The following is a 70162-nucleotide window of genomic DNA, read 5'->3' on the forward strand; positions in this document are numbered from 1 at the left end:
AGATACTCAGTTGTGTGACCCCAGACAAAATAAGAGAGCTCTGCATTGGGATTTTTGGAGCCTAACTCAAAAAAGCAGATTTCCCCTCAGAGTAAGAGAGAAGGCACACTGCAAGGGCTAAGCAGAAAACAGGTATTGATGCCAGAGTCTGCAGAACAAATTCTGAGCTCCAGCTGGGTCTGTGGGTGAGTCACTTTGGCAGCTGGATTGCAGGGGAACAACACAGCCTGTGTGGGGCATGGCATAAGGGAGAATGCTTTTATCTGTTTCCTACAAGGTCGGTGTGTTTTGCACTGGCTGCCCAACCACTGGCGACAGGCTGGAGATACTGAGGCAAGAGAGATGCTCACCAGGAAGAGAAAAAAGCCACAAATGAAAGCATATGGCAGTTTCAGAGCCAATGTATTTTAATCTTCCCTGTGTTAAGATGGTTCTCCTTCCAAAGGAGTAGAGGGCAGGTGACCACAAACCAGAAGGGGATTAATCAGAGGATCCATTAATTGATTCAATAATCCACTAAGCAGAGGACTTTTGAAGGCTTTTGAACAAGGTAAGGTCACTGGGCAATGGTGCTGGTTATTTTTAGAGCAGGCATTGCCCTATGCCAGGATGGATGAGAGTTTGGACTTTGTGCAAGAGGCCCAGTGCAACTGCATTCCTCAGGCTTGAGAATGGCCAGGAGGAGACTGGGGTCTTCCCCTAAAGCCCCTACCCTGTGGGGGAACCCCAGCACCACCAGCCTCTGCCACCCTGGCAGTTAGGGTATGTGTGGGGCTGTGTGGGCTGCCATGCATGGACCCACAGGTGCCTTAGGAGATGAGGCTGCTCATGGCTGTCCCTGTGGCAAGAGGGGAAACCCACAGTGCCCACTGAGGCTGCCTGGGAGAAATGCTGCCCTTCCAGAGGAAGGAGTCTGCCTCCTGTCATGGGGGCAGGGAGCACGAGCAGGGACAACACAGCTCCTCTCATCAAAAAACTTATTATTGCACTGGGAAAAATCCCAAAACAAGCCACGAGTTCTTTCTCTTTAGTGACCTTTAACAGAAAGGTAAAAAAAGGCATTCAAGGGGTGCTTCGCTTGGTCTGATTATGGTCTAGGCACTTGGTTTGCCAGTATCCAGAGCTGATTCAGGCATGTTGAGCCAAACCAGGTCACCTGAACAACATACCTGGTTTTCCAGATGTCCTACTCTTTGGATGATCTGTACCTTAAAGCTAGCACACATACTTTGCTTCTGAGGATTGTAAGGAAAAGGAATCTTTATTTCTTCCTTCTATATTTGAACATACATCATGGCAAATTTCCTGCAAGCCTGGGACAAGGGCATGAAATTGCATTTTCCTGTGCAGCTGCTGTTAATGGTTTGGAATCACTAGACAGGTTATCAGCCATCAAAAGTTGTATACACACATGTATATACATATATATAAAATGGGATTTTTTCTGGTTATGTACATGTTAAATAAAACTTATGTTAAATAGCAGAGTATTTGTATTGCAAAACCTATTGCAACAGAAGAACCCCAAGGAAACCCACTCTGAAGAGCTTCACCATCATTTATAAGAGGCAAGGGGATTGGAGCAGCATCCTCTAGTCCCTGACAGACCCGCTTTCTGAGGGTAGCCCTTCAGACTTCCTCCACTCTGCCAGGCGCTGCTTGAACCATTTCTGGAGGGAAAGAACAAAACAGAGGTTGAGTGCACTGGGCTGAGTGAAGCCTCCGAATAACTTTGCTCAAGGTGCAGATGTGGTCAGCACGTGGGACCACGTGAGGGGAACTCCTGGTGCTGCTGCCTTGTAGCAAGGTGCTGTTCCCGGGCAGTACAGGCAGCAGGACAGCCGCTCCTGACCGAACGGTCTTTTAACCTACGTCTGCACCTCTTTCCAATTCATTTCTCTTGCTCACTTCAGACCTTGACAAGCATGGGTAAGTCCTTATTGCTGTGAGTCCAGGTTTTTCTTGCAAACAGAGTAACAGACTGGCTAAGGAGCTGGATGGTGTCTGTTTAAATGACTGGAGCAGTGAAACAATCACTTGCAGGTCCAAAACTGACAGGAATCAAAAGCTCACCTGTTTCAGAAAGCATGAGAGGTGGCACTCAACAAATTTAAGAACAAATATATTTTTTAAATTGTTTAAAAATTGTCTTGGTCTTCAGGCAATATGCATGTCTATGTTAGGAGTAACTTAGCACTATGTCTGTAGTAACTTAGCATCTGCAAGCCCATTCCAAGAGCTGCTGATTCCACTTCAACACAGACAAAATTAAAAATAGATAAAATGTATCTGGTTAAAGTTACACTACCTAAGAAGAAAAGTAAGAGAAGAGATATAAGTCATGTGCCGGAAGCACAGCTTAGCCTTTTGTTTGGCAATGTGCCTGTGATTCCTTTTGTTGCAGCTCATTTTGTTGCTATATTTGTTCATGGCTATTTTTGAAGCTATTATGGTCCGTAATGATACAACCTCGGTGCTCTCTACAAGTGTCTCTCGCACTCACACTGCCTTTGACCACATCCAGTCAGAAGACTGACAGCCTAGCCTCCTCCCAAAAATTTCACTTTCTGTCCTAAACCACCATCTCCTCTTTGCATCTCATTGTTACTTAATTTTTTATTAAAATGGCTACTATTTCTAGACGATAAAGCTCTCCAGATCTCAGGAGCAATGACTCCCTGTGTTCTATGCAATGCAGGCACTTTGCAGCTCACCACCCCAGTCTTGATCCTGTCCCTAACATGACCTTCATCTTCAGATCTCTCGGAGCACTCTAGACTAGTGGAAAAAGATGGCTATCAGGGAAGATTTTAAGACATCTAAAGAGGTGCCTTGGGTGTATATGGCCTGTGTTTACAACTTGCTGTAGGAAAAAAAAAAGGAACAGTGCCATTTCTATGGAGAAGAAGGTATTTTAGGGGTACTGCCTCCTTGCTGCCTCAAACAAGCAGTGATTGATACCTGCCTGTCACTAAAGCACAATCCACACCAGCCGAGGACTATCAGTGCAATGGATGCTGTCCCAGCATCTTTCCCTGGGACAGGCTAAATGCTGACATTGCCTGCTCGGCTTTTATATCCCTTTGGCTTTGCTGAGGGAGAGCCAGGCTTGGCAGCTCTCTGCAAACTGCTGTTAACTTTTCCAGTGGGTTGGATTTCTTTTCTATACCCATAAATGCTATGGGTCTAGTAGACACCTGCGTCACAGTGAGCTGCACTGCCACCTGAAGGAACTGGGAAGAAGCCGTTTGCTTCTGAAGCCCATGGTAGCCTGCAGGTAGCCAGGTGGAGCACAGGGCTTGGTGGAATTCCTAGACAGGGGCAGCCTGTCCCTGTGGAGGGGTATTTGGAGGCTTCTATGTCTCCTGGAGAGGCTGACAGACTTGCCTGACATCTGGGCTTAGGGACACTGAGGCGGAGGGTGCAGAGCCTGAGCATGTCCCACATCACATCCTGCAGGAGTTGCATCTATCCTCTGTCTGTTTTAAAATGACAGTAGTTTCTTCAGACCTTAAAGCCAGCAGTAGTTTGTGCATCCAGGATTATCAGAAATGGTTTGGAAGAGCAGCATGCACGGGCTGTACATTCAGGAGCAGAAACATGTGGGTTGCAGGAAGGATGTGGGGTACAGGGAGGTGCTGTGTTGCATTAGAGCTCTGTGGGTGCAGTGTAGAGTTAGGGGTGTGCTGGGGTTTGCAGAGGTGCAGAAGAGACTTGTAGGCGCAGTGAGGAGTACGCAGGATGCACAGTGATCCAGGGAGTGCAGGCAGGGAGCACATGGGGCACAGAGGAGTGCAGGCAGTGTGGGGGCATCATGAGAGGGGCAGGGACTGCTGTAGGAAGCCTGTGCAGGGGACAGACGGGTGCAGGTGTATGATAGAGAGACCAGGACAGGAGAGGCAGGAGATGTGGGGCACAGAGGCATGCAGGGGGAGTGGGGCTGGTGCCAGGGTAGGGATGAGGGACATACACTCACCAGAGTCTGCTCCTCAGAGAGCCCGGTCTCCGCCGCGATGAGGCACAGCGTGGTGGGGTCAGGATGCTTGTTCACCTTGCAGAAGTGGTACTCCAGGATCTCCAGCTGCTCCTCAGTGGGAATCACTGGCTTTTCCATGGCCATCTCCTCCTGGGGCAGGGCTATGGGGCCAGGCACTGTAGAGAGGGGCCGGTGTCATTGCTCAAGCTGGGAGTGGCCACCGGTGGGGCCACAGTTGCTGAGCCCCAGATTTGCAATCCGTGTCCCCACCAGCCTCCCTCCCCCCCCCGCCGTGGCCTCTGGCTGCAGCAGGGCTCAACTCCCTTCCCAAAGACATGCCAGGGAACTCAGCTGGGAGCGCCAGCCCCCCAGCAACTCCTGTCTCAGTTTCCTCAGTGCAGAGACCGCACGCCAGCAGTGCCCAGCGCTGAGCTGCCTCACCATCCTCAGCTGGCAGGAAGCTGCAGGCTGCTCAGCGCTCCCCTGTTGCTGTATTTATAGCCAGTGTGACTCCCATGGGAACGATTCCTGTTTACAGCCGTATTTAGGCCTGGGCGTCACTTAGGAGTCATGTCACAGAAATGGGCATGTTCAGGGGGTTAATTTAAAGATATTAGTTTAAAAAATTATTTGTCCTCTCGGTGAAGGGACAATATCTGGCATCTAGCCTAGTGGGTTGTTGGTTTTTTTGTCCCTATTTCCCAGTGATCAGGCAAGTTTGTGCAAAGGAATCACAAAACAGAGGATACAAGATCTTCTGGGAGCATGGTCTTTGACCCAGCAACCACTCTATTTCCCCTCCTGGTCAGTGTCCTGGTCCTTCTCTTAGCAGTGTGGCTGGCCATGAGACGGTAAGCTGCATTGTTTTAAGTAATATTTAATGTTACCACACATGGGCATAAACAGTTAGTCCTGTTGTTCCTGAGCATCACTGGTTGGTTGGGTTTTGGTGTATAAGTGAGGGGTCAGTCCTCGACGACTGTACCCAGTGTATGTTAGTTGCTCAGGCACTTGCTGCCTCTGCCTGTGGTCAGTGCTAGGTGCTCCCAGCAATGGCAGCAGCAAGAAGCCCATGTTTTGCTCCAGAGTAACATTTGTCCCACTTGTGCTTTGCACAATCTCTGGAAGATTTGGCCCAAAAGCACAAGCAAAACAGGTGCATCTTGGGTATGTCCCACACCTCTCCTCTGCTGGGCTCCAAGTTTGTTTCCACGTGGCAGAGGGTCAAGCTTGCCAATTCAGTCAACTAAAACACGAGGCACTGTCCCCACACAGCATGCACACGTCCCTTGATGCTGAATCACTGTGGTGTTTCCGAAACCAGGCTGTGGGGTATTGGCAGGGGAGGAGCTGGTTGCAAAAATGTGGCCTTTCTTGATCTGCTGTCCTGCTGTCCCAGTTGCCCGGCCCGTCTCTGTCAGGTTGGCTGGTTGGTGTTGCTGGCTCTCCAGTGCTGCCAGGAGCCCTTTGCCCACCTCGGGACTTCTGTGGGCCATCTGCTGCAGACCTGGCCTGCCTCCACATTGCAGTCCAGCTTCTCCTTCCCTTTGGCTCTGGGATATAACCCCAGAACATCCATCATGCTGCACTCCTACTGCATAGGTTTAAACCCAACTGCTTTCTTGGTTGACTGATAACCCACCTTAAGGTACGCTGGGGTATTGAGTGCCCCAGGGCTTTTACTTGCTGACAGAATTGCTAGGATGGAGGTAAGCTTCAAAACTGTCTTGCAGCTTGCAAAGAGCCAGGCTTAGCGAGAGGCTGGAGAGATCCTCCTCTTTGAACTTTACCTCATAAAGCAAAGATCCCCCTGAGTCTCCTCTGCAGAAAGTGCTTTGACTAATAAAAGAGTCCTCTGGCATTTGAGTAGGGGCTTATAAATAGACCAGGGCTGGTTGTGAAACAGCCCACTCTGCTTGAGTCACTTGGTAAATACTCATTGTAACTCAGTGGTTGTGTAACTCTGGAGCACCTCTGAGCGTGATGAAGTGCTGGTAGACACTATCATCCACCAACCCGGGATGGACTGGGGAAAGACCATCTTTAACTCCAGGTACTGCAAGACTACAGACAAGCTGGCCTTGTCTGCAGAGCGTTGCAGCTGCCTGGTTTTCCTGGGGTCAGCTCAGTTCAGAAGCATCCATATAGGAACGGGGCAGACATAATTCAGTTCCTCGTGCACGTGAGGTAGTAGAAGTCTGCTGAATGCTGCTCACCTACCTTAGGTGTTTGGAGACCTCTGGAAAAGATGCAGGGGTACAAGGAGGACCCCTGCAACTGAGGTGCTGCTCTCCAGCACTGTGGCTGCCAGGCTCTCCACGAGGTCACAATGCAAATGAGGCCAAGCTCAGGCCACAAGTCATGCCTGTCCTCCTCTATCAGCACACCACTGAGCCACCTGCCCTTCTCATAGAAAGCCCAGCCAAAAAAGGGCTCCTCATCACCTCCAGATCATGCATCTAGCCCAGGCCACCAGCAGGAACATGACTTGGCAGTTCATAAATCATTGTTTGCAGCCTGCCGCATTAATGTACCTTGATGTGTGTGCATGGATTTGCATAGGGAACACAGGCTTCAGCTTTCATGTTTCACCTGCACAGCTATTTCTGCTTCTGATTATCTCTAGGTTCCTGAGGCATTTCCCCGCAGGACACAGTATCTTCTACCTGCTGGCAGCTCAGGGTGCCCCAACATGTGGGATGTGATGCCCGATGGCTTTTCTTTGTGTCCCCTCTACCCCTGCTCTGGAAGGAGAACAGTTTTTACCTCTCAAGGTTGCGAGATGGGTTTCAGGAAAAGGCAAAAACCCTGGGGCGCCTGGAGGGCTTTGCAGGTCTCCCCACATCACTCCACTAGGTCCTAGAGGCTTTCAGGAGCCATGTGGCCCCTGTGCAGCATATGGCCTCTAGCACTTGGCACATCCTAGGTGCTAAAAATTGGGGGAATATGACATGACTTGAGGGCACCAGGAATGCCTAAATGCCCTGACTGGCCCTACGGAGACCACTAGTCACCCGCCCACTACTTAAATGGAGCCTCATTTCAGCCTAGGCCTGCAGCCTGGCCTTCAGACTGTCCAGGATCTCTCCCCTGTACAGGAAAGGTGACTGTCTCACATTTCTTTAAGCCTGGTAGAAACATGGAGACTCACAGCTGTTTGGCTTAGCTGCTGAAAATCACCACTTCTCACTGCTTTTTTCCTCTTAAATTTTTGACAGTGTTGAAAAAAAATTGCTTTTGCCGTGCAAGGAATGCTAGCCATTCAGAAAGGCTGTGGGGCTGCAGTTGTCATTCAGCTGGGGTTTACTCAGCTAGGCAGAAATGACAATGCCAGATGTGCTGTCACAGTGAAACTACCACACCTGCTCTGTCCTATGTGTCAAGCTAAAGACCCCTGGGGAACTCACGCTTGGCTCTGACTATTTTGGTTTTAGGTGGAGCAGTGTGAGAGCAGAAGCTTGCAAGTGGTTCAGCGGTTGCCTGGGCTGTGGGCAGCTCCAACCAGCATTGCTGTCAACGTGACAGCACCTGGTGCTCTTAGTGTGCCTGATAGGGCATTAAAATGCACCTCAGGGCCATTTTGGAGGGAGCAGACAAAAGGTAATGGCTGATGGACACAAGTTGCAGCAAGAGAAAGTCTTATTATAAATATATAGTACTGTGCCCATGTCCTGTGGCTGCACTCAGTTCCCCAGAGACATCCTGGGGGTTACTAGCAGGACACCTAGCTCTGGCCTGAAATGGGAGAGGACATCACTCTGTCTCCCAGCATGCTTGCCCAGCACTGCTAGTGCAGTCAGCATTTACTATCCTGGCAGAAGTCTGCCACTTTTCCAGAAAAGACATGATCTCTGTTTGCTCAGCTCTGCTTTTCTGAACAGTAGTCACAATAGCTGGCTGGCTGCGCAGCTTTCTAACGATTTACTGCACCCGAAGCCCCTAGAAATCTCTCTGAGCGGTAGCTCCTGCCAAGCTGATGGGGCCCCATAGCCTCTGCTGGGCTTCTTGACCCCTTTCCCAGTGTTCCCACTGTCAGGGCTGGGATGTGACTGAAGGCATCTGCATCTGGTTTTAGCTTGCAGCTATTTCCTGCCACTGCAGGGATCAAAATAGCAGTTCTCAATGCAAACGAGCCCTCTTACCCTCCCTTGCTCTGCTGCAGAGCCATGTCCTGTCCTGAGCTTTGCTTGGCCGCCTGCTGTGTAGTGCTGTGGATAACATCAGCCAGCATGGTGCACAGGATAAGGTGGGACAGAGGCTTTAAAAATAAACCGGGCCCTGCCATAAATAAGGAAAAAACACCTGTCACGCATCCTGTAAACTACCCGTCCAGTCTTTTAGAAGATAATATCGGATGGGAACAAAGCAAACAGGAGCGCAGCAGCTGCTGTAGCAGAGGCAGGACCCCGTGGTGGCCCCTGCCTGGGGTCTCTCCTGCCTGCGTGCCCTTCTGTCTGCCCCGGACATGAGCCTTCCTGCCCTGCTGGGTGCAGCTCCGACCTCCTCAGCATCAGCATTAACAGGGCAGCTCCTCCCTCCATCCCCTCATGCCCAACTGCAAACCCACCCCAGCACCCCCAACTCAAAGCCTGTCCTTACCTGGAGCTGGCAGGGCCCAGAAGTGTGTAAAACAAGAACCCCGCAGGTCCTTGGGTGACTGCTTAAGTATCTGCGTGTGTGTGTGACAGGCGGGGACCTGAAAAACCTGCCGCAAATCACAGGAGCTGCCGGGATCCACAGCCACTCTCGGGGCTGGTAATTCAGGTTTGGCACCCGCTCCCCTTGGCAGGGCTCCGCGCGTGGCTGTGCGCGGCGGGCTCCCGGTGGCCCGGCAGCCGTCGGGGCGCGCCCCGCCGCGCTCGGGGCCGGGGGCCGCTTCCTGCGGGGCTACGGAAGGGTGCAGCGGGGTGCGGCGGAAAGCGCGCTTCTGCCAGCGGAGCTCCAGCCGAGCCCGCCTGTCCCTCCCGGCCGCGCTGCATCCCGCGCCCCCGCCGTAAGGAGCCCCGCTGCCGCCTTCGCTGATGGAGCCCGGCAGCGCTCGCTGCTGCGCACGGCTGGCTTCTCATCGCGCTGTAGTATCCTGCAAATGATGTGTCCAGCTTTAACATTCCTGAGCCTGCTGTCACTTTAGTCAGCCATGTGGTCCCGCCAGGCCGCGTGTAAGGGCAGGACTAGGTCCTGGATCTGTCCTGCTGCTGCAGTCTAAGTGCCCTCAGAGGCACAGCCTGGCTGGGGATGGGGAGGCAAGAAGGGCATCCTTTCTGCCAAAGACCTCTCCTCAATTAAAGTGCCCAGGAGCCTGCAGTTCCCAGTGGGGTGCTCTGGAAGCATTAGGTAGCAGCTTAAAAAGAGACATCTTGTGGGGTGGGGTGCAGTGGGAGGGGCTGATTTTTCTCTCAGTTCATAGACAGCTGGAAGGGGATGCTGGAAAATCAGAGAGGCTGAAGAAAGGGCTCATGAAAAATTGACTATGGCTTGCAGTGGCTGAGATTATCTGCCAGAGCAAAACTCAAATTGGCACAGAATGCAAAAAGCTGTGGAGCTGACTGGAGCCAGAGGCAGGGAGCCCTGACCCTGGAGAGAAGTGGCTGCACAAACCCAGGCAGGGAACCTGCCATATGTTTAGCAGTGAGCCAAAACTGCCCTGAAGAGGTTTTGTAATGTTGGGGAAAACATGGGCCAAGGCAACGGGATTGCAAAGAGATCTGTGCCGAAGGACAGGCAGACCTGTGTCAATCTTCCTGGCAGGATGACATTGATCAAGCAAGATCCGGGGATGGCTTTACTGCCTGATAAACCAAATGGTGCTGTTCAGTGGCTGCCAGAGGAGGTTTTTGGGGGAAGACTTGATCCTGCATGCCTTGGGCAGGCACCTGGCCAAAGGAATATGCCCTGTTTATCACTGGTGCTAAGCAACAGGAGCATGGGTGGCAATTGGTGCAGATTGGACAATGTGTCCAGTGGGATGGCTCCAGTAGCTGTGGCTGGGGGCATCAGGGTGTATTCAAGGAGGCTGGAGCAGACCCCTACAGCAGGACTCAGCCGTGGATTTCAACCCCATTTTGGGAAAGTCCAGGCAGAGGTCCTGAACTGCATACTGACATTTTCTTAGGGGAGCTCTCAGGGGTATTGCTGCTTATCTGCCCCTTGCTCTATGCTCTGCTCTGGCATCTGCTCTTGGCCAGCCTTGGTGACAGGACAGATGGGAAAATATTCTGGCCCAGAAAGATTTTCCTATGTTTGTATGCTGTCTTTTTTTTTTTTTTCTTCCATGCATGTGCCCCAAGCATTGCAAAATGTGAGTAACCTGGCCCTCAGGAACAGGATGGGCTCCTCTCTTCCCTTGTTTGTTACCGTCAACAGAGAGAAAGCCTTTAATGTGGAAAAACCCTTTTCTCTTAGCCTGTGAACCCAGCCCAGACTTGCACTGGGAGCACTGGCAGTGACGTGATTCAGGCTGAGACACCCCACTGAAATGGTTTCAGAGGTGCTAGGAGTCGTGCAGTGACAGTGTGAAAGTCATGTCACAAATCTGTTCACATCTGGCTGGCATGTGTTAATGCTTTTCTGACCTTTTTAAAAATCTTTTAGGCCCCATTTCTCCTCCTGGGAGAGGGTCGAAGTACTGCTGATCACCTGTATCACCTGATATGATGAGATCCTGTTCCCAGAGGATGTCCATTGTCAGCAGAATTAGATTAAATAGAAACAAAATGCAGGGTGCATCCAGGCCCATCACAGAGACTTTTTTCCTGTTGAGAAGAAGTACAGATGTTGTGATGTGAATTTGACAATTTTGCGTAATACTGAAGCATTGCAGGGAGGAGTTGGCAGCTGCAGCCTGCATTCAGCACCCCACTCCTCTGGACCCCTCCTGCAGAGGCTTGAATATCATCCATATTGCTCCATGGCAAGATATTGGCTGAAGTCACTCTTGGGGGGGAGGTGGGGTGGGCATTGGACACACAGCTCATGCTCATCCTGGCCCAAATGTTGTCCCTTTAACACTGCATGGAGACAGCATGGAAGAAAAACATGGAAAGGAGAGGGGGGAAGCAACTTGTCAAGCCATCAGGATAGAATGGGATATAATTTAACTTTTCTGACTTGTTCATATTTCCTCCTTTTCATGTATGTGTCTCTTAAATTTTGCCATGTTTTCTTTCCTGAAAATAAGGCTTAGCACCAGCACCCCTTGTCTGGGGATTAAGCAGAGATTTTTTTTTTTTTTCCTGAGTATGTGAATTAAAAAATATGTGCTTTCCAGACTCCACCCCAACCCAAGTGTCAGAGAGAGAGCAAAAGCTTCCTTTCTCCCTCTGAACACCCCAATGCAAAGGAAAACCTCAAAAGCCATCTTCTGTTTAGTTTTCCAGTTTGTTGGGTTATTTTTCCTAGTGTGCTGGGGTTTTCTGGCTGCTAATGCAAAAAAACGTGTGGCTGGAAAGAAGGCTTTACAGAATATTTTGGCTCCCATTCAGTTAGAGAAGAGTTTTCTAACCAGCCAGTACTGACTCACAGGAAAACTCTTGCAGCTAACCAGATGAGATTCTACCTCCATATCCCACTTGCCCCATAACAGCATAAGAGATTGGTTGATCTTCAGGGTACAGCTAACAATTGCCTTTGTTGGACATCCCAACACACAGGAACTTGACTGAGTCATTGTTCTTTTGATCAGTTTTTTCCCTAGGAGAGCAGCAACACTGGTTGCAGCCCAAGAGCCAGCAGCACACAGTGCTTACCCAGACCATGCCCTGGGCAGGGGCAAGAGGAGGTGGCACAGGTGGGTCCTTGCTGCTGGAGCAGGGGTGTGCGCCTGGGCTCAGCAGTTGCCTTTTCTCCACTCTGCTTCATGCATTTTCCTCTGTTTTAAGTGGGCAGGGTTCAGCCTATCTCTCCTCAGTAGAACAGATCCAGGCCAGACAGATACTAATCAGATGTGACTTCCAATAAGATCCCTGCCTTTACTTTGTCCGTGGGATACAGTTCTGTGGATGGAAACTGCAGTGTTTTATTATTCCTCCAGTTGTTCCAATACTTCTCAGAGAGCAGTGTCATCTCATTGGTATTTCCATGTGCAATCTCTGCCTGGGGTACAGTCTTCCTCCCTACTCTCACTCTTACTAACCGGATTGTTTTGAAGTGACTAAACTGGGAGTTGATACGTGCAGTTCTTTGCCGGGAGGATTTCCAGCAGCGCTGCCGTAGCTTGTAGGCAGAACGTGCAGCAGCATGCAGAGACAGCGGCAGGGCACACACGTGGGATGGGAGCTGCTGCCGTGCCCAGCCCAGGAAAACACGGGCTCCGGCACTGGTGAGAGGCAGGCAGGGAGGAGGACAGAGTAGACTTGCAGATCCATCTCTGCCCTGGCAGTGCCAGGGCTAAGTGCAGGGGAGCGAGTGCCCTTCCACAGACTCGGATGGCTGTGCATTTTCTAGGGAGGCGGGAGGCTGGAGAATGTCTGCTGAAATCTGTTCTGTTTTGAATCTCTAGCCTGAAGCTGCCTGGTTTTGGAGGTTCTGACTGAGACACTTCAGTGAGCAAATACTTCAAGCTCAGTGAAGGGACCTTATCCGTCTCCAGAGCAGGGATGAGCTCTGTCCAAACACTTGCCTGCCACCAACATGGCCCTCTCAGTTGCAGCAGGAATGCTATCCTGAAGACCTACTTGGAGGGTCTTAGCAGGGTGAGCACAGGTGCTGACCATCCTGTGACTTTACGCAGCCTTCACCACGAAGGACAAGAACCACATTTTCCCCTGTGCTGTCCCATGCCAGGGAGCCCACGCATGCCTGGCCCTTGTGCCCACCTCATGGCAGTGGTGTCATGCAGCCAGCAGCCTGTGGTTTCTGTCAGACCAGTTTGGGTGGGCACCTGCAGAGAGGTGATTCTGGTGCTGCCAGCTGCTGGGGCATTGCCACAGGCAATGGGCAGGATGGGTCATCTCTGTGTGACACACACCACGGTCCCTGTGGCACCTGTGGTGTCCTGTGGCACTGGCAGACAACTAGAAACACTTGCAGAGTGACAATGAACAGGGAAATACTGTGATGGAGACTGGCCCTCTGCTCCACCTGCTGGGTGTCAGGGAGTGGCTTCAAGCGCACTAAGCAATTAACTTTAAAAATGTTGTTCCCTTTAGCAACCTGGTTGATAAAGAGGGCTTCTGGAAAGCTGGCAGTGACAAAGGATGCTAGCTGCCCACAGCCGTCTCTATGAGGACAGTTGAGTGAGCATAACAGAGGCACTCACAGATGCCTTCCTCATTGCTCTGACAGCCTCATCACCCCAGGGAGCGAGTCACCCTCAGTGGGACACCCCCTGCTCCTGGGAGCAACCCCCTGCTCCAACTCTGGGGGCTCAGGCAGTGCACTGTCAGAGGGTTGGCTGTGTCTAGTGTGTCTGGCAGAGAGGCTCCAGGATGGAGGAGGGTGCTCCTTGCCATCTGTCTCAGGGTATGGTGACTGGGTTGGTGGATGGGGGTGCTTTCCAGGGAGGAGTATGGGAGCAGGGAGCAGTGCTGCAGGCAAGCAGCTGGAGAGTGCTCAACACACAGAAGAGCCCAGCAGGCTCAAACAAGCACAAACAGCCTAAGGAACCTGAGCTAACAAAGCCGTACCACTGCTTAGGGAAGTCACACTCTTGTCACAGCACGTCTTTTAGCACCTTGTCCTGCTGAAAGGAAGTGGTTTGGGGGACACCCAAGGCTGGGGGACCAGTTCCCATCAGCGGTGAGGGAAGGCTCTGGAGGCTCACTGCCAATCTGAGGCTGTTTGAAGCAGAAGGAAGGCTTCTGGCACCGGTGTGGGATTGCTCTCATGTTGCTCCAAGTGTCTCTTGGCTGGCTGGTGCTACATACAGCCAGTCTGTCTGGCTTCTCTGGGTGGGTTTTTCTCCCTTCTTCAAAGGCTGTTTCCCATCCTAGGCCTAGTCCTGGCTAGTAAGATCTTCTCCAGGGTCCATGTATGTAGGGCCATGCCTCCTGTTTCTTAGGTCTCTGGTCTGGCCGCAGAAAGCCCTGCTCAGTGGGGTGGGCACAGCAGGGCTGAGCCGAGGGAGCCCACTGCAGAGCTGTGACCCCTGTGCTACTCCTGCTGTCCAGCACAAGCCTATCTGCATGGCAAGGGAGCACTGGAACAGACTGTCAGGGGTTTCCAGAGCCTGCTTCCCTTGAAATACACTTCACTTAGCAGATACTATTTTAGCAAGATACTGATTCTAGCCTCTGCTGCCCATTCACCTGTTCTGTGCATAGAAATGGGTTTGCTGACTTGGGGGGCTGAGCTGGCTTGAAAGTATCTGGCTGTAAAGGTAGCCTTGAGTTCTTGTGACTTGATTGTTCCCAACTTGATTTCTCTTCCCCCTCACCCTCCATTGTTGTGTTGTGCCACTGGGAAACTTCTGCCAGCAGCAAAGAGGGAACAAACTTGCACCATCCAGGGTGAAAGGATTTCTCCAGGGCATATTCATTCTGTGCTGCAGCATCTTCTCTGTGCTAGATCTCTGCACAGCTTCAAAAGAAACAGTTCATGGCAGTGCTGTAGAGCACTTTCATCTGCTCTGGACCTTCTCTGGCCTAGGAGAAAGCATGGCCAAAGGAGTTCTCTCTGGCTAAAAATGCCACTTTGCTGACCCTCGGTTAGCAGGGTGGGAGGACCATGAAGTCTGGAAGAGAAGAAGCAGGTGGCAAGAAGAGGCTAACATGTCCGCATATCAGCCATCCTGGATTGCTTTCTGCTTGTCCTTAACTTGAAATTCATTCTCCCTCCCTTGGTTCCAGCAAAGGTCACTGCAGCTTGTACATCTCACCCTGGTGCAGAGCTCTGGAGCTTGGCCACATTCATCCTGTTGTTCACAGCAACACCCTTCTCAACCCTCTTCAGACTCAGAGATTAATTGCACAGCTACAGAGCAAGCCTGTGTGCCTCAGGAAGAGCTGTGACACATCATTATTCCCTGTGATGACCAGGGTCCTCCCAAGGGAACTTCTTCAGTTGAGTACTGCTGATCTTTTTCTGTGCCATGGTTTAACCCCAGTCTGCAACTAAGTACCATCAGCTGCTTGCTCACTCCCTCCACTCCTGCTGGGATGGGGAGGAGAATTGGGAAAAAGTACAATGCTTGTGGATTGAGATAAGAACAGACAACTTTGGATGAAGAAGCACAGTCCCAGAGTGACTCCACTTGTACAGACACAACTACTTTATAGGGACTGGGAGTTACAATAATTCAGTAAGTTAAAGAAACAGGATGGGTACAAGGAGGTCATGTGTGTCTGCTCATTACTGAGCTGAGAGTGTTATCCTTTCTCTGTGTGATGTGTAATTGCTCAGTTACATCACTGGCTCTGCAGTGGGGTGTCAGCTTGGGCGGGTGATCTACTCTTCGCAGCCTGTTTTGTATGAACATGATGCTTGCAGCCTGGCCACCCAACCCCCTGACCATGTCCTGCTTTCCTGACTGCCAGAATGGATCAGGGTTCCCAGTACATTTAAAGGCTGTCATGGGCTCAGTGGCGTTCCCACAGCTCAGCTGGGTCAGTAGAAATGCCAGTGTGCCCAATCATGGCAAACATGAGCCATGGGAAAAATAAAATACACAAGGGGCCAGCTCTGCTCTCTGTGCCCAGCCTGCTGTTGCATTGGAAATGCTGGTGACCTGGAAGTAGGGACACACGGGAGAGACCTGGTCTGTAACTGCTCACAGCCTGCTGGTCTCTGCCACATGTTTTTCAGTACTGCCATTTCTGAAGACCTGGAGGCTTTCTTGAGTCTCTGAGAGTGTTTTATCTGTTCTGAATAAAGTAATCTTATCACTCCCTAATGGCAGGCTGTTGACCCTAGACACTCATTTCATGATGTTTTCACCCAAGGAGATTGAATGCAAGAGATGGGGAGTTAAGCAGAAGGCTCAGAGGCATTTTTGTGCTGTGCACCTACACACAGAACTCCAGATGACTGAGGTGCTTTCTCATAAGTAGTCAGACCTGTCAGGGTGGTTCTGGTAACACCCGACTTTGGACAGCAGAGGTGCTGGTTGCAAATGCACTGGCAGCCTGTTGCTATTGCAAACTACAGAATAAGTGAGGTGGAAATGACCTCTCCAGGTCTCTAGTCCAACCTCCTGCTCCAAGCAGGGCCCTCTAGATCAGGTAGCTTAGGATTGTGAGCAGCAGAATTGTGAACATCTTGAAGAATGTTGTTCCTAAAGCCTCCATGTGCTCCTGTTCTAGTATTACTCATGGGAAATAAATTTTTGCTGGTATTTGATAAAATTTTTGCAGGTATACAAGATCCCTATCCTAGCCCATTATTACTTATATGTGGTTTTTTGCCTTACTGGTGCATGACAGAGTCTAAAGGCACTTTTTGTCAAGGCACAACAAATGGTTTTTTCCCTCCTCATGAGCCCAAACAGTTTTCTTTTCAGAGTTAAAAATCTCCTTTTCCTCTTCTGACGACTTTTTAAAAGGATCTTCTTTCTCTGTGGGAGTGGAAGAACTCCTTAAAATATGCAGGTTTTTCCTCTTTTTGGACTCAGTTACATAGCAACAGGTGGTACTAGGAGTTTACAGACCCTTATGCCCAGAGTTTAGAAAATCTTTACTTTGGCTGATCCATGGAGATGACTTGCATATTGCTTTGTCCTATTTGGTTCTGACATGAATACTATCTATCTCTCAACTGACAACAACACATATGCTCAAGTTTTAAACTTTGATTATGGTTGCAGATCCCTAAACTCTCCTGGAGAATTTGGCTGGTCATGGCATGGATAGGTGCACTGTTTGCCATGTAAAAAACTGGCTGTGTGGCAGCACCCGGGAAGTGTTGGTGAATGGCATTACATCCAGTATGTGGACGGTCACCAGTGGGATTCCCCAGGGCTCGGTGTTGGGGCCAGCCCTGTTTAATGTCTTTATCAATGATCTGGCCAAGGGAACTGAGTGCATCCTCTGGGCAGAGGGCAAGCTGATAGGTGGAGACAGCACCAGGGATAAAATTTGCATTTTGCTTGATTGTCAGGATTTACATTTAATAACACAGCTTAGTGGAAATGGCCATGTTAGGTTTACGGTTGATGACCTTAAAGGTCTTTTCCAACCTAAATGATTCTATGAATCTTAGTAGATGAACTTAATCATTGATGCGACCTCCCATTCACAACCATTTCACTACAGCTTTGTGCATCCAGCTGTATTTATGTCTCCTACCACAGGCCTAGGGAAGGCAGAAACATTGTGGGGCAAGCTATGAATCCCATGCAAATGCAAAGCTGATTTGTAGAAATTCAGAGAGAAGCAAGCTACTTGGAGTTTTCCAAAGCTTACCAGAAGGTAAGAGTGTGCCTGCTGATAGCTACTGTATAACAGCCCCAAAGCCTCCTACAGAAACCACTCCTCTCTTTGACAGATGCTCTTCAAATGAAGAGAGAGGGTTCACTTCAAGTGCCCATTTACAGACATCTGCATATTGCTGGATAGCCAAAATATTTGAAGGGGACTGGCAAGTAAGAAAGGACTTCCAGGAAACCCAGGCCCTTTCAGGGCAGCAGGTTGGGGCTTGCTACAATATCCCACAGAACCTTCAGTGACACCAGATATTACTAGACAAGTTAAAGACCCCAGTCCCAGCCCTATTTGCTGCTCCAGAGTGCTTCACAGTCGGATTTTTCCCTGGGGAAGCTGGAGCAGACTAGCTTAGGTAGGAACAGTTTTAGGTCAAATTTAAACACTTTTGTACCTAATATCAGGAAGGAGTATTCAGAACTGCTTAAAATATAAAACAAAACACATGTACCATAGTCTTGCACAATTTCTTACCAGTTGACAGAAAAAGCACTTAAAAGGGTTAATTTTTCCTCAATGTAAAGATAAGACTCTGTCACAGAGAAAAGTTGGGGTTTTTTTCTGAGGTTATCTAGCTAAGAATTCCCAGCCCAGAAACCTACGCTACTTCTATAGATGTTTAGAGTTTAGAAAATGAAGCAGGTTGCTACGTGACCACCTCGAGAATCACAAAGCTAAGATAGAAGCCAGTGCAATCCTACACATGGCAATGAATGCCACAGCTTCATCTGTGAGTCATCTGCCCACAGAACAACATTTCTACCAAATTGTGTGCCATGGAGTCTCCTTCATCAAATATACCTAGATTCAATGATCAGGAAAAAGCAAGTGAACTTTGCCAAGTAAATGAGATTGACCGTGTATCAATGGCACTAATAATGCAGTTGAAAACAAACAGCTCCTAACAGAACGTTTATGCATTCAAACTATGAGGATGAATAAAAAGCCTTTCCTAAACGCCCTTCTGAGAACACAAAATGAGATTTAAAAGAAAAGAAATGCTGCCGCCTAGAGAGCAAGGTGGAAATCCACAAATCCAAACTCTTCGTTCTGACTCTCTCCCACAGGAATCAGGCATGGCTTTCCCTTCTGCTCTTGCTCATGGTCCTGTGTCACCCAGGAGAGACTTCTCTCTTCCTCTAGATACCAGTGTTAGCCAGTATTAACCAGTTACACCTCTGGCTGAGACCCTTCAAAGGGTGCCTGAAGCAAGGGGCTGAGCACTTCCAAACTACCCACAGCTAAGCTGGGAGCTGGAGCCCAGTTGTCCCAGAAAGCACACACGCTGCCTGCTGAGCAACAGTACGTGGAGTTCAGGGAACTTTTTAAAACATGTTTCCTGGGCAAATTTAAAAAAAATTAAAATTCCACAGGAGGGAGAATTTAATTCTGGAATTTAATCAGCTAAATAAAGCTCTTCTTGTAACTCAGCCAGGGAAAAAAGCCATTCATCTCCACATTTCATTAGCAAAAGCCAGTAAGACATCTTCTGACCTTCCTTTCATCTATGGGGATGGCTGCACATTCTCTGCCCAGTGACATCAGGAAGTGCAAGGCAAAACCATTGTTTTTCAAACCCGAAGTCACTGACCTGAGAACGTTCCTGAGGCATGAAGTATGCTGTACATACCTGCCTGCACTGCTGCTGCCCAGCAAAGCCTGACAAAGCCATTGTCTGGGACCAGGGGGAGAGCAGGTGCTGCTTGGCTTAGATCAAAGCCACCTGTGTATTACCAAGCGCTGTAGGGCAACCCAAACACAGTTACTTTCAAGCAACATGCAAAAAACAGGTGCTCAGTGGAACAGAAAGGAACAAACCTAAGATATGTGCCCATATCCATGCCACGTACAAGGAGAGGACCAAACCCCGACGCTTGCACACCCTCCCTGTGGCAAGGCCCCCCAGAGCTACTCTGGAGTTCACCCCTTCACAGAAGTCTTGAGCTTTCCAATTCTGCTGGGTGTTTGCCACAGGAAGTGGCTCTTGGGTGCCAGCCAGGCCAGTGACATCATTGCCCCAGGGAGCAGAGCCCAGAGGGATGGGGACCTGGAGGGCAGTGCATACCCCTTGCCCATGCCTCCAGCATTCCACACCAGTCCTTCCTTCCTCAGCAAGAGCAGATGGTGCCCAGGTCACTGCCCTCCACCAGCAGGACCTGCAGGTTGGGAGCCAGGGGCAGAGGTTTGGCACGTGTCAGGTTGCCATCACCAGTTTGGTAGCCACCACAGGAAACCCCTCCAGTGGCTCTCCAGGGGTCGCTGGCACCTGTGGGCTCAGAATATCCCAGAAACAAAGAGTACTGCCTTTGACAGAGATGCTGGAGCCTCCTTGATCCCAGCCAGGGCTGTGGGAATGGCACTTGGTACACATTCACTTCCTTCTTTGGTACACTCAATCCCTTCTCTGGACAACTGACCTACTGGTATAGAGTCAGGACATCTCTTTCTTATGATCCATCTTTTGTAAGAAAATAAATCAGGGTTCAGGTTATAACTGTACTATGGATATGTTTATGAACACTGGTTTTAATACAGTAAACATACTTGAAATATGCAAGCTTGTTTATTAAGACAGGCTACTTAAAAGGTACATCTAAGGCATTGTTTCCATTTGGACTGGCTGTGACCCTCTTATTTTCCTGAAAAGTGGTCATCTGTCATATCAGCAAGTTCCCCGTCGAACAATTTTTACATGCTTGTGCTCTTCCCTACAAACAGAAGAGAAATATATTAGAAGAGGAGCACTACTTGAATTTTACAGACATGTTTTATAAAGCGGACTCTCTCATGTCTTTCTGTGTGTTCAATTAAATGCAGTGATGCATTAATTGCATCACTTACTGTAAGCATTACCACAAAGTAACCATGATGCAAAAATTTATGAATCACATATACAGAGTAACTTACCGCAGGCTTTGTTACCTATAAAAACCTGATAAAACCAATACAAATCTGAGAACTGTCAAACCACAGGACAAATCTCACCAGGAGGACTAACATGTCCATTACAAAGCACTAACACAAGTTAAACTTCGCAGTCTCTGAGGTGCGAACCAGTTCTAAGGCTTACAATATTTCCACCTTTCACATGGGAACTCAGTGGGAAGGGTGTGCATCCTGACGCACCTCTGCATCTGAGGCTTCACTAAATTTTGAATGTGTGGTTCTCTGAATGCTGGAATCTTATTTAAGGAAATTTTAGCCAAGTACCCCTCAGTTTGGGAACACTGGTTTGGTTTTTTGCAAGTCCTATAAATAGTATTTTGGGGAGCTCCATTTACAAATCTGAATTTACCAGGCAAGTGCAGATAGAAAAAGAAAGTAATACAATGCAAATTGTCCTAGATGGTCAGTTTGTTTCCTTAGTAGAATCAAGCTGGTTTACTCCTCATGAAATTCAAGAGACTTACGTTTACCCAAAAGCAGGGTTAATCTGTACTAATAGTTTTATCAGGGATCTTTTTAACCAGAAGGTAGTGGAGCAGATTAGGAATATGAAAGGCAAAATCAAGGCCAGGGGATGTAAAACACCAGTAAAGATGTAAGGAGAAGTTCTGGCTGAAGGACAGCCCTTACACTAAACCCTGCAAAGACAGCTGAAGCTGCTGCATCTATTTCCAAAGAGCACGTGTTGCTGTCGGACTAGGTTTAAACTAAGATCAGATGTTGTCATTGCTACTGGACACTGAGTGTGGAAGAGACCTGGGATTTGAGCACTAACTTGAGAATGGATTAAATCTAAGCTTTAAAAGAAAAAAAAAAAGTAGGGAGGAAAACCAACTTTGATCTTACAGTTAAGGGGCTTTACTGCAGAGCCAGGATGGGCAGGGTCTGTGCTTCACCTTTGCTCCAGGTGTCTCATGTTATCATGGATCAACCACAGCAACCTCTTCTGTAGCACTCCATTCACACAGGGCTCAGCAGGTGCCCACACAGTCCTGCATGGCTAAAACAGCTCATGGACAGTACTGTCTTGGCCATCAGGGAAGTACAACTCCCTTTAAAAAGTCCCTTCATGGGCTTAAATATGGGCTAGAACACATCTGCAAGTTGGCCATTGAGAATCACTCCAAGTTAATTGAGAAGTGCCTGTTTTGTAATTTAGTACTGGATGTGTCCATGTATCTGTTTCTGTATCACCACATTACACTATTTCAGCAGCTGGTCATGCAGCTTGCTAAATAGGGCAGAAAAATCTCTGTTCTGTCCTCCTAAGAAGTGTGACAGACTGTACCTTAGATTACTTGGAGAGGAATGACCATTGCTTATGACTATGGACAGTTCTTCAAAGCTGAAATTCCTCCAATAAAGCAATGTGTTTTATCCGTGTTGTGTTCATGCCAAGTCAAACACTTTAGAACAACAACTCCAGACTGAACTAGAAGGCCCCCAAATGTGCCAACTACTGAACTATAGAAGAAAAACCATCAGGAGAGTATCTGACCATCCTGTGTCCCTTCAGACCAAAATACATGTTTCTGAGCATGTAAGAAGACAGCAAAAAAAAGATAGTTACGACAAAATTCTATCTTGTATGTATAATTGGATCTAATTTCATGTATCACACAAAACGTGTCCTTTACATCTTAAACTAAAAAGACATAAGCCCCATCACTAATTACACTTAAGGAATTACTTAAGGAGTTGAAATAAGCAACAGATTTGACTGGAGAACCCTTTGTTCTGTGTGTAATGCTGTATTCAGGAATCTGCCATGCATCCATCTGGAACTGAGGGATCATGCCTAAAAAATAAAGCATCTAGAAAAGTAAGGATGGATCTCAAAGCCCATCCTTCTGCTCTGAAAGGATCAAAGATACTGTTTAGGTCATGAGATGCTCTCTGGTCTGTATCTCCACAATATGGATTTGCACTCTCTATGGGCGATACTCAGCACTTCTCTTTGTCTTTTATTGTACTGATTTCACTCAATTTCTCCAGATCCCTGAGCATTTTTATGATATCCTGCACAGATCATCATATCCATGCCATCTTGCAATTTTTATTACATAAAATATAATAACACTTTCCAATGTAAAATGCTGATCACTGCTTTTGAACCACAGCATGTCAAACTTCTGTGATTTCATCCTTTAACAATTTCAGCTGAATAATTGTTTGTCTGCTTCTGTGAATGTCAAGTGGAGATAATGTAAAATGCCTTATAAATGTCATGCACCAATGCTTCTACTTCCTCCTACTCTGTTTGGCCAAGTTATTGTGCCAAAAAACTAAATCTCATGGATTTGACCGGATTATTTCTGACAAATCTGTATCTGCTTTGCTTACTTTCCTCTTTACCTTTGGCTATGTACAAAGCCAATCACTTAATAACTTACTCCAACAGCACTCTAGGCAGGAAAGATGGGTAGGCTCCTAATACGTAACATTCCAGAACCTCTTTTCTTCCCTTTTAAGAGATTCTACTGTGTGTGAATTTTGATTTCTTTTTTTCTATGCTATAGGTTTACCAATTTTCCTTGCAATCTGTCGTTTGCTTGTGTAGTTTGTGTTGTGTTCTGGTGAAAGTGTTAGCAAATTCTGCAGATCTGCATGACACACTTCAGCACTTTCTTTACAGTATTACCTTGAGCGTCCTTTGACACCTTTGCCTCTTTCCTTATTCTGGCCTATGTTTCCTCTGTCTTGGTCATTTGAATTTTGTAAATCATCTGGTCAGAATTAATCTTTCCTCTGCCCCAAAGTCAGAAACACATTTCAGCCTTCCGTTTCTTGAGATCTATCTGTTCGTAGGTTTGTAAGTTCCCCTCACTGCTATTCTGCTACTCTCACTTCTACCCTCTGCTGGAAACAAATGATCTTTTATTTAATTTGTATAAATTGCCTTTTACCATCAAAATTCTATTCACAGCAGTTCCTCTCAGTTTGTATGGAGAGACTGCTCTATAAAGGTTTCCAGTCAATTGTAATGGGAAGTAATAATGCTCACTAGATACTGATTCTGTGTTTTCAATTTGTTTTTAAAAATTATTACCTTATTAAAGAATAAAATACTCTCTCTCAAATATCAGGCAGTCTTTTTCTTGATTTTTAGACAACCTGAAGGCAAAATAGTATTTTCCCCTAACATTTAGCAATCTTACTCTTCTTTGTGAAAGAAGTACAGGCGATTGGATCTTGAACATAAATATTTTATATTTAAAGCTGCATTTTGGGTGGGATCTTTCATGTTTTCTGATGGAGTGTGGAAGGGTCTGGCACTATATTCATAGGTAGTATGGCATTGTATGAACATGACAGGCAACCTCCTCTAAGATGCTCCTTCTCAGGAATTACTAATACAAATACTCAGTACATCCAGCTGACTGAATGCAAATTAAGCCATTTACAGGTATCGCAATAAAATCTGTTGCAAGGGATTCATGGCTGAGAGGACACTGCTGAAACTGCAGTGCAACAGTGTGAATGATCCAAAGCTAGTAAATGATCTGTCAGTTACCTGGGATGTCAGGGTGAATGTTCTGCTTGCATATAGGGAAGGGAAGGACAGAATTAAGTGACTACCTGTTAGCAAGGCAGAGCACACACTCGTTTCCATAGGTCTCTCCATCCGTGCCACAAACTGGATGGTAGTCCCTTGGACATGTATGTGAACCATAGCTGTCACAGTCAGGCTAGGGAAGACATGTACAAAAAAAGCTTAAGTTACACCATTTGAAACAGGTTTCTGCTCATGTTCTGAAGAATCCTGACATGCACAGAAAAAACGTGTCCAACAGGAGCTGGCATAGCATTTTAAAGTGCCACATTATTTTTTATGCTCTTATGGGAATTTATCACTTGAGGCTTGGCTCCTGCTGCCTGGCACGGCTCAGCTGTGGTGTCAGGACATATGTGTGCCCCACTGCGCAGCCCTTCTGACCTCTGAGCGTCAGCGGGACACACGGACAGCGAGTCCCCATGACGGGCAATGCATCGAAGATGGTAAGAGATGGGAATCACCAGGGCTTGTGTACTGCGGAGCCAGCAGCCTCCCGGGCCCCTCAGCTGTGGGGAGAGCCCCCTGCTCAGCGCCGGAGCTCCGGAGCCAGGGCAGGCACAGACCCCCAGCGTGAGGCCCGCGGCCCTGGGGAAGGGGCAGCCGGCAGCGGGAGGCAGGGGGGACGGCGGGGCGGGCGGCACTCACCGAGTAGCTAGCCATGGCGCCGGGACACGAGAGGAGCCCTGTGGAGAGCAAGCGGCGTTAACGGCGCCTGGTCCCGCACGGGCCCCCGACCTCCGCGGGACCGGCCCTGCCCGTTACCGACCGGGCGCTGCCCCGTGCCCGCAGCCCCTGACTGTCCGCTCCCGGGACACCCTGACTGTCCGCCGTCCCATCCCGGCATCCCCGACCAGCCGCTGTCCCGTCCCGGTCCCGGCTCCCCCACGACCAGCCGCTGCCCCGGTACCGGCCCCGACCAGCTGTCGTCCGGCACCATCCTGCGCCGGTTCCCCGCCCTGCCTCCGGATGGCTGTGGTGCCCACCCCCGGCTTTAGATTCCGCCGCCGCGCCGCTGAACGAGCCGGGGCACGGTACCGGCTCAGGTTTGCCCTTCCCTGAGACGGGACTGCGCGGGGCACGCTACCAGCCCGTTTCCCACTACCCCGGCACCGCCTCTCCTCCTCTCCCCAGCGCGGTACCGGCGAGGAGGACGGGCAGCAGCAGCAGCAGGAGCGCCGGCAGCCGCGCCATGTCGCGAACTGAGCGGGCGGGGACGCGGCACGGGCGGCTCGGGGCGCAACGGCCGCGCCGCGCGGGGGAGCAACGGCGGAGGGGGCGCGGGGCGGGGCGGGAGCGGGGACACGCGCGACTGGGATGCCAGGGCGGGAACGCGGGGTTGAGCACGGCAGGAACCTCCCCAGAACACCCTCACGGGATGGAAAACTTTCCCGTCGCAGCTGGGCAGGTGGGCAGCACAGTTAATGGCGGGGCGCCGGCTGTAATCTCAGCGTTCCCCGGGCTTCCCTGCTTGCCTTCACCTCCTTAGGGTTGTGCTTTGATTGCAGTGTCTTGGGCAATGCAGCGAGGTTGGAAATACTCACGCAGTGCCATGCGGCTTTTAAGGTCATATCCCCCATCTCGTCATAAAGTGACATGAGATGGCTTCTGCTGACCTGTGAGTGCATTCCTGCCAAGAGGAACGGAAAAACTAGTACAGTCCCAGCAATAAAGCAACCTGCCTGCCTCCAAAGACATGAGAATACAGGGGGCTGGAAAGCCTTGGCACGCTGTCCTGCCAGCATGGCTGGGTGTGTCGGCAGCACTGCTTTCCAAAGAGTATCTTATCTGTCGGTCACTGATAAGAGTGGTTAGCTTTGCAGAGCCCAGATGTTGGCTTTGCACAGAGACTGGCTGTGCAAATGTTTTTATGCAGTTTCTTAAGATCTAGGGTATGAACTTGTTGTGAAATGGCCTGTGCTTCTGTGTATGAGCTGGTGTTAGACCTGTCAAGTGTTTTGATATGCCCCACACAGGTACATACACAGGCATCACACACACCTTTCTTGTCTGTGTGTCCGCCTCTGAGTCCTTTCAAGTATGGCTTTTCTTTCTGACAGTGTGCCCTGCCTATGTGGCATCATAGGGAGGTTATTTTATTATCTGCTTAATATGTTCTTATTCCTCCAGGTAACCTCTGAAAATTGATAGCAGTTTCAGATTTTCATTCAGTGCCCACGTTTGTGATGATTACCCAACACAATGAGTCTCTGGCTTGGCTATTTTAAGCAAGATGCCTAATCAGAACGTTTTGTGGCTGGTGAAGCATGTAGAGGGTTATTTCTCTCTGCTTGATCTCCTTCCCTAGCTTTCCCAACTTTCTGCCTCAGCTTTGCCTACTAAGCCATTTGAGATGAGGGTGTCTTTCTGTTATCTTGTTATTAGTGGGATGGTTGCTGCATTTGCCATCCTTGGAGGAAGGATCGGAAGGGGGTTAAATACTGGAGAGTTATGCTGGTGTGGGTTTCCTTGTTTCTTGAAGGTGTGATTTTTCAAAGGGAAAGGTGCCAGCTGAAGGTGAAGAAAGCACAACCACAGGGAAGGTGAAGAAAGCAAAACCAAGGCTAGAAGTTCTCTCTTAGATTGTGAAGTTTGTAAGTTCCTCTGAACAGTTAAATGCAAAGCTCTTGCACAGAAAAAAAGCCTGAGCAACATGAACCAAGTAAGAGCTCAGTGTTCCAGCTGTTGGTAGCCCAGACGAGCTTTGTCCTGAACAACTCCTGCACAACAGGCACTAAATGGGTGTGTACTGTCATAATGTCACCTAAGAGAATAGCTGCCCCCTAAAAAATGTTCTCACACTGATGTATTTTCCAGCATATTTAATGTTAATTCCATGGTCATCAATGTGTTGCACTTGATCCCAGATAAATGGCGTGAATGGGACCATTTGGTTAAACATCACTTCAGTGGCCTTTCTGTGACAGCAGTATGAACTCAGTCACAGCCGTGTGTTCTGCCCTGGATGTTTCCTCTTGATGTTGCAGAGAAAATAGGGAAAAGTAAAATGAAGGTGCTCTATTAATTCTTAATGTGACAATCATATTTGAAACTGGTGCCAGTCTTTTCAGTTCTGAAAGCATTTTGTTTCACTACTTGTATTTTTCTACTGGGAGTATTTAATTTTGCCTTATTTGAGTAAAATTTTAGAGACAAGTCTTTAGAGAAGGGAAAATTATAGAAATGAGATTTTAAACAGAAGAAAAGATAACTTACAAAATTTTTCTTCTGACAAGATTGAGTGTCTATTACAAGATACTAATTTTCTTTTGTAAATTATTAAGAACTGGAGGCAAGGAAGAGTATAATTATGCAGAGGGCTTCTTAATAGCTTTTGTATTCTGTTAGCACATTTCTGATATGAATGCTGAGTCACTGGAAAGGAAAATTGCAGAATTATTTGCATATCTCCTAGAAGTTATCTTCTTGTTAACGTCAGGTAGCTGATTAATAAACATGGAAAATAATAATGATCCGAACATCTAGGCTGCAGGGAACAATGCATAATTAGAAGTTACATCCCTACAGAGAAGGTCTGTTTCTGCCTTATGCTTAGTGGAATAACCCTCTGTGCTTGGAAGCTAGAATTTATTTGAACTTCACTCAAACTCTTCTGGTGCTCCACAGCCTTGCTGCTACTCCAGTGAGTGATGGGCAGGTGTTTCTGAGATGTACCTCAGTCCAGGTACCAGGAGGATTGGGACTAAGGGACTGGATTGCCTGCTACCTTAAACTCTAGATTCATCAGTGTGGCATGAAATACCCTCTTTGCCACAGGCTGTGGTGGTTTCTAAAGGTTTAGAATTGAAAAACAGAGTTGCAAGGTAAGAAACCAAGAGGTGGCCTTAAGAGCATGAAAATTCCCACTTGAACAGGTTCCTGCAGGCTGCTGCAGGCAGGAGGGTGACACATGGGAAGTCTGAGTATGCATTTGCTCCCGTTTTCTCTAGACTGTTGTTGCTGGCCTCTTGGAGAGCAGAGGCTGGTGAGAGGGATGCTACAGTGACACATCCTTGCATCCTTGCATTAACCTGCAGTTAATGTCCTCTTGCAGCTCCCGGTCACTTGGGGGAGAGTTAATCCACTGTAGCAGCAGGACAGTGCAGCTGGCGGTGGGCCTGTGCTGCTGCAGGTGGTCTGGAAGGGCACAGTGCTTGGGCACAGTGCTTGGGCATATCCCAGCTGCACTTGTGCCATGTACATGTGAGTCTCTTGCCATAAGTACAGGAGTTGGTCTTTCCACCTGAGTAACTGCAGGGGTAAAACCAATCAACGTAGCACAGGACAATCAAAAGTGCTTCTGAGCTGCTTTTTGGCACGCTGTCCTGGGGTGGCACTGCTGAAAGCCTCTTTCCTAAGGCACTGGGGGGCTCCTGCCTCTGATCAGACTGGAATGCCCTAGAAATGATTTGGCACTTGCTAACTGGCTGATTCTGCCAACCTGAACCTGCACAGCAGCAGGGCAGAGATGGACAGAGGGGGAGGATTTTTCTAACGTTTTAGTCTCCCTGACAAAGATTCCTGCAGGAAAGAAGTCAGCAGCACTGAGAAGAATGATAGGCTTTTGGTGTAAGTGTGGGTTTGTTGTGAGTGGGGAATCAGTTCCAGTTGACAAGCTTCCTCCCTGACCAGGTCCTGAGTGCTGAGCTGTGGCATCATCTCTAATTTTGGTAGACTCCTCCAGGCTGTTTCCATAGAGGCTGGGTTCAAAGGTTCATAGAAAGATGTGGAGGAAGCTCCTCATCTCATACACTCCCTCACCATCCTGTCAGTGGCATTCCCACCTCCACACCACTAAGATATTGCTCTGGGGGTCCTATCTGTCACACACAGCCCGTGAATCATTCCCTTCAGTTGTGCTCCTACGTTTGCAATCCCACGTAGTCCCAAAGACAGGATCCAGGCCTCAGGGATTCAATTATGTACACTCCACTTAGTCTTTCCATCCTTGATCCCTCTGTGCCCATTCATTTTGCTTCATCATGTGCTGTTCTCGGCTGTATCAGTCACAGATGGGCAATTCATCCTCTCCTGTTTCCCACATGAATCCCATCTATCACCTGCCTGTCTTTGAAATTAATTTACTGGCTGGCCAGCTGCCCACTTTGTGTCCCTGGTTCCTTCCCACCCGTACATAACACGGGGGGGTGCTCCCTGAAAGGGGGTGGCCACAGGTGCTGCAGTGTTCTGTGCCCTAAGGAGCATTGCTGACCTGTAGGCAGTGCTCTGGGACAGGACTGCTGCATGTGCTGTGGGACAGGGGGAAAGGGCTGCCGGGAGGTACCCACACCCTCCTGGATCTGCTCATGCTGTCATTCACCGTCACAGCACAAAGCAGCAGCCTTCTGCCTGGCAGAGAGATGTGTGCGTATTGCTGCTGTGCTCAGGCTTGAATGAGGGCTTTAGTAATCCCTGGAGCCTGCAGAAAGCTCCTGAAGGGTGTCCTGATGGGCAGAAATCAACACAGTTTTCTTTTTTCTCAAGCCTCCAGAAGGCCTTTCCTGCTGTTGTTTTCAACTCAATTAAGCACATCTGTCAACTTGATCTGTCATGGACAGGTTTACAGGTGCTGGCTTTGACTTCTGCTGTGTGCTAGTTCAAATGACTCATGGCAGAGCTGGGCCACCATCCTGCTGGAGGGGACACACACTTTGTCTTAGTGATTTGCCCAGGATCATAACTCCTTTGGAGGGAGGTGGTTGGTCCCAGTGGCATTTCTTGTGTCAAAAGTTTTCTCAAAAAGCAGAGAGTTTCAGGACAGGCTTTAAAGCTTCTTCTAACTGCTTAAAGGAGACAAGGTTAAGGGAACCTACCCAGAAGGCTGCTCACCTTTTTCTGGGTGCTAAGGCTGAACCCAAACCCCATAGCTGACCTGCAGCTATAGAGGAACAGCTTGGCTGGAGGGTCAGCAGAAACTTTTTTCAGCTGTGAAAGGGCAGAGGGTGTCCATGGGAGCAAAGCTGCTACTGCATCAGTGCAGTGCTTGAAAGTGAATGGATCCAGCAATACTTGTCTTACTTCTATATGAGAAGACACTTTGAAAGGTCAAAGGCATCTTCTTTAATGCCCACCTGTTGCTCATAAAGTGAGTGGTTTCAGCCAGGGCAGTACCTATGCAGATCTGCTTTCAGAGACAGACTCACACCCTCTTCACCCTCCAGGAAAAAGCTTTGTGAAGGGTGTGATCATTTAAGAAATGTGGTCCCCACCTCTATTCCAGCAGAGCTCCTGTCCAACTTCTAGTACCCTTGGGCTGGGTTTGTAGGATGTGGACGTTTTACTTGCTGGGGGAAAGGGATAGATAGCTATGAACAGAGAGGGCAGGTGGAGTGGAGGAGAGGGAGTATGTTCAGCTCAGTATGTCCATTTTCCCAGTGCCCTGTTTATGCAGCACTGTGCCCTGAGCATATTTCATGACACTGTGTGCTCTCTCTGACCCTATAAAGAAAGGTATTCTTATCTTGAAGAACCCACTCAATGTACTTTATGCTCTCCAGGAGTGAGGATGAACTGCGGATAAGGATTTCACAGTTGGCTAGTTTATCTCAGTCAAGCTTTGATGCCTGTCCACCTGATGGATCGCCTGGTAAAATGGAGGATAAAAAGACCTTTATTCACCAGGGAAGACGATGACGGCTTGGAGATGGAGATGAGTTTGCTGCAAAGATGGCAGGCACCATGCCCATGAAGGCTCAGTGCTGCTGAACTGTCTCTTCTCTGTGAAGGCCAGTGACAGAGGCACCACTTTGCAATGTCTGGCTGTGTCTCACTGCCTGAACCACTGACAGCCACCACTTTGGGGTCTGGATTTTCATTAGGAACCTACCATAGATCAAGGGAGGAGAACAGCAAATGGAGGAGGGGGTGGTAAAGCCTGGGCCTTGTTGGAGACACCATTTCTGTGTGGTTCTGCTGGATGGAAGACCTTCAAAAGTCAGGAATCCCCAAAACACGGCCTGGGCTTGAGGATGATGGAGGCAGGTAAATGTCAGCTTTGTTCCTCTGTCATCCTTCTATGGCCTGACCTGGCCTGTACTCTTCCAACACAAAGCTGTGATTTCTCTTGCCCTTCTTGCTTCTACTGTGTTTTGGTTCTGTTACTGGAGAGCAGAACCACAGAACCACAGTTACCTGAACTGCTCTGTAGTTCAACACGAGAGGCCAAGGTTGCCCAGCCATTACTGGAAGTATTGTGCTTTTGGATTTAGTTCCATGCCACAAGCAATATCAATTTAGGAACTGCAAAAGCTTGGTAGATTTTTCTCTACCAGTGCTCTCAGGCTCTGCTGAGCCCAGACTTTTCTGATCAGTGGGGCACTTGTTAAACTGATTTACTCAATTCTTATTTTCCATAGTGAGAGCAGCTAGATCTCATCTGTGTCTTAGGAATCTCTATTTTACTAGATTCAGGTGGTTTCTTTCAAGAGATTTTAGTGAGTTGGAGTGGGTGGAAGGGTGCCAGAGAAACAGTTCCTGATCAAAGTAATTGATCCAGCTGAGACATCAGGATTTGGCCATAGCTTGTTAGTGAGCCAAGGGGTTGTTGGAGGTGTGAGGATAGTTTTCCCCTCTCCTGCTCTGGCTCGAGGAGTCTACAGGCTTGTCTTTGCACCATGTGGTGGCAGCCTTGCACACGGTAAGTGCTCTGTCTTGCCGGCTTGCGTGACTGGTTTTGTTTGCAGCATTTTTTTAGGGTGAAGAGCTCAATGGTCCATTTATGCTGTCAGCTGGATAATATTGTACTGTAATATAGTGGTCTCATCCTCACAGCATCAGCAGTGCACGACTGCTTCCTTTCCTTGCTGTGCTGGGGACACCTATAATTCCATGTAAAACTGCCTGTTCTGGTGGGCTCAGTGCTTCAACATCCATTGTCAGCGCTGCAGGAGTGACAGGGCTGTGCAGGAATGAGGGCATGAGGATGTCTGGGGCATGTGAGATCTCACCCAGCTGTTCAGATCCCTGCCTGGCAATCCTAGAGGCTTCCAGGAGCTGTGGGCAAGGACTGGTAGCAGGTAGCCAGGGCCATTCCTAGCTGACTCTCTTCCTTTTTCCCCTGCTAATTCACACAGGATTTTTCTTGTCTGTACTGTGTCTCACTCTGAGCCCCATTTGGGAGGGCTGGGATCTCTTCTGCTCACAAGTGTGCCTGTGCTGGTGCTCAAGGGGAGGAAGGGGACAGGTGGTATTTATCTTGATTGAGCTGCAGGGTTGTGTTTGGCAGGGCTTTCCAGCAGCAATGGCTGAGCAGGTTGTGGGCATACTCAGGAGTGAGTCACCAAGTAATAATGACAGTAGGAAGCGGAGAAGAGAAATGCTTCAGGAGTTGTTCAGCTTTTCCTGCTGGGAGCCAAACACAGGGGCAAGGTTTACTTGGAGCGGCAGAAAGCATCTAAACTGAAAGGTCAGCTGAGGTAATCTGGGGACGTGGCTCAGCTGTGGTCTCTGTCTTGAATCCTCTTGTGTCCCTGTCACCACATGATGTGGAGACTTCCTGGCAGATGCATATGATGTTTGCAGGAGAATTTCCTACCTGTCAGCTCCTCTAGCCACCAAGAATCTCATCAGACTGATGTGGCTGTCCTAAGGGACATTTGCTTCAGTGTAAGCTGGCTGTACTAGAAATGATCCAAACACATCATATTTAAACAGCACGTACTGCTGTAATAAAAGCACCTGCATGGAGATGACAGTTTCCTGAAACTGGGTTACACTTCACTGAGCTCCAGCAGAAAGGAGGTGTGCGATTTGCAATACTGTTTTTTTCTCATTAATTTTGGCTTTCACTGCTGTTTCTGATCAGAGATGAATGTATGGGATAGTAATTAGGAAAAATTTTCTAGGCTGCGTTCTGAGGAATACAAGACTACTGCTGTGTTTTTCCCTCTGCAATATTTGCTGGCCAGGTTGCCTAAATGAGGGAGCTCTGCTCCCTCTACATTGTGGTTCTGATGTATATGCCACATTGAGGCCCAGTACCCTGTAGGCACATTGGCATTGCTATGGGATCCTGCAAATTCCACCCTTTTGCTTGCAGGTGCTGACCCCATGATAATGACCACAGTAGAAAAACCTACTGGTGAGTTACTCTTTTGGTTTATCACACAGAGGGGACCCTTTGCAGCAGATCTGATTTTGCTCTGGGCTTCAAGTGGAGGTCTTGGAGCTATGAGATGAGTTTGTTGTAGAAACCAAGTGTAGTGCAGTAACTAATGACAGGATAATACCACTGGGGAGCTTGGGAATGAGCTACAATTGCTAGTGGCAGAGTTTTCTAGTGCAAAGGACAAGGAAGCTGTGGCCTCTTACTCATGTATTTGCTATTACTTTAGCATAGAGCTTTTCCTGCTGCTAAGTGGCAACTGTGCAAGCTGCTCGCCCTGTGGTGTTGGTCTATGATGGGATGCTTCCTGTTTTAACTGTGATTCCCATTAATTCCTTGCACATTACCAGGTTTATCTACCAGACTCTGGAAGCAAACTGGTGATTAATGCTGAGGTTGCTGCTGAGGACTGTGGTTACACTGCCAGCAGGAGAGGCAGGGAGCGACCTGGCCTGTGGAGCAGCCTACCTGGGTGCATCCAGCATGTGGGAAGCCTTTTCTTCTGTGAGTAGGTGTGTGGAGAAGTGCAGAGCTGAAGCCAAGGCTAGATTACACCATTCCTTAGCTATAATGCTCTGACCTCTTAAAAAGCCATTTTACTTTGGGTCAGGCCTGCCGTGTTGGGATGCTCAGGGTTGTGGGCATTCTCCCAGAGCCCTGTGCTAGAGAGGTTTTGGGAATGGTGGTGTTAGTGGAACATGGTTTAGGGGTACATTTGAAAGTGGCTTTGGAAAAGAGCCATGGATATATCCTAACAACCCAACTCTGACTTTTGTTGGTTTGCTCCCAATTCTGAGTCTGAGCAGGTGGTGACCAGAGGCTGCAAAGCCACATGGAACAAACTAAGAAGGGCTGGAGAGAAGTCCCACATTCTGCTATACTTCCCGAATGGTTTGGGGAAGAAAGGCCTCTTGTCTGTGCCTCTCAGAGCAATCTTTGTGGGGGGTTCCAGTCACTCCCATCAGGGCAGAGAAGACAGGCTGAGCTTGCAAACCCCCTGTGGGCATCCCTCAAAACCTATCACAACCAGGAGCCAAAGAAATTGCCTTGGAAACTGTGATGAAGCTGAATTTGCAGGGAGCTCCTGCCAGGTTAACTGGAATTGCAATGTAAATACCGGTTGCACTGCTGGCATCAGGCAGAACTCAACAATCCTGGGGATGCTCATCCCAAGCCGCATCCTGGCATAGCACAATCCTAGGCAGCTTTTCAGTTGCAGGTCTGCACACCTTCGGGAACTTGACAAGAGGCAAAGTTCATATCAAAATACTTTCTCCCCAGGCTAAGAGTGAGGTCAGTCAGCTGTGCCTATTCCTTGGCTGTGTTATCCTCTGAGAAAGATGAATGAGCTGAGCAGGTACATTTGCACTTGCAGCAGTGAAGGAAAGGGGTTCTGTGTGGAGTGGGAAAGGAGATGGACTGGAAGACCAAGCAGCTGATAAATTGCCTAAGGGACAAAGAGAAGTTACTCAATTATTTTTTTTTTCACATTTGCCGTGGGCTAATTAAGGAATCTATGTAATGCTGGAAACCTTTGAATGTTTAATGGAAAAGCAGCTAATTAATTAACATCACAAATCATAACCATTAAGGAATTAATCTTTCATGAACTTAATTAGGAATGGTGAGTGAATGGGTACATGGGAGGATGACTTTTGGAATATGAATTATGGTTGTTTCTTTCCTAATCACTGCTAGTTAATGAAGACACACAGCAATATTACTGAGCAAACAATGCAGAAGGGAACAAGGCTGTGTAATGATCCCAGCTAGGAGTGATAATTGCTTCATTTGTGGGGAATGCTCACAAATTGGAAGTGCTATTTGCCATGATCATTCTGTTGCTAGAGATGACCATTTGCTTATGGCAATAAACAGTTAAATTGTCATTGCATAATTTTGCCCGGAAGGCAAAACTCCTGACTGGCTGAGCCTTTGTGTCCAGTTCCCAGGGCCAGTTGTGGTCACTGCCCAGGGACCTTGGAAGTTCTCTCATCACAAGGTAATATGATGTAGATGAGAACTACAGTTTTTGAAAGAAGGAAAATGGCCACAGTGCTTTTTGAGGGCAGTACAGAAAGAGATTGGAAGGTCTGAGAGGACTGCAGTGGTCTGGATCATGAGACTTCCCTCTGTGGCATTTTCCTAAGGGGTGTGTGCTGCTCCATGTGATGGTTCCCAGGGTGTTCAGGTCCACCTGGGAATTTCAGACTACTAAAAATGTGTCTCTCATTTTGTGCTGTATTGGGGATCAGCTTCCCATTGTCTGACTCCCTTCTGCTAAACAGAGATCCTGCCTACACCAGGGTGGTGTGACTGTCTTGGGGATGGTCCCAGTGCCAGGCAGAGCTCTAAGAGAGCAAAAAGACTCCAAATGATGTTTGGAGAGTTCTCCCTTAGTTAATCAGCCCTGTTTCCTGTTCAGTGCTCATTTGGGGATCATTCTGCTAATAATTGTTCTTCAGCTTGGCAGTCAGACAGACAGAGTGAGGCTAAGGACTCATTTTGGATGGAGGAAGAGACAGATCTTACAGGGATTTACCTAGGGAGCACATGCCAGTGGAGTTACACTAACAGCAAAAGCAGGGAAGGAACATTGGCCCTCTGTTTTTGTCTCTGGAAGGGGCGTCTGACATAAGGTTCCTTCGGGCACTAGAGAACAAAATATTGGAACAAAAGCTAATAAACACCCTCCTTCCTTAAACTACAACTTAAATACAGCTCTTCTGACAGTGCTTGATAGATTTCTCTTTCATTAAAGAAGCTCCTTAAGAAGCTTGTTCTCCCCTCTTTTTTTTTTTTTTTTTTTAATGTATTTAGGTTGGTTGTTCTGGACACAGAAAACAACCTATATCAGAGGTGGCTAACACAGTCAAAGAATAAAGGATGGTTATGAACCCCACTCTTCACTGAACATTCCTTTCTGATGCTGTGCACTGGGAGCTGGCTTGCATGTCTGCACAGACATGTTTGCACTCTCCCCTTCCTGCAGAGTAGGAGGTGTGTTTTTCAGGTGGAAGTGGAAGGGGGCACAGGACGTTTTCCGGGTCTTGGTGTTCCAAGCTCCCTTTGAATGTCCACAGTCTTTGGAATTCAGGGATGCCGCGTGTAGTACTTGTGCAGCGCAGTAAGATATCTGGAAAGAGGTAGTGGAACCAAAGAAATTCTTCCCAGATATCTGGAAAGAGGTAGTGGAACCTTTGGGTGATGAGTGTTGAAGTGGAAAGAAGACAAGCTAGTCATGGACCCTGCTTAGCGGAATTCGCTCTGATTTGCTGCAGAAAGTCCAGCATAGACAAAAAAGGGTGGGCTCTTATATATTGGGAATTAGAGACCTTGCAGACTGACCATTTGGTTTGTTCTGATAGTGAGCCTATCTATAAAATTCAGACATAGTTCTGGCATGAGAGCTGGGACTGTTTCCCCGCCGAACTCGCACTCACTGCCAGAGCAGCCCGTGACCGTGGCGATCACGCAGTAGCCCTTGGTGTTACTTTGTGTGTGATGGCCTGTAGGATGGCTGGGGACCAGCCAATGCCAACACAACTAACATACAAGCAGAGGTTCTCTGTGCAATGAGGCAGCACTAATTTCTTCATTCCAGGTTCACTGGCTCTACAGTGAGGGAAGGCTTTGCACTTCTGCACTGCAATAGCCTTCGATGCATTCAGATAAATAATGAAATAAATGAATGAGAGTGAGTTCTATTAACGTGGGGTTTAGCTCCTACAATTCTTTTGTTAATTTGGGCTTTAAATATTAGGCAGAATTGGATGTTCATATGACTTGAAGGGATAGACCAGCCCCAGATACTCTTTATGGATTATGCTAAAAGAAAAAAAGTGAGCAAGTATATGCTTGTCAAGCACATTATTAGGCTAATTTACTGCAGTTTCATGAAACTAATTAAAGAAGAACAAGACAAGGATGAAAATAAGCTCACAATTAAGACTGAATCGATAAATCACTGTATTCAGCAATTTAATGCAGCAAGTAATTTAACTGAATTATGAGTTTGGCATAAGAAAGAATTAATTTTTGTGTAAATCCTGTTCAGGGGTAGGTAAAGGAGACTCAGCTCTATTTGAACCAAAGCATACAATTCATTTGCTCTCATGGATTAATGCACTGACTTTGCTTGGGACACCTTGAGAGCTTGATCCATCGTGGGCAGAAGCCTGTAGGAGCTGGGCACCAGATCTGCTCTTAGCCCCTCACCTGGGGGTGCTGCTCAGTGCAGGCTGCACTCTGCCCAAAAAAACTCCCATAAGGAAGGAACCAACATGACTGTCCAGAGCTGTTCCATCCGTGACAGTTCCATTCCACACACTATCCTTGAATATCTCTGTGCTTATATGGTTTTGTTTTGCTCCTTATTTCTCTCTTCTAAGTCTATGCAAATACAAAAGGTCACACCTTCCTACAAAGGCAATGACAAAATCAATTTGAGCAGCGGTTTTAAGCAGTGGTCTTTTTTGATCACCTATATTTCCTGACAAACTGGGAGATGCACGTACTCAATATGAAGAAATTGGACCTGCCAGAGACCTTTTCTTTCAAAGGAAGGGTAAGGTATATTGAGTGATTCCTTGATAGCTTCATGTGTTGAGAGACCAAGAGATCATTTTGAGGTATGAAGTTTTTTCTGGAAACTTAGGAAGTGTTGCTTGCTGCACAGTTAGAAGCAGGATTTTAAAAACTCTTGTGTATTCTGTGATGAAATTAAGTGTATTGAATGCATATAGATATAATAGTCCTTTAAATACTCAACAGCATATTCCAAAATTGCCAAACTGACAGGAAAAAAAGGGCAGACTAATGCAAACAATTCCACCATAAATAAATTAACAACTGCTAAAAATCCCCAAGACTTTATGTTGAACATCCTTCTACTTCGAATTCCAGAAGTTTAGGAATGGAAAACACCCTAAGGTGAAATGAACATATCTTCCAGGGTTGATACATAATGTCTCAATATCTTCTTCACTGTCTTTCTACTGGGCTGTTTTTAAATATAAACTCTCAAAGTAAGGAACATTGCTTGTGAGATTTCAACTGTTTTAGAAACAGGTTAAATTTATCTTAAGGTATTTGACTGTCTCATGGCATTACCTTCTATCAGCAGTCCCAGTCCAGGACAAATCTGGGATGACTAGTGGGGCTTACTTCCCTTTTGAGATTTCTGGATTTGCTTCTGCTTGTGCCACTCTTTCTTCTCTTATTGCATTAATTAAACTTTATGTGGGAAAGATAATATGTTAACAGTAATAAAACCCTGATGAACTGGCCAATTCCTCTAGTAGCCAAGTACTAATTTTAAGTGTTTCTCTTCATTAAGAAGTCTTCAAGAATTGCAGTATTGTAGATTATTGTTTCAGAACACTTGAGATTATGCCCTTATGGCAAATTTCACACCAAAATGAGTGAAAATTTTATGAACCGGCAACTTTCAATAGTTATGCCCTATTCCTAGTGACTACCTACTGCTCTGGCTTCATCATTCCCAGACTGACACTGCAGTGGAAGATTCTCTTTGACTTGTATGTTGGCAATAGAACTGAGAGGACAGGAGTGTGTGTGGTGCTGACAGCTGAGAAGCACAGGCAGAATGTAAAAACAAACCAATTTTGAACAGTAGCCGGTGCTGTATGGAAGGAACTGGAAACCCAGTTTTGTTTCTCAGCCAGTGTTGTTCAGCAACAGGGCCTGTTTGCAGCTGATCCACCTTAAAATGTGATTTTTGTCCCAGTAGAAAACCAGCTATTTATTGAACTTTTCTTCTGAGATACATAAATGCTATCACAGAAGAAGCCCTGACCTCCCCTAGAGTTATTTCTGCCTGCATCATGCAGTTCCTCCCCTTATGCTTGTGGCATCAAGGGAGGCTTGCACTGCCATCCCTATTTGGGAGCGTCCCTACAGCTCACTGGGGTGCTGGGTTTGCCTTCTCCCGTTTCATTCTTCTCGTTCTACCTTCTACCTATCATTCGCTTGGTGGTGGTGATCACCCACATTACTACAATTCCCCTAACAGGCAGGCAGCAACTTACTGTTCAGGGCAGCTCTTGCCATCCCAGACATCCCTTGCCATCTTGTGGGTCAGGAGCCCTTTACTTTTAGCCTCCAGAGTATCTTACTGGGCATGAAAGAGGGGTATATGGGCAATGGGTTTCTGACAGCACATGGGTGCAGCAAGGTGTTTTGAAGGTAATGCTGCTACAGCAGGAAAGACACAAATATGTGAGTGAAACAAACCACAAGGAAATAATGAGTTTTAACCCCACATATCCCCTTTTGTCAGCGTAGTAAGGTTACCAAAACTAATGCTTCAAATCAGTGCCAGTGCGTGATTTTTAATGGAACCCTGACCTCTCTCAGATAAAAGGAATTTAAAATCTGTTGATTTTCAAGGCAGGATCTGGTGATAGACAAAGAATGGCTTTGAGGTTTTTTTGGGCCCAGTGTACTGAGAAAAGAATTTTGAAGCATGATCATCAGCTTTGTTAAATTACTGGGCCATCCAAGGTGCCTGATATTGATGCCCCTGCTTCTGACACTCTTACTCTCAAGAGGTCGGCAGTGGTGATTTATTGACTTGCAGCAACTCAGAGGTTTAGTCTGACTAAATTCCGAACTCAAATACACCTTCAGAGAGGCGGAATCACCTGGGAAATGGGAAATTAGCTAAAATAATTTGTTGTTAATTGTCTCTTACCCTTGGAATGTCTCAAACTTTTTTCTAACTTAATGGGATTGAAATGGGAAAAAAAAAAAAAGGAAAACAAAAGGACAGATTAAGGCTCTATGATCTGATGCTTTACTAAAAATTAATTTAATAAAAATTACACTCCTGGGTGAATTTGCAGCTGACAAGGAGCAGTGGACTCTGTAACTGCTATTGCATTAGGTGCATTCTGACCCTAGCACCAGCCCTTAAATTGTAGGCAGCTCCCTTGATTTCAGCAGTTACTGAAGATTATTCCAATTATAAATAGGATCATAGATACGGAGAAGCTTTAATGTTTGTCACTTACGTATCTTATTAGTACAAGGCAGATCTCTGAATTAACGTGGCCCAGAAGAGGAAATACTGAGTTGTTTGTTCCCGTGGCCACTCATCTAGCGTAGGCCAGGGCACAGCTTGCTCTGTTTTGTGCTCTGCCAGCTCCCTCGGCTTTGTATCCGGCTGTTGTCCCCAGGGCCTTTCCACCCAGGACTGCCTGTGCTCTGAGGGCTCACAGCTTCTGCGTGGAGCCAAATCTCGTTCCCTCCTCTCACCTCTCTGCTGGGCACAGCTGCCCCTTGCCTCGCAGCCATGCCAGGCTGCCTGCCATGCCAGGAGCCCTCTGCCTGAGCTGGCGTGGTCTCAGCTCAGCAGCTCTCAGCAGCAAGTACCACCCGTGGTCAAGCCCTGCCCTGTGGGAATCCCTGCCAGAGTCAGAGGGATGAGGGAGAGTGCGCCAACAAAGATTGCTGTGAGGAAACAAAGCTCGCGCTTGATGTGCGGGCAAGGTGCTGGGCCTGAGCTGATATATATGTGTGCTGACAGATGGTCTGACTTGAAATACTCTCTCCAAATTCCATTAAGCCCTGGGAAGGCAGCGGGCAGCTAGCAGCTGTGAGGAAGTAAGTGGTTTCTTATTAACCAGCCCCCACGCTTCCCAACCCCTGCTAACAGCAGCTGGTGGAGTGTCTTTTCCGGATGTCAGTTCTCTCTGTCCATCTGGCAGGTACTTTCAAGCTTGCCAAGATGGGTATAAATAGAAGGGCTTTTAGGGAAGAAAATGGCAGACCTCCATTGCAGACCCCGTATATTTTGAGGGGTCCTGGTGGCTTTTGCTTCAAAACAGTGCTTTACCATGGGTGTTTTAGTATTGGCATGGATGAGAGAATTTTCTTTAAAAAGAAAAGAATTACTTTCTTCAAGAGAAATTTTTGAGGCTGTTGTCCCCAGCCCTCCACATTGCCTCATTTTCAAATGTCATAAAGAATGAGCCTGGAAGCTAGATGAAAGGTTTCTTCTGATTTTCTTTTTTTCACCAGAGAAATAAAGACTGAGTCAGTGGTGCCGGATTAAGATCAGAGGGACTGAGATTTTTTCATTTAGAGCCCCAAAATTAAGTTTTAAAGAAACTGAATTTATGTTTTATGGGATTTGAGCAATGTTGCAACCAGACTCTTGTATAAGCACCATCAATGTGCAGTATTAACAGGAGAGAGGCACCATGCTAGAGACACTTTTAGTGCTCTTCTCTGCCCACACCTTTCAGGACATCATCTAGAAGAACACCTTGTTTTCAGGTGTAGATCTGGTCTTGAACAGACCATGCTCAGATTTGGCAGGAGTGGTCCAGTGAGGCTGAGTGTTGGCAGGTAAGTTAAATGTCAGTGGGATGAGAAGGATGCTGGCTAGAGATCTTGTGTGCTAAGTGTGGATTTAGGCACTTCATTTCCACCTAAGCATTTCAATGCCTGCCTACATGAATTGTTATGATTAATTTGTTCAGATCGAGGTATCTCCAATACTGTGCTCTATCCCTGAGCTAGTGGTCTGAATTCCCTCCTAGAGACTGTGGAGAGATGAGCACTTTGGTTCTGACATGGGCTGCTAAAGCCCTCTCATATCCAGTCCTCAGACTCAGAACAGAGACGTGAGTTACAGATGTTACAGCAATGGAAGCTCGGGTTCTTATGGTGGAAAGACAACATGAACTACCTTGTGAGCACTGGTGTTTCTAGGTGGCTTTTTAAATGGATATTCTCTATAATAATGCAAACTGGGGACTCACTGGTACCAATTTCCATGGCTGCCAAAGCACAGGGAAACAGCAGAGTTTTGCTCTTTGGGCAAAAAACTATGTTGGCTTTTCCTGGTTCAGATGGGCATATACTGATGTGAAGAGTTGGGAAAACCATGAGAAAAAGCAGCAGGCAGTTAGAAGATGCATCTTAACAAGACAAAGACTTATCCCACACCAAGGAGTGGCAAAAACTAACCCTTCTTCATCTGGCTGAGTTGACTGTCCAGGCAGTCAGCACTGGGTCCCCTTCATTGGAGAGCACAGTGTTCCAACCATTTTGTATCAGCCAACAGATAATTGCTGTGTACTCATAAATTTCTTTACTATGTATGGTTATTCTTAATGTAGTGGCAGTTCCAGGGTGCAAAGCTAATCCTGAAGGCTGAAATCTAGGTGACTGGGATGCATATCCTTGTGATTTCTCTCAGTTGCCGTGAAAATATTTGACAGAATAATTTGTGTTTTCTAAAGTAGACAAAGTGGGCTTGTTAATAGCAAGTGCTAAAATAGGGTATGTCCTGCAGCACAAGTTACACTTCCTCATCTTTCAGTCAAATATGACTGCAAGATGTCCTCTCTTTATGATCAGTGTCAACCATATCCATGTCCCACAAAGCCTGAGTATCTTTGTCGAGCAGGTAACACCACAGGGTAGTGGTGAGATGTGTTTCAGCACTTGCAGCATCATGGAGCATCTTCTTGTCTCATGAGAACAGGTGAATTAGCTGACCTCATGCTCACATTTAGTAGTATCTTTTGCTTTAAGTATCTCACCTGTGGTATTTTATTAATCCTCCCTCTGTATGAAATATTCCTCATCTTCTTAAGAATCCCTGGTACATATATGCCTGTCAAAACCCCACTGTGTTTATCAGGAGCTCTTTTTTTCACTTGGGATACCCATGCAGCTGTTACGCTGCTGTCTGCTGGGTGAAAACAGAAATCCTCCAGCCAGAGAAGGCAAATCACCAGCTTATTTGTTTATTTTCGGTATCATCTTTTGGAGGCTGAAGGCATAGTAGGGGGAGTAGCTGTGCAGACTGCTTGCTCTGCAGACTGCTTGTGAATGCCGCCTGTGTCGGCGGCACGAGGCCAGCCGGGCTGCCCTTTGGCAGTGAGGGACTGTAAGATGGATTGGATGGCATGTGGTCTCCGTGCTCGAGTGCCCGGGGAGCTGGCTCGGAGCAGCCCTGCAGCACGCTCCCAGGCACGCGCTCGCCTTCCATTGATTCAGCGGGCTGCTTGCTCCCGTCTGTCAGAGCTCGTAGGCTTCTCCGGGCTGCCTGCGCAGCTCCTGCCAGGCCAGCATGAATGAAACTCTGGTAATTACTACAGCATGACTTCACTAGAACCATATTGCTAGGGTTCATCACCAGCTCATTAATTAAATAGTTGCCATGGTGACAGTTGCCTTGGAAGCATGAAATCCTTTCTCCTCCTTTTCCCCTCCTCCTCTCTGCTTCACAGGGTTTCTCATTCATATCCTTGCGTTTTACATGAATGAAACCAGAGGGAATCACGGAGCTAGGCAAAGAGGTACTTGAGGAAAGATGATGCCTTGTTTTCCACCATGCCTGTCACCTTGTGGGCATGAATGATCACTGAGCCCTGTGCTCATGTTTTGCTTTTCTTGTGTACGTGTAGGATGTAGGATGGCTACCTCATAGCCATCCTATTCTTTTCATTTGTTGGTTTTAGGTCAAATCCTGGTAATCCTGAGCACCTGTGTTATTCTGGAGTCCTGGGACTGGCTTGCCTGATTTTCAGTGGTGCAAGGGAAGGACTGGGCACTTTATTTGCAGCCAACTGCAGAGTCTTGGCAATGTTCCAGAGCTGAGCTTTTGCCCATGTGGGTTTTCTGTGCTTGATTAAATCACAATATTTCCTCTGGCTCTGAAGCCAGAAAGGACTATTAACTCTTCAAGACTGGCCACCTGCATAGTACAGATCAGGGATTCCCTCCCAATGGCTTCTGCTTTGTGCCTGAAAGCTTCTGGTGGAGCTGTGATTTCCTTGTCAGAAGATGTCTCATCTTTGTATAAATGTTGCTAGTGATGGTGAACACTTGTGCTGGGGTAGTCTGTCCAGGTGTTTAAGCACCCCTTGCTGTTAAGAATTTGCCTCCCCAGCATGCTTGGTGAGTCTTGTTTGGCATTACTTCTCTCTTTCGTGGTCTTTGATTGCCTGTGGGTGCTTTCTTATGGCATCTAGCAGCTCTCTTCTTCACACAGAGTTTGGATCCTTCCCAGTCCCCATGGATGCAGATGGATGGTTGATGATTTGCCCTGAGCTCGTCATTCTGCCCACATGTCACTGTAGATATTTAGAAAAGAGAATAATCCTCAGTGGATAGCAAGACATGCCTGTATTCATTTTCTGAGAATGTTTTTCTAGTTCAAAGTGTTTGAAGTAATTAAAAGGATGTGATTCAATGTCCAAAAGAAATGTTTTCATGGCACAAAATTGAGAGCATGTGGTTTGTAGAACTGTGAGGAAGTACAGCCTGTTGGATCAGTGTCAGAGGAGCATAGAGGGTCCCAGAGCCTGAAGTGACCTTGCCCATGTGGGTGCTGGGAGTGGTCACTGTCCTTTGAGCCATGTCATTGGGAAAGATGCAGTTGGTATGGGCTAAAATCCCACCTGTAGTGTAAGAATGGTTGGGTTGTTTGGTGACTGGGACTCTGGAGTTCATCTTTCTCCCTGACTCTGTTTTATATAAAATTGTAGACATGGCATTAGAAGTGGGGGTAAACTTTAGCCCCTGTGATGGATTATCCCTTGTCTCTTTACTACCAGGCTTCACCCAACTTTGGCTGAAGCTCTTGGCAATGGCAGTGCTCTGGAGGAGGTTTCTCAAGCAGATGGAGCTAGGGGCTGGGCAAAATTGAAAATCCGCATGTTCCTGACTTGCCCCTACCCAGAAATGTGAAAAATTGCCAGGGCTGTCCATCAGCTGTGTTTTTTCCAGCCACAGTGTGTTCTGACTGTGTGTCCTTTCAGAGATGCATAAAACTTTCCTGAAGGTGCCGTAACAACTGGGACACCAGGCAAAGGACAGGACCTGCCTCTTTGGTATCTCACAGCTGTCCTGCATGGCTGTGTTGGTGTTGCTGTAAGGCTTATTGAGTACAGATATAAGGACAAGCAGAGCCTTGTATCTCTATTGCATTGGCTTTCAGCCCATCTGAGGGTAAAAGAAGGACCCCAGTTGTCTCACTGCCTGTAAGTTACTGTGTGAGCGACTAGGAAATGCTTGGCTCTGTCTGGAAAAACTTCCCGTACTAGAGAGGGGAAAACTGACATGGTTCTGGCCTGCCCCTTTGTGGGTTGTTACTCAGTTTCTCACTGAGGTTTTCCTTCCCCTTCAGTTTTTCTGCACTAATTTTGTAATAACAGTTAGCTCTGGATTTCATAACACAGACATACAACATGCAATTAGAAATCGCTTTGTGTGAAATAAAGTAGCTGTGAGTCATATCCAGACAAGTGAATTATCTGTGATTATTCAGCCAAGAAGGGAGACGGTGGTAAGCAGAGGAATGTGCACACCAAGGGCTACGTATTATTATTGGCATTTCCATACTATTTGGAAGCATAAGGAGGAATGCAATACCATATACTATGGCAGGGCTTATTGGGATGTCTGTGTGTAAACATCCATGTGATCAAGTCCACATGGGGAGGAACAGGTGATTTTCTTCTGATCCTAAGACTTGTGCATCCAAAGGATGGGCCAGTGACATTGTTAGGTCTTTGTTTCTAAAAAAAAAAAAAAAAAAAAAAGGGTAGGGAAACATACATATATATCTTTTAGAATTCTAAATTTATGTGAAGCAAATCTTGTATATGAAGACTTAGCCTAATGGGAAACTAAGATATGTAGGCAGCTTAGGAGCTGGGACTGCAGTCGGGGGCACAGGCTGAGGGCAATTTGCGTTTCCTGAGTGTCAGAGAATCAGCCAGTGAGGGAGACAACGACAGCAGGGGATAATGGGGGCAGGGAGTGTGCTGGCTGCCGGCTCCACACAGTTGCACACTCGTCGTGGGAAAGGTAATTCTTTTTGAAGGTGTACATTGAAACTGGAGGTCTTTCTGCAAGGCGAGAGGTACCAGGAAGGGACTGGCAGCACTTGCTAAAGAGCACCTTCACAGTCCTTGGTGCGTTGCTTCAACTGCCCAAAGAAGTTTGTTTTCCATCCATTGCAGAGAATCAGTTGACCCTTCCCCAGCCAGTCACAAATGCCTCCATCTGTAAAATGACAGTGAGAAATGCTTAATCTTCCAAGATGAATCTAACAGATGCTTCTCCCAGGAAATGAACTAAAGGTTGCAGCTTTGCTTGAGCGATTGTGAGTCAGGTATGAGTCATTTCTCCCTTGAAGGGCATCTGGATGTGCTTTGCTGATAAACACTCAAAGAGCACAAAGCCTGGGGTGAAAGGTTATCCCAGGAAGGAGAAACTAGAAAAAAACAAAAACGGCAAAAAACCCTCAGAGATATACCAGTGTACTCTGAGCCTTCCTCTGTGGCCCGCAGGATGCATTAGCTGTGGGTTTTAATGATGTTGTTTCTCAACTTCCGTTGCATACTAACTTGGAAAATGCAGAGAGGAGGCTTCTGTTATAATGGAATTTGGATATTAGTATTATATCTATTGTTTCCGTGGCTTCTGATTGCTGCAGGTGCATTGAGCCCAGGGAAGTGGGAATTGTGGAGAAAGTACACCTTCAGCTGTTTTTCCATACCAAAGCAAGGCAGTCTGAGTACAGATTAGAGTCAGAGTGTGATACTGCAGAGTATCTGACACCTCAGTAACTGATCTGTATGAAAAAATAGTCATTTGCAGGAAATAATGTGGTACTGGCTGGCTTTCCAAAGCAATCATAAAATTAATAAAGTCAGTGCAGAAATTGATGGCCAAAATTACCTGGCCTTGTGCTATGCAGATCAGAATAAGGGATCACAGTATTTCTGCTTAGTTTTAAAAAGATCACAGAAAGAGGCACTGGACTATAAAGAACGGGGTGTAAAACTTGTTTCCGGGAGCAAGCCACAACTGGCTTTAGATGGTCCTGTTAGCTCAATGGTAATCCCTGCTCCCACAGAACATCAGAGGTAGGAAAGCTGGCTGCAGCAGCAACTAATTAGCATTAATTGTGCTTCATCTGATGGAGCTGATCCTATCCAAGTGCAGCCAGACACCAATTTTCGTACACTGCCGTTCTGACCATTTTACTATCAAGCTGTTTCTTAGTGACGTACATTTATTTATGGCACAGGGCCTACAAAAAGCAGCCGAACATCCTGCCTTAGGAAGTCACTGGAGCATGGTCTGTAGGAAGAGCTCCTATCTTTTACCACACTGACAGATACATCAGGGAGGGGCCAGACATGCTTGCCAGCACACAAGTCCATTCCCAGGTCAGGCATGGAAGATGCTTCTTCCAAGTAGAGGCAGGTCAGGAGCAATTACTGTGAGTTCAACTTAATTATGCTAGTCAGTCAAGCAATTAGAGGGATAAGGATGCTGACTTGCAGGGACAAAGAAGTAGCTAGCCTTTTTGGGGAAAGAGAGAGGCTAGTAATTAGCTGAGTTTGGTCTGGGAGTAGAGGTTGTAGGGAAGATTGATACAAAAATCTCTGATTGTGTCTGTGGTTTCAGATGTTGCAGGGATTATGATTTTTAGATTTTAGGCTTATCCAGAGCTCACAGTTTGCCATGTGGTAGAGTAGGTATAGTGATGGAGATGCAGTTTGTCCTGGTTGCTGCCCACTTCAAGCCGGTGCTGGCAGATGCATGGAGTATCAGTGTTCCTTGTTTATTTGTGTTACAGGAGATCCCTGCCCTCTCACCACACTGACAGAGAAAATTGTAGCTCATCCCGAGGACCATTTCACATTTGTCATCATGACAGCCAGGGGATTGGATCAGGTTTGGATCATCTGTTGTGCATATCCCTGACCTGAGCAAGCACATTGTCTTCTGCACCAGCAAACTGACTTTCACCCATGGATTTGTGCCTGGCACAGCCACGGGTTTAAAACCATCAGGAGATTGACAGGCCAAAATGTAACCAAGATTGAGAGGTTTGCCCTTGTAGCCCTGTGCCACGGCAGAGATGAGAAATGCCAACCTTTTGAGGGGCATAAATCTGCATAGCCAGGGTGAAGGAATAGCACAGAGGAGAGTCTGTTTTGGCTCAAGCATCTCTTCCGAAAGTGTTCTTAACTTGAAGAGCTGAAGCATTTACTGTGTCCCTTGAAAGTCATTTTATCTACGTCAGTTACCTTGACTGGAAAAAACACAAGCAAAGAAAGAGCACACCCTTCTTAAAGCAATAGGGTATCACTCGATAAAGGACACGTTTTTGGTCCTTCTTCAGGTCTGAAATAGAAGCAGCAGGCTTGAAGGTTAAATTCAAGCTGCTCAGTATTGCATTAGGTGTATACTAGTGAGGTCACCTCTGCAAGAAAAGGTGTCTGATACCTGTGAAATAGAGGAGGGAAGAGAGAAAGTGGAAGGGGATGTCTCTGAAAGGAGAGAGATTTCAGTGTGTCCTGATGAAGAGGGTTGTAGTGGCTGCAGCTTTCCCTACCTGGAAGGGAAAAGCACCTTTAGGCCAGGCCTGCAGGGATAATGTGTTAGCCTGCTCTGTTTTCTCCTCCAGACCTTGCTGTCACATACAGGCTTTGACAAAACAGAAGCAAGGCAAGCTGGCAAATTTCCTGAGAAATAGAAAAGTCAAGAAGTATTCTACTCAGAAAAAGGCTTCCCAAGGCTGGTGACGTACTTCAAGATAGTTTTGTTGTTTTTTTCCCTTCTGCTGTTGAGGTCGATCATTCACTATCTGTTCTTCCCTCTGGCAGGCTCCAGTGCCTTGGGAGACGGCTCTGCTGACTCATTCAGAAAGCAGTTTTCAAAACATGATTCCTTCTCTTGTATCTAGACAACTCTTTTCCCTGGGAATAGCAGCCCACCTGCCCCAATCAGCAAAGGCAGGGTGGGAAACCTGCCCTCCTCCTGCTCTTGACTGGCCTCTAGCTCAGGTCCTTGGCACAGGCACCCTGCTTTCCTTGGTCTGCACTTAATTCTCAAAAGCCCAATTGCATAAAAAGCTGGGATCTGAGTTTGGAAGTTGCTCCACTGTGATGTTCATCTCCTGTGCTCTACGGTAGCAAGCCATGAAAAATAGTAAATAAATAGACATAAAAAATACAACATGAAACAAAAGAGATTGCTGGTTCCATTTTTTTTCCTGTTAAACATTTGGTTTCTTCTATATAAGAAGACAGGAGCCTGGTGCAAGGTAAATATAACTGCCTGCTTTAAATGTATAAATTCTGTCCCGGGCTAGCTCTAAGGTATGTGGCAAGGCATGCCAGGGAAAAGGTGGGTCTGTGCTTGTCCCACTGCAGGCTCTGTATACGCAGATGTACTCCTGCTGCTGTGGGAGGCAGGGTGCTGACAGCATGGCATGTTGGATGACCCTTTTTGTGTGAACAAATTAGGAATCCTTTATCTAGCTCCTAGCCAGAGGACATCACTATGTCTGTTTTGTAGGTGCTAAGGAGTTTTTTTTTTTGCTTGTGGGCAGATCAGGGAAAGCTACTGGGTCAATCAGAGTAGCAAGATGGCTGTGTAGGAGGACAGCCCAAACAGGGCCGTGTTTCCTCAGAGATCTCTCTTTGGTACCAGAACTCTTTCAACAAGGAACTTTTAGTGCTGGCGCCATTGCAGCCCTCCCCCAAGCTGTGGTTGTACTGGCTGTGTGGGGAGAAAGTAGAATTTTATTCACGTAGCTCTTGGCAGGGCTCACTCAATCCTGAAGAAGAGCTCTGTGCCGGAGACATGAGTGAACTCCTCAAGGTTTTCCCCACAAATTGCCAGGACTTTGATTCAGCTGGAGTCAAGCTAGCATCAGTAGCATTCTTCTCTGGGCAACCTCACAGCGGTGAAACTGAGAGGAAATAGGAGAGCTTCCTGTGGGAGCTGCTTGGTGGCAGCTTGGGTGAAAGGGAGGATATAGTGGTTGTCTAATCTGAGTGGCACAAGCAGGCTCTTGGACCTCAATTCTCAGTGGGAGCAGATGTGCGAAGCATTTTATGCCTAGTCTGCTTTGCAGGAAGTCAATTATTCTTGCCCACTTTGCAGGGGGCAGGCAGCAAGTGCACTTTCTGTGGATAAACAAGAGGCTGGTGAGCAAAGAGGACCTGGGGCCTGGGCATCTGTTTCACAGGAGATTGGATCAGATCTGAGGGCTGTGACTGGCTCATCTGCCTTCCTGGCTGGTGACAGCTGACAGCTGTGGAAGACAGAGGGAGAGAGGGAGGCTTGATGTGAAAAGAAAGGGAGCTGGAATTGCAAAAACACACTGATGATGGTTTATCTAGTAGAATTCCAATTCCAAATCTACATGTGATAAATTAAAACCTGAAATGGTGTTTAGCAAACGCTGCTTGCCAGGCCAAATTAGCAGCCTCATTTGTTGCCAGTGGCAGCTCTTTAAAACCCTTAAAGATGGGCTCCTTTTAAAATGTGGCATAAATAGGATGTTTTCTCAACAGTAGCATTTCCTCGCTTGAGCATCGCAGTAATTTTTGTACCCTTTGGTCTCCCACAGCTGGTATACCAAAAGAAAATGCCAGCACAAAACCCAGCCAAGCTCCTTGGAAATGTAAATAGACCGGAACCACTGGTGTCCTCTTAACACAGCATCAATCACTGCTGGGTGCTGGAAGTGGCAGCACATTCGTTGCAGTCCAGGCAGCCATTGCGGGCAGCAGATGGAGAGGGTTTAAGACCTTGTAGCACTGTTTTGAAGCTTCTCTGCAGAAGATGGAGCACAGATGGAGTGTGCTTTGACCTGCTCACTCAGGTACTGCAAAAGCCTTGTATTTTCAGACCAGCTCTGTATTTATCTCTAGGCATCTCTGTTTGTCTCTGTAGCATGGCTTGGAAACCCTCTGCATACTCCCTACTCATGCTAGTCTTTGCTGGCTGTTAATTGGGCTTCCTATGGATTTGAGGTGAATTAGCAGACAGTAAACTATGACAGGCCCTTATCTTCTAGTGGGCTGTTCTCAAGAAAAATTAACCCCTTACTTTCTCCCAGCACACCATGCTTCCAAAATTAGTAGTTTTTGGAGACAGTTGCTGCAGGGGAACTGGTGATCAGCACCACATCCATCAGCCAAAAGAACAGAAATATATCGATCCATTACAGAGGATTCCCATGCCATAGAGACTTCTCACAAAAGACAGAGGAACCTTAGAAAGCAGTGAATGATGGGCTCTCCATTGGAATGCTTTTCCCTGGTGATGAAGTATAGGGTGGCTTTTAGCAAGAGCATGTTCTGAGCAGTAAATACTGGCTTTACCAAGCAAAGAATAAGAGGAAGACTGCTGATGATTTTAGGGCAAAGGGAGAAATTATTTTAAGGAGAAGGGAATACAGTAAATACTCTGTTGTGCTCTGGTTTGCTTGCAGGATGGCTCTCATTAAGAAATAAGTGCAGATGTGATTTCTTGGGTGTGCCACATTTGTGGAGAACAAGCAGCAGGCACAACAGTGGATGGAGCTTCACCAGGCCTGTTTCAGAGTTCTCTTGGCCAGGTCTACTGACTGCATTGCTCTGTTGATCATTAGGAAGTGATCCTGATGGACACAGGAGGTTAGAAGATGACTGTTTTAGAGGTTATACCAGCAAAACTGATTTCAGAGCTTGTTTTATTTGAGTAGTATATGTTTTATTTTTAGGGATGAATTTTGGGCTGTGTGGAGCGGGATAACGCACTGTTACATTTTCCTGAGCACGTCATGTAGGAGCATGCCAATTCTTGGACGTCCTTGTAGGATGTTTGTTTCTCAGCCAATTTGTGTTTCAAAGCTTGCATTTTCCAAGAACACCAGGTGGTTGTGCGAGTCATTGCTTTTCAGGTTACTCTCTCTTTCATGCCATGGAGCAGCAAGGGGTGCATGACGCAGCTGCCCACGGGAACTGCTGGGGATTTGTAGTCACTAAGGCTGGTACATACTAGAGGGGATTATGGTTGTGCTGATGGTAATGTGTCTGATGGATCAATCCAGCCCATGCAGAGCCACAACTCTGAGCAATGGGAATTATTTCTTGCCACTGTGGGATGATGTTCACACCACCTCTTTCTTTTAAGATGTTTATCATATGTTGCCTCCAGGGAGGATGGTTGTGAGCCAGAGCCCAGCCTGGGAGCTGCTATACGTCCTTTTCTCCTCATCTAACTACAGGTGGAGCTGAGGAGCCACTTTCTAACTTAGGAAATAGTTTGACAAGTCTTGCTACCTGACTGTCATAGACTTCCTTTTCCCCTGAGTATGTCCTCCTGCTTCCCTTCATCTCTCTTTACCAAACCATACTCTGGGGAGCTGATTACACACACACACACCTACACACAGAGCAATATCACTTCCCTGATTCTGCTCCCTGCCTCCTGCAGACTTCAGGGCCGGTGCAATGAAAATGGTGGGCAGGACTAGATGTCTCAGGGCAGTGGCCACCATTGTCAAAAGAAGCCATGATCCGGGACAGGCCTTGAATCTGAAGGCCCATCTTGGGGTTCTCACCTTCAAAGACCAGCCTACAAGTTGCTGGAGCTGCCAGAAGGTGACATTTCTATTGAACTTGGGGGAGACACTCTGAGGTAAACAAAAAGCACCATGATATTTGGGAGAGCACAGCTTAGCTCCAAAGAGCTGCAAGGTGGTGTTGATACCTGACCTGAGCTGCTCCTTGCCCATCTGTGACAGAAGTGCACTTTGATGTAGAGCAAACCCCACTGGTGTTTGGTAAACATGCAGAAAACCTCAGTCCCTGGTGCATCCCTTAGAGCTATGTCAGATTTCCCTGCCATAGGAGCTAATCCATTCTTTTGCACACCTACTTGATGCCCTTCAGGGATTAACAAGCCATGATAGAGCCTGAGCTGGATCTGGCACAGATGGACTCTTCTGTCCCTGTCCCTGACTGGTGCATCAGGGCAGCTGGTGGCCCTCAGGGCAGGCACTCCTCTCAAAACTCCTCTCTTGGAGACCAGGATAGCTCTCCCAGATGTGTCAGGGGGGAGCCAGGGAGGAGGCAGAGCTTGGTTGTAGAAACAATTGGTTGTAAAGGATGTAAAACAAGCAGCCCTGCTTACTTTCTGCCCAGAGTGGACAATACACCTTCATCTTCCCATTCAGTGCCGCAGTCAGGGCTGCTGTGTTTATTATTGTTATTTTCCTCCCCATTGTTAGAAGACACGATTTCATTGTCGTTATTTTCAATCTGCCGGTTCCAGAGCTTTAGGATGCTACCCGCCGACCCTCTGTTTCGATTCAAAGCATACCTTTCTCCTGGTGTCATTCCTATCACAGTGACAAGTCTGCTCCTGAAAACAACAGTGGTGCATTATTCAGACTTTGACTTTGCAGCTGATGGGAGATAAAATTATAAAGAGGGGTAGGTGAATCATCTGCTCTGAGGCACTGATGAATACACACGAGACGCTCAGATTGCAGCTCTGTGTGGTACAACGAGTGAGTGGAGAAAGGGGAACGATAAGGGATGCAGACAAATGCAGGAAAGCAAAATGACTATACTTGCTGGTAGGAGGGTGTCTTTTTCCACTCCCATGCTGGACTGTCCTGGCAGAACTGGAGCGTTATGATAGTGCTTTCACCCCTTTTATTTTTTTTTTTTTTTATCCCTCCTGTCTTGTAGTAGATTCAGTGAGAAAAGGGGGTTGCTGTGGCATGAAGATGGGGAGCCTTCTTTCATTGCGTGGTTGCTGTCATCGACACCATGCACCACAGTGTGTGAGAATGCCTGGAGAGTTAAGAGTGGTTCAATAGAGAGGACTTTGAGAAGAAGCTCCTGAGTACACAAGGCACATACAGCTTGAGGGAGGGATCAAAGTAACAGAGCTTCATGTTCATTTTTAAAAATCCATAAAATTCTTTCCCCTAAATGTTAAAGAGATAGAGAACATATTCTCTTTTTTTCTACCAACTCTCTCCTTTGCTTCTCTCACCTCAAAAAATGGGAAAATGTGCTTGCTTTGAGATCTTTCAGGTCTGAGAAACTGAGAGGGTGGAAAGCTCTCTTGTTCTTTATTTTGCTTCACTTGGAAGACCTGGAGAACACAAAAGAAAGTGCTTCTTTGAGTATTTGGTTTTGTTCTGTTACTGTCCTTCAAGATGTGTCCTTCAAGCTTATGAACAAGCTTTTGGAATTTTTATGGAGGAACCAGAGGATTCAGAAAATAAATCTACACTTTTCTAAGTGCCAGATAATATCTCTGAGGCAAGAATCCTGCTGTAATATCAGGAACTTCCTTAGCACTAGACCAGTGCCAAATCTGCCCAGTTAGGTGACAAGTCCAGAAGATGACCTGAACATGGTGTCTCAGTGTGTTGTCAGAGATAAGACATTACATGCCAGAAGGCTCCTTCAGCTTGTAGGGTCAGGTCCAATGAAAAATAAAAAAGGACACTGAGAAATAGCTATGGCAAATAAAGCTTGTGTACTGTTTAACAGGTGGGTGGTGAACCATTGGCGTGTAAAGTGAGGGAGATGTCTTTCTGGTCAAAGTCAGGTCACCTAAGCTTTCCAAAATTTCTATTACACAGTATGAAACAGGCTATTTTTAAGGAGAGAAGGAAGGGCCATTGACTTCAGGCTGACATCTCATTTGACTGCATTGTGGTTGAAGCACGTGCTGTGGTCTGCAAACCAATATTGAGACTAAACTGCTCGTTCATATGTATGAAACACTGTGAAGGAACTCTGTCATTTGCAATAATGTAAAGACAATGGACATAAGAGATCTTCCTCCAGATATAAAAGAGGAATGAAAAGTGTGAGGGTTTTCCCCTATCCATAGAAATCAACCCCAGGGCACACAGTTTCCTTTGGAGCAGTTGTTCTCTGCCCACACTGTCTCTTTCTCCAGGGTCACAGAGGCTCTTGGTACCCTTCTCTGTAGCACTGGCTCTGTGTAGTGATTTAGTAACTCACATTTATTGCAAAACTACTATTCATATTCCATTAGACTGGGGAAGGGGCAGGCTGTGTGCAGCAGTAGCAATGTACATTCTCATGGTTCACAAACTCGTGACACTTGACAAGCGAGAGGAAATTGCATTTTTCCCCACTGTAAAGCAGCTACGGCAATGGAAGGTGTGAAATTAGTCAGTCTTAACATGTATTAATCAAGGAAAGGAACTTGAAGATGCCCCTGGAGAAAGACAGACTGAGAGGCTGGGCCTAGAGCCTTTTTTTTGCTGGTGGCACATGCTAGAGAGACAGCTCTGGTCAGTGGCAGTGGAGGGGCTGGGTACAAGTGCTGGGCAAGAGACAGTTCAGTAGCCAGTCTGGAGAGACCACGCTATCATGAAAACAGTTAAGAGCCAGAGGCTGATGAGGATTTCAGCACTGGGAGCAGGAGGAAGGGGAAATTTGGAAACAGCAGGTCTAAGGGAAACTTTCCTGAGCCACCTGGGATTTCAGTGTCTTTGGGTTGTTCCCAGTGGAAGGGATTCATTTGTCTGTGCAGCTTCTCTGCTCCAATGCTGTCCCTGGAGGTGTGGCAGGTGATGGATCTGCACAATGTGTGTGTTCCCTGGTCGTGTGGATCTGCAGGTGTCCAACTGCTGACAAACCTGCTTTGCACAGGACGACGCTGCATCCTCCTCCCTGCAAGCCCTGCTTCCTCCTGGGTGGCTGTGACACTGGCACACAGAGACATTCTGCTTACATCACTGGGCTGGAGGAAGAAGTATCAGGAGAGAGAAGCTTGTGTCTGTTTCCCCATTCCCCTGGGAAACTGGCTGGAAAATCCCAAGCTGGCCTGAGGTTTAGTGCCTCTGGAGTGCTGGGAATGGTGTTGGAGGTACAAGAAGACAAGAAATCGCAAGCCAGCACACAGACAGTGATAATCACTGTCCTCCATGCACAGCCAGAAAGGTGCTCTTCCCTCCAACTCTGCCTGCAGAATCACTGAGAGCTCACAAAAAAGCTTCATCCTTGCACATTCTTTTATTCAGTGTGTTATTCACCCTCCCACTTCGGCTTATAGTTGTGCTTGTTTTCTCCTGTGTTCTAAGGCTGTGTGTTCGAGGTCTCTGGGTGGACAATGATTGGTTTTGGTGCTGAATTCAGCTTTTTGGGGTTGATGCAAGACTGATTCTATTAATGAAATTTGAGGTGACTTCTTAGCTCTAGCAATGTGAAAGGGAGTACAGCTCACCTTGCAGATGGTTGACTAAAATATTAAACAGTGATTCACCATTACTCACTGTCGCATCAGCTCATAAATTTAAAACAACTCACTTTCCTATCTTTTTTTTTAATTTAAGGAAAAATAAAAGAAGTAAAGCTTTATCATGCATAACTAGGCTAAGTTGATTCTCTAGAGAGGTTAGCTAATAAACTTTTCACTAGATTCTGCCTCTTTACGCTAGTTGAGAACTGAAGCAATGAGGGGGGAAGAAATCTTGCTTTTCTATGTTAATAGGAAAAAACCCTGGACTGGTGACATCTCTGGCAAGAAAGTGGAAATGTGAATACAATTGTCCATTGTATTACTTAGAAGGATGAAAATAACAGCTGGACACTGTGATTACAGGCCACAGGAAATAAGAAGGTGCTGTGAGTTGTTTCAGGGGTCCCTATTAGCTGTCATTAGGCATTGCCCAGGAAACAATTTGTATCTACTGAAATCCTCATTAAAGCATTCTCATGGATTTGTTCCTCTATACTAGGCAGGTTCTTTCCTTCAGCAAGCCTCTGTCCCCTAGGCTGGGCACTTAACTGCTGCTGGGCATTAGGGGATCTCTGGCATGTATTTTCCTATTTGTTTTCAGTTTACAGTAGGTTCAGTGTCTCGGTGTTCAGAGTGCCATGGGGAGTAAATATGCTGAGTGGGATGCAGTCCCTGCCCAAAGATTGAGCCAGAGAAGAGACTGCAAGAAGAGACCAAGACTACCAAGGTGAGTGGCAAAACTAGAAATTTGAACTCCTGGTTCTCGTGCCAGGACTCCCTCTGCATACACCAGGCTACTTAATTTGACTTCCCTTGAAAGGGGAATAAGGCCCCTCTCCACTGATTTTGAGCTGCTCCTGAGAGTTGTAATAGTTGATTTTGGCCCTGGTACAAGCCACCTCCCATGCACAGCCATGACCTTATCAGTGCTTGTGCCTTCTGAGACTCATCTAGAGGTCTCCCATGGCTGGGCCAGTGCATGCAGCGCTTTGTGTGCCTGCTTGGGAAAGAACAGTTGTTGAGGGACATCTGAGAGGATGGAGCCAGGCTCTTGTCAGTGGTGCTGAGCCACAGGACAAGAAGCAGCGGGCAGAAAGTGATGCACAGGAATTTCCACTGGAACATGAGGAAGAACTTCTTTCCTGTGCAGGTGGAACATTGCCCAGAGAGGTTGTGGAGTCTCCCTCATTGGAGAACTGTCTGGACACAACCCTGTGCCATGTGCTCTGGGATGGCCCTGTTTGAGCAGGGAGGTTGGACCAGATGACCCACTGTGGTCCTTTCCAACCTGACCCATTCTGTGATTTGCTGACTAATACCAAAATTCTATGATTTTGCTATCTTGTATCATCTCTCATCATCCTCTGGTGGTTGTAGCGCTTACTTTTTAATGTCAAGTAGAAAGTAAGCCCCATATTTAATGATTATTCTGCTGCTGTGAGTGAAAGCTAATGGGACCATAAGCATCTCTATTCTGCCAGAATGCTGTTTGCTCTTTCCTTCAGGCAGATAAAAGCAGAGAGAGTCAGCCTAATAAAACAACATATCATGAGCCCTGTCAGTGATCAACAAACACTTCTGAAAAAGAAGGATGGCAGAAAAGCACTGGCTCTAATAGCTTTCAATTGTAGCAGTGAGATGAAGAGAGTGAAAGCTCCTCCCTTTTGTGCTAAAGGGGAGAGGGTCCCCAGCTTGCATCTGCTCTAGGGTCTTCCCGACATTGGTGCCTGTCTCATGCAGGAGTGAAGCCAGAATGCATCCAGAGGAAGTACTGTGGTTCACCAGGCTTCTCCCGAGTTACAAAGTTCTGCCACGAGACAGTTGTCTTCGCGTTTTGTCTCAACTGCTCTCTTGTAATGAGCCTTGCCCACAAACCAAGTTTGATGATAGAGTCCCCATGTTGTCTGTTATCTCACCAGGTCTGTAAACTCTGTGCTCATTCTTCAGCACTGGGCAGGTGTGCCTGGTGCCTTTGCAAAGGTCGGATGGGATGGGTCTCCTGGCAAGCCCGGGAAGCAGAATTTGACTCATACTGCAGACTCCTCTTGGTGCAGCCTGGACCTTGCAGTAAGCATGATGCGTGAGTGTTGGAGAGTGAGAAAAACACTACAGACCTGAGGCTCAGGCTCTCCAGGGCCTCTTTCCTAGCTTTTCAGGTGAAGATGGCCTTTAATATCACCCTTGTCTCAGCTCCCAGCTCCTCTTTGCAAACCATCACTGTGCTGGCGCTAGGGTTTGTTTGGAAGAGGAAGCATTGCCATGGGCTCCCAGAGAAGTTGCCATGCTGTTGTGCTCACATCATCTGCATCTCTCCTGGTGGTGCCTTTCCTGTTTCAGGTGCTGGTCACATGCAGGCTGCCCCGGAGCATTGAGAAGAGGAGTTCAGGGAGTTCAGGACTGACCAGTGGAAATGGAAGAGGGCAGGCAGTAGTAGTGCAATGTTGCCCACTTGCACCAGCATTCATGCTGCCCATATGATGCCAAGGGTAGGAGTTTGAGAGCTGTTGTAGATGATGTCTGAGGGAAAACTGCCTGGAGAATGGTGTATTTGTCACTTGGATGTTGGGTATGACAGGAAAAGCACATGGTTCTTCCCCTCCTTGTGTTCTCTGCCCTTAGACACCATGGCAGCCTGGGAACAGCCAGGATTTATTTTGGTGTCGTAGTGTTGTCCTGGTGAAGGGTGGGTCCTATTCAACCTTTCTGTCCCTTCAGGGTTCCTGTGAAGATTTCCTGCTTTCTACCATAAAGGGGGCCAAAAATGCTTAAGGAAATGACAGTTTCCGAGGCAACCGCACTTAACAATTTCATCAATTAATCAGGAGGAAACTAAGGAAGAGAATGGGAAGCAGATGCTCGGAGCAGGACAAGGCTATGAATGATTGATGTCATCTAAGAGACAGGCAGAATTTACTCCAGGAGAGACCTCAGCCTGAGGCTGAGGCAACTTCCTATGCAAGAGTTCATTACTGCAAGATGATGGCAGGGAGCCAGGAATGGCTTCCTAGGTGAATGTCCAGTCCAGTATTTAGAAAATGATGAGGTACACTGCAAAAATACAGGCTGGCTCAGAAAGGTATACGAAGGCTCAAGGAGAGATGGAACAGAAGTCATATGCTGATTTTCCCTGCCACATGTGACAGTTCTCCTATTGAGCCTAATAAAAATGGATTTTTGATGTTCCCCAGTCAAAGTTACAAGTAGGTGTGATCTCTTCAAGATGTTAAAAGCCTGCTGTATTCGTGCATGATGTGTTAGCTGACCTGTCTGCTGCACTTCAGGCAGATGCATCCAACAACCAGTACTGCCCTGAAGCACTGCCTACATCTGCAAGGCAGCTGAGGGAGAGGTTGGATTTCTTCTGGGGATCCGTGGTGGGAATAAAGACTGTAGAGGTCTTAAAGGCATCAATGCTCTTGTTCAAGCCCTGCTGAGAACAACAATGACAAGGGGAGGAAATCAGGCAGTGATTTGCCAGGTTATGGTGAATCTTTGCTCTTCACTTGCAACTTGATTGGAATGATAATGAAAAGCTCTTAAAGATGAGACAAGGAAGTGAAAAATGTCATGATGAAGTAGAAGTTTGTTAGAGTAACTTTTAATCCATTCTTTTTTCCTTTGCTTTTTAAATGTATACTTTTTTTTCTTTGTGGCTTTTTTTAATATTGTTCCTTCGATTTCTCTCCACATTTAACAATCTAACTTTTTTTTTTTTGGTGGAAGCAACTAACTGAACCAAATGATTGAAACAGCATTGTTAGCATCCCTTCTATATGCAGCACAGCTTTTCTCTATATGAATTCATGTGACACTGTATTTTCCTTAACACTTTCATTTAAGTGAGTGCCGGAACAGACCTTTTGCATAAATCAGCAAGAGAAAACAAACCATCTCTTGCTATAACCATTTGTTCCTTTTACCTCAGTAATAAATCCCTCCTGGGAATAAGGAGTTCATGTAATTTATCACTGATCCTTGTAATACACATTGTGGTACCGTATTTCACATGCCTGGAGTGCATCTTTTGATTAGAGCAGACATCATCTTTCTGCTTGTAAAAGCAAATGAAAAGTTGCTCTCCATGGCAAAGTTGAAATGAGTATTAATTGCATTAAATAATCAGTAAGTAAAAGGGCAGGGTTCAAATAATCAAAGTGTTCATAAGGAGGAAAGCTAATCAGAAATGTTAGAACCAGATTAAATTTGTTGTCTTTCCTAGGATGGATTTATTGTCTTTAATGATATCAGCCCTGTGGCTTTTCCTTTTCTGATACTTTTGAAAACCATTAAGTACACATGCCAGCCTGCATTATGGGTACCTGAGATATTAGACATTAGAGCCTTTGATTTCTTTTAGTTAATTCATTTTAGGCCTTTTCTTTGGTAAGGAGTTTCACACAAAGCAAACAGGATTAAGCAGCATTTCCAAAGCAAGGGAATGCAATTTTCTTGCAAGGTGCAATTTTCTGCATCCCTCAAGGGATGAGCAGGGACATGCATCTCTCTGCATGTATCAGGTGAGGCTGGTGGTCCATGATGGTTCAACACTGCATGTATGTCAATTCTGTGTCAGGAAGAGGAACGGAATATCAGGGTCTCAGCCAGGACAATTTCATGAACAATGCCATCTGGAGCTTCACTGTCCCCAGGTGCTTCCCAGTGGCCCAGAAGGTCTTTTCTCAGAAAGTCTTTTCCAGGTGGCAACTCAAGCTTTCAGTCAGAATGGGAAGGTGTGAGGAGCAAATAAATAGGCCATGGGGGGGTGTGCCTTAGACATGAGGGGTTGGGAAGTTGATTCCCTGAGTTATGGGCATGGCCCATTTTAGTGTGGGAGCTCAGCACTTAAGTTACTTTCCCTTGCCTCTCCTTATAGTGTCTCCCACCTGGCAAGCAAGTAAAGAGGGACGTAAGAAGATCAGAGGCACCACAAAATGCCATCAGGTATTTTCAACCATTCTGTTCAGCTGCTGTCTAAACATAAAAGACATAAAGGAAAGACATAAACTGGGCAAGGGGTCGGTTCCTCCCCATGCCAGTGTGTTGCCCTGGAGTCTGTTCCCTTGCCTGTGGGTCAGGCTTGAGTGATGGCCATTTCCTAGAATGACTGGGGAAGACATTCCATGGGTAAAATGACCATCCTGAAGGAAGTATTATACCAGATTGTGAGAGGGAACTACAGAGGGTCGTCAGCCCTCGCTCCCATGACATCTTGGGTGACGGCCCTTGCTGTTGTGACTCCTGGACACCTAGTAAAAAGGGTTCTATTTCTTTCCAGCTCCCTCGCTTTCTAACATCCTGCTAAGATGCCAAACGCATGACTTTTGTGTTGGTCTGCTGAAATGACAAATGACGTGGGGTAAGTGAGTTTAACATCAGACTGAGTGAAGGAAGGGCAGTTAGTTGTGTGGTCCGGCCCATAAATAGTTTCCAGAAGCCTGCTGGCAATCTGACACTGCTTTATTACTTGGACTGTGCTAATTATAAGCCACTGCAGTGGGAGAGTAAGGAGAATGAGTGATGTGCTCTCTTGGGCACTGAGAGCCTTGTGACTGGCTCAGTTTCTGTTTCACAGCAAACCTTTGTGTCACAGTTTCAGACCGCAGAAGCTGAAAGTCCTTTGTGCACAGGGGAAAATGTTAAGGGTCAGCTGTGGTTAGCCTGCAGATAGCAGTAACAAAAGCAAGTATATGTCCATCTCAATGGACTGCAGAGTCAATTACATCCATGATGAGGGCTTGGCTCATGCTCAAAACCGGAGTGTCACAAGAAGGGGTGACAGATGCATACTGCAGAAAGTTGAAGTGGTTTCTTTTGCTGTGTACTGCTTACATGATGACAAAGTTCTCAGAGGAAACTCTTGTTATCACAGCATCAGTTTAAAGCCCCTCCTGGCCAGAAATGGACAAACTTGGATTAACCCTGACATAACCAAAGTCAGAAACAAACCAGAGAATGCTCTTGTGTGCACATGTACCCACCATGGGTATGACCAGGAATACTGCTCCAAAACTGCTGAATTAAATAAACTTCAGGAAACTCTCTGCTTTCCTGAGAAAAGTGATCTGTCTGTATTTCAAATTGTTTGGGGTTTTTTTGCTGTTACTCAGCAGCACCTCAAAAATATTGATCCATTTGTTGTGATCAGACACTAAATGGCTGTTTAAATTAAAGAACAGTGGCACTGGACAGGCACTCTTTATAAATCAGAGGACCTGGTCTTTGAGATATGTTAGATGCTGCTCGCTTCTGAAAAGGCACGGAAAACAAGCATGAGAGAGCAGTTACAGTGGCTGCACATCGCCTGCATGGATGTGGACTGCCAGCTGGGAAAGCCTTTGGTTGTGGCTCTGCACAGCGTAATGAACTGGGCAGCAGTTTGGCTTCTTTCCGTGAAAGAGCTACACTGGTCTGACTGCAGAAAGGGGCACAGGTATTTCCTTGATATTTCCATTTAAAAGATGGGGTTGACCTTTGGGAATATATTATTCACTCAAGCAACGATGTCCTTTGTGCCTGCCTGGCCCAGGCTTGATGTACTTGCAAAGTTGCAGCTCTGATGAGCTGCCTGTTTCCTAGAACAAGGTGAGGCAAATTGATGGATTAAAAAAATTCTGACATCTTCAGGACTCTTTCTGCTTTGAAGCAGAATGTGGTATTTGGTAGAAGAAAGTCAGCTCAGGGTCATGCTTTCTTAGCTCTAGCTAGAGGTTGCACTGATCAAAGCTATCTTTTTTTTGAGTCAAAACCTCCTGCTGTAAAATATCAAGCATAGAGTCTGAAAGCAGGTAAGTCTGCTCAGCTCAGACCACAGATATCTTAGTGTTTTGGAGGATGCAAAGAGCATCTTGATTTTGAATGTTTTGGGCAGAGCAATTCCAGAGTGGAAGGGGCTGAAGGAACTCTAGGTGGTCATGGACACAAACCTAGTCTCAGTACTGCTGTAACTAATTCAAAGGAGGAATCTTCTCCTGGCTTCTGCTGAAGGGAAGCGATGGCTGGGGCAGATACTTCCTCAGTCATGGTCTCCAGTTTGCAAAAAAAAAGGACATTTAAATAGATGAGATGAGTATCCAGGAACCAGAGGACTCCTCAGCTCCTTCACCCATAGACTGACCTCTGCTGACCTTTTACAACCAGTCAGAGAAACTAACACTGCTGTGGACTGTGTTTCAGATGGTGAGGAAAGCAAGGGAAACAAACTGTGCTCCTGTAAGAGGTGAGGATGTAGTTGCATCCTCTGGGAACCTGCTTTCCTTGCTGCAGGTGTGCCTGCCCTAGACTGATGAACTGAGTACCAGCTGATCTGTTGAGCAGGCTGGGAAGGGATTCCACTGCTCCTGGTGATATGGAGGTGATTTGGGATAGGACCATTCTCTGGGATTGTCCATCTCTATGTTTGGTCAAGCTTTGCCTTATTTTATCCAATCATCTAACAAACAGTTATAAACTCAGAGAGTCCATGTGATATTCTTCTCTGAGCTATATTGCTGGACGAAAGGGAAAATGCACAGAACGTGAGAAAAACAGGAAGGGAGAGTATCAGGTACTGGTGATGGAGGTCTGCTGTCTCCTTCTAGTGGAATGTGTCTGTTTATCTTTTTGCAAATTATCTTCTCTTTCCCAAGGGAAACCTCCCATTCAGCTTTGCCTTCAGAAAGTGGAGCAGTGGAATGATGTTTTCTGAAGACAAGATGCTTGTTAGCAGGGCCTCTGGTGCTAACAAGAGTCAGACCAGTGTAGGAAAGTTAAATATAAGTGCTCTATAATCTTGGCTTTCCTAGTCAGAGCTGGATTCTGAGCTCAGTTGTGAGCCCATCCACATCTCTGTCTTGGCTCTGACTGTCCCAGCTTGCAGCACTGCCTGGCTGTGGTTCAGGTGAAACAACAGTCAGGGAGTACTCCCTGGATGGATAGACAGAGAAGGGAGTTCAGTTGTATGGAAGTAAATTCTGCTGTGCTGTTCTAGGCCAGAGAGGAAACCTTGGCCCATGTTATTTCCCAGCCCAGATAAAGCTATTCAGATTTCAGCCTGTGGTCAAGACCCATTGGAGCAGTGATGCCTTTGAGTCACACTAGAGTCAGCAGAGCATCACCTCCCCTGCTGGAGAGATAAGCAGCAGCATTGCCAGCATGCTGCAGTCTCTAGGGAGGGAACTTTGGCAGCTGAGACATGGAGAGCTGTAAGTGCTGGTGCAGGGTCCCATGTGCCATCCTCTGGAGGCCCACCTTGGTATTTGAGTCAGAATGACTCCTCTTTCCCTTTCTGAGTCACCGCCACAGTCTATTTCTGGCTTGTGCTTTAGGAAGAGTGGGTTGATGAGAATGAGATAAAGAGGTCAAAGCTAGGTACCAAGGGGTACATACCAAAATATTTTCCATAACTAGATTAATCCAGTTGGGCTATACATTCTGACTCTGTTGTATATACTTCTGGGAAGTAGATTGAGGCAGAAGTCCTCAATCCTGCTTGAGTTCTCTGAGCCCAAAGGATTGGGATGGGGTTGAGATTGCCTCCAGTTAGTGGACATTTTTCAGGTGTCCTGGTGTCCTGTCTGTGAAAAGCATGCCCCTGACATTGTCCCAGAGCCCAGCCTTAGCTTGGAGAAGACCTGAGGGAACCCAAGAAAAGTTTATCCATTACTCTCTGGCCAGAATATGACTCTGGAAAGAGGGGACTCACTACTGTTAGGTCAGTCCCAGAGAGAATGGCATCTGCACCTTGGAACAGCACAGGCACAGTTTTTAGTCCAAATACCTCATCTCCTGAAGGAGTTCAGTTTTTCCCTCCTAGATATCAGGTAGGAAGCAAGATTCCCCATCTGGAAGGACTTGGCTCTGTCCATGGACTTCACAACACTGAGCTTGAAGGAGATGGCTGAAAGCAGGTGGGAAGACTCCCCATCACCCTGGTGAAAAAAGTGGCAGTCCATCTGTACTGAAGGTTTTGGAAAAGAGGAGGACAGGTTTCTGGGATCCAGCCTTTTGGGGAGCAGGCTACAGACTCTCCATTATAAGAAGTGTTACTTGCAGTGTTTGAACTCGACCTGATGGCTGCCATACCCTCGTTGAGCACAGGCTGCATTAAAAATGGCATTGAGAATAACTTGCAGGCAGTGGAAGATCTTTGCCCACTCAGAGAGTGAGAGATTGCTTCTGATAAAGATAGACCTTAATGTGGGGGCCAACACAGCCTTCAAAGTGGTGGTCACTGGGGCTTCCACCCTGCTCCTTAGGGAAGCAGCAGAGAGGAAGTGAGAGACATCGAAATGATCTATCATTTTAAAATTAAGTGATGTCTCCTCAGTTCACAGGGGGGCTTGGAAAGTAATTTACCATCAATAAAAAGAACAGAAACCAGCCCTGAGAGACATAAACCTCTGAATGGGCTCTGCTAATGCTCTCCAGCTGTGTATGCCCATGTCCTCCGTGTTCAGTGTCAGCAGAGTCCTCTCAGGGTGTCGTTACCCTGTATTCACTCCAGAACAACCATTATCTCTGAATATTCATTTACACCAGCCAGTTCAGGAAGCTGTGTACATGAGCTGCCCCCTCAAGAAAGAGGACTGAAATTGTTGTTGATTAGGCTATAACAATAATGAAAGAAGGTGGCTGAATGGTCTGAAAGACAGAGAAGGCAGAGCTGGAAAATGTCAGGCAAGGCACAAGGTGAGATGACTGATATGTCATGGCTAAATTGAAGCCAAAACACCCCCTAACACGCAGAGGGTAAGGTCCTGCAAAAGATACCCATAATTTATTAATCTATCAGAAATTACTCTTTCTAATTTTAGCTCAGCTTTGCTGCCTGCACGTGATGAACGTTCCTGTGTGGGAGTGCACTGGAACATGGGGAAGCAAATGCTTGCTGTAGGGGCAGCTTTCAGGCAGTGGCTGTGACCCAGCAAGCGGTGAGTGTTCCTGGGCTTCCCATCAGGGCCCCACACCTCAGCAGGCTTCACTCTGCCCCCGCTGCTCTGTCCTGAAGCTGGTACTAGGAACAGCAGGAGTCTTCCTGTCAAGAAACAAAGGGAGAAGGGGGTCTGAGAGTCTCAAGATGGATTCCCCATCACATTAAGGGAATACACTGGGACTTGTGCTCTCACAGGACCAGTCAGGCATTGGTTTTATCGGAATAAGAATTGATGTTAGGAAGAAGGAAAAACATTTATGTTCCGTGTCAAAAGTGTGCAATAGAAACACAGCATGCCAAGGCGAGAGCCGGCTCCCCAGTGCAACATACATCTCCTCTTAATTAAATCTCCTGCAGCCAGCAAGCTCCATTGAGTCCCAGCAGTGAGCTGTGCATGATGTATGCGATAAGCCTTTCCAACCCACCCACTCTACACATCTCTGCTTGCTCTGTGCTGGTGGGCTGCTCAAGATAATAGCAAAGCCAGATGCAGGGAAATAGTCCCTCCATTGGTAAATAAATTATTTACAATATTATTTTTTTAGATCTGCTCCCTCCCTGCTCTCTTGGAAACATTGAGCATGAATAATTTTAAACAATTAGGAGGTTTGGGAATGACTCCTACTGCATCTGTACAGCTGTATCATCCACAGGCTGTGGGGGAATGTGTGTTTCACAGCTGGTTCCAAAAATGGAGAGCCAGCTTATGTGCTGTGGGTCAGTAAGGGGTCTCTGAGCCAGCCAGTCACATTCCCTGGACCTTCCTATTAGTCAGAGAGGCTAAGGACTTTTCCTGCCTGTTACCTTACCTTTTAGAGTACCAAGTGCATACCCATGCACATGCAAGGCCAGAAAATCTGGCCTGACTTTTTGAAGCACCATTGTGTTTTAGAGATCATCCCTTCCATTTGATGATGGGCAGTTCTATTCTGAGGTGGACACAGCATCCTGTCTCCTGGAAGAGAAGTCAGGAAACAGCTGAAACGTCTTTTTGCCACTACTGCAACCAAGAAAGTAAATTTCTCTTTTTCAGGGGTCAAGTCATACACAGCAATGCCTCTGGTTCTTCACTGTCTTCTGTGGCTGCTTATGTAGTTTCTCCTGCCTCAGTCACACACAGAGCCCTTCCAATAAACCCTGTGAAGCCCTCTGTGCCAGGCTGGTCACGCATTTCAGTGAGCTCACAGAGATCCAGGTTTTGCATGAAGGCTCGAGCCTGTCGTCCAGTTTGCACCATGTTGTCTCTGGTCCTCGTGTTCTTGCTGGAACATACCTAGATGAAGTCCAGGAACACTTTCCAGTGTTAAATCATCTCCCTGCAATAATAGTAATGATAATTAGTATTTTTATCGTGCCCATTTACAGCCAATCTTGGGATTAAAGCTCCTGTAAGCACCTGAAAGCTGTATTACCCTGACATTCAGCCTGTGTGGGCAGATGCATTTGCAGGGTGGTTTCAGCAGGACTAGGCTAAAGATCTTTTGCTGCCAAAGTCTGTGGGTGAGTCTTTGCAGATTTTCATTCATCTTCTTTACTCTGTTTCTAATGGAAGTCTGCTTCTCACAGGATGTAAACAGCATGCCAGGTGTTTCTGCAAAGTTAAGGCAATTAATTGAACCAACCACTCCTGCTGCCCAAGCAATTTAAGGTAGTTCTTTGCTTTTGCTGTTATTTCCTTGATCAAGAAAAAAGATTGTTGTTCTCCAAGGGAATGAAGAAATAGAGACTCAGGGAAAGGTTTGGGGAAAGAAGATTTTTAAAAAAAGGGTTTAAAAAGCAACCCTGGTCCTTCTTTTTGGATGACTCCACTGGAATTTAACTAATTCCTTCCAGTGGGGACTTTTTCTCATTTATGTTAGCATTAAAATCTGATTTGTTCAACTTTTTGAGTGGCAGAAGGAAGGCAGTGTAGCACACCTACATCTCCCTGCTGTAAGGTCTCAAATCCAAATTTGATGAGATTTGTTGCAATGAGGCATTACTGTTTTCGTACTTGCTTCTTTTAAGCAGGTGCTGGAATAGAACAAAGCACCATTTCTGAAGGTTTTGATAGGACTGTAAAGACTGTAAAGACCTGCAGAGAATGAATCATCCGTGCAGTTTATACATCCATCCTGGGATGAGATGAAGCCCATCTGGAAAGAGCTACATCAGCTCCCTGAGATTGGATGCATGCATGTCAGATGATCCATCAGACATGAGGGAAAAGGTTCATAAGCAAATCTAATGTTACAGACTTACAGCTGTCACACTGGCATAGCAACCTAAGTTTTGGCTTTTCTGTTTTCTTTCTGTTTTTGAAAAATCCATCAGCTCTAAGTGTGTATTCCACTGATGGGGGAAAAGATGAAGGGGGCTCTCAGCCCTGGAATAAGTCTGCCAGCACTGGGAAACTTAACCTCAGTGCACAAAAGACCCACCACCTCTTCATGGAGAAAAGGGATTGTCTGGTGAGCTGAAAGCTGAAGCACTGTTAGAACCAGGTTTGCGATCTTGATTTATTTTAAAGTTGATCCTTTTTCTTATGAGAAAGCCACATATTTGGTGCACATTCACGAAACTAAAATAATTGCTTGTGTATCTTCAAACCACAGATAAGGCGAAATCAAAGTCTCACTTCTGCCGGTGCCCACCTTGTATGGTCCCTACAAAAGACCTCTCAGCTCCTCACAGGCTCCTGGTGCCATAAGCTTGGTTCACAATGCCCAGCCTGACTCTGATGCTCCTGATTCTCCCCATTACTGATGGGTCAAGATGTGACAAGCCCATTTTCTGCACCATTTCTGTGAACAATAGCTAAGTCTAGGACAAATCCTGAACAAAAATATAATCTAATGCTAAGCCAAAGACAACCACATGAGGGAGGACAAACAGATACCTGGCTGGCTTGTCTGGTGGCTCGGACTTGGCTTAGGCTGCAGTCCCCATCCATGATTAATTGCCACACTGAAGAGCCCCAGAGCTAAAGCAAACCTGGATAAGAACAATTTCCACAAGGTGGGACCTCAGTCGCAGGGTTAGTGTCCAGAAGCAGTGAGGGCCAGTCTTAGACCCTCCCTAAAGGAGGAGCCAAGAGTGGTAACACAGCCTGCAGGCAGGGGCTTTGCAAACCAGGACCCCAGTTCTGTACTCACAGCACCCAGGCAAGGCAGGCCTCGATGAAGGCCAGGTTCAGCCAGGAGTGAAGATCATCGGGCAAGCTCCTGGTGACAAGACATGTCCTAAGTCAGCTCAGGAGGCCAGCCTGCAGATGAGAGCCCAGACCCACAGGTCTGTGGCCAGGAACAGGCATAGCTGTGGCTGAGCAAAACCACAGCACAGCTCAAACAGGAAAGGAAGATCCAGGGCTGGGCTTAAATGGAAGTGTTGGGTGTGAATGTGTTTATATGCGGTCAGGGCCTTGACAAGTCAGGAAACCTGGTTCACAGCCCTCTTCTTGGGCAACTGGACCATACTGTTGAGTTAATAAACCAGGAAACTTGAAAATCAAATGCACTGAATTCCCATCTTTATTGACTTGAAATATTCAGGTTGGATCTTCTCTATAGGTCCCTGGGAATCCCTGTGCACCTGGATGGTTGCAAAGCCAGTTGAGTTTTCTGGGGTAAAAGTGATCCCTCTATGAGTTTAGGTGAAGGACAAGAGAAACTGTTACTGATTTTTTTGCTTATCCAGTAATTGTGGAAAGTACAGGGCATTCAAAAGGGGCTAATGAGCAGTGATAGAAGGCTTGGGGCATATGCATCTTTGGAGAGGAGAGTATACTTCCTGAGAGGCCTGTGCTGGCCGTTAGTGGCTAAAGAGACCTATGCTAAAGAAAGAGATATGCAAATTTGGAAGGATTGTGCTTTCCTTTTCATGTGGTTTCCAGCAGGAAAGATCATAGCATCATAAAGCATAAATTTCTGGAGAGTTGCCTCCAAAACCTGCATTAAGCACGCCCACCCTAACTGCTACATCATGTTGTTCAGAGCAGTTCAAAGTGGAGAAGCTCATCTCCATCCTCTGGACTTAGAGAATGGCTCTGCAAGTTACAGCTCAGAAAGGAGCTGGGTCCAAAATGCCAACAGGAATAGGCCTGGTTTCAGCATGCATTTAGTTTATTTATTTTTCTGAAGAAACAATTCAATTGCTGGACCTTATTCACAATGCCTTATTAGCACATAAAGTCTGTCTCAGTCTTATTTGTGATGTGTTGTTCTCAGGAAAACCCTTTTCCCTTTCTCTTCTTCCAGTGATCCGC

General features: G+C 46.9%; 3 protein-coding genes across 6 annotated transcripts in view; 1 reads left to right on the forward strand and 2 right to left on the reverse strand.

The window, feature by feature from the left end:
* Positions 1–1485, forward strand: part of LOC121672647 (testicular haploid expressed gene protein-like) — a 10167-nt gene extending 8682 nt beyond the window's left edge. Inside the window, exon 8 of the mRNA XM_042045390.1 lies at positions 1–1485. This exon is cut by the window's left edge and continues 676 nt beyond it. The gene's annotated coding sequence lies outside the window, so the exon portion shown is untranslated.
* Positions 1243–8776, reverse strand: LOC121672648 (homeodomain-only protein). Of its 3 annotated transcripts, none has more exons than XM_042045393.1 (3): positions 8576–8776; positions 3977–4152; positions 1243–1670 (listed from the first exon to the last, which is right to left on the reverse strand). In XM_042045393.1, the coding sequence occupies exons 2-3, from the start codon at positions 4118–4120 to the stop codon at positions 1593–1595; spliced, it is 222 nt and encodes a 73-aa protein (XP_041901327.1). In that variant the 5' UTR covers positions 4121–4152; positions 8576–8776; the 3' UTR covers positions 1243–1592. The 3 variants fall into 3 exon arrangements, with proteins under 3 accessions (XP_041901327.1, XP_041901325.1, XP_041901326.1); XM_042045391.1 differs by lacking the exon at positions 8576–8776 and adding an exon at positions 4418–4517; XM_042045392.1 differs by lacking the exon at positions 8576–8776 and adding an exon at positions 4316–4414.
* Positions 8777–19872: 11096 nt separating this feature from the next.
* LOC121672649 (trypsin inhibitor ClTI-1-like) lies at positions 19873–25081 on the reverse strand. 2 transcript variants are annotated; one of them, XM_042045395.1, is made up of 4 exons: positions 24970–25081; positions 24476–24513; positions 23854–23963; positions 19873–20036 (listed from the first exon to the last, which is right to left on the reverse strand). In XM_042045395.1, the coding sequence occupies exons 1-4, from the start codon at positions 25019–25021 to the stop codon at positions 19991–19993; spliced, it is 246 nt and encodes an 81-aa protein (XP_041901329.1). In that variant the 5' UTR covers positions 25022–25081; the 3' UTR covers positions 19873–19990. The 2 variants fall into 2 exon arrangements, with proteins under 2 accessions (XP_041901329.1, XP_041901328.1); XM_042045394.1 differs by lacking the exon at positions 24970–25081 and adding an exon at positions 24597–24740.
* Positions 25082–70162: the final 45081 nt, after the last annotated feature.

Source organism: Corvus kubaryi, unplaced genomic scaffold (assembly GCF_017639235.1).
Source record: "Corvus kubaryi isolate FWS band 111438036 unplaced genomic scaffold, C.kubaryi_AGA036_p1.0 64810, whole genome shotgun sequence".
NCBI classification, from domain to species: Eukaryota; Metazoa; Chordata; class Aves; order Passeriformes; family Corvidae; genus Corvus; species Corvus kubaryi.

Excerpts from the sequence above, each read along its gene's own strand:
- LOC121672648 (XM_042045393.1), bottom strand. The coding sequence starts at position 4,120 with ATGGCCATGGAAAAGCCAGTGATTCCCACTGAGGAGCAGCTGGAGATC. Across the intron at positions 1,671-3,976 it reads TCTCTGAGGAGCAGACTCTG|AAATGGTTCAAGCAGCGCCT; the intron begins GTGAGTGTATGT and ends CTTTCCCTCCAG.
- LOC121672649 (XM_042045394.1), bottom strand. The coding sequence starts at position 24,666 with ATGGGACGGCGGACAGTCAGGGTGTCCCGGGAGCGGACAGTCAGGGGC. Across the intron at positions 23,964-24,475 it reads GCGCCATGGCTAGCTACTCG|CCTGACTGTGACAGCTATGG; the intron begins GTGAGTGCCGCC and ends TGTCTTCCCTAG. Across the intron at positions 20,037-23,853 it reads GTGCTCTGCCTTGCTAACAG|GGAAGAGCACAAGCATGTAA; the intron begins GTAGTCACTTAA and ends TTCTGTTTGTAG.